At 38.4% G+C, this 57724-nt stretch overlaps 1 protein-coding gene across 2 annotated transcripts; it reads right to left on the bottom strand.

Annotated features, from left to right (window-relative positions):
• Nucleotides 1–659: 659 nt before the first annotated feature.
• On the bottom strand, nucleotides 660–51661 carry ZFC3H1 (zinc finger C3H1-type containing). Of its 2 annotated transcripts, XM_068400959.1 has the most exons (35): nucleotides 51017–51661; nucleotides 46668–47087; nucleotides 39604–39668; nucleotides 39147–39345; nucleotides 38715–38941; nucleotides 36991–37114; nucleotides 35236–35333; nucleotides 34030–34233; nucleotides 33160–33324; nucleotides 29249–29386; nucleotides 28718–28836; nucleotides 28250–28396; nucleotides 27001–27175; nucleotides 26679–26810; nucleotides 25437–25985; nucleotides 25244–25353; nucleotides 23967–24098; nucleotides 22767–22888; nucleotides 22113–22214; nucleotides 21648–21764; nucleotides 20664–20847; nucleotides 18680–18866; nucleotides 18009–18200; nucleotides 14942–15179; nucleotides 13657–13762; nucleotides 13381–13579; nucleotides 12809–12903; nucleotides 9571–9681; nucleotides 7129–7233; nucleotides 6866–7031; nucleotides 6026–6126; nucleotides 4453–4554; nucleotides 3814–3853; nucleotides 1574–1636; nucleotides 660–1448 (listed from the first exon to the last, which is right to left on the bottom strand). In XM_068400959.1, exons 1-35 carry the CDS (start codon nucleotides 51603–51605, stop codon nucleotides 1311–1313), a joined length of 5961 nt encoding a protein of 1986 aa, XP_068257060.1. In that variant the 5' UTR covers nucleotides 51606–51661; the 3' UTR covers nucleotides 660–1310. The 2 variants fall into 2 exon arrangements, with proteins under 2 accessions (XP_068257060.1, XP_068257061.1); XM_068400960.1 differs by lacking the exons at nucleotides 660–1448; nucleotides 1574–1636; nucleotides 3814–3853; ... (3 more) ...; nucleotides 7129–7233; nucleotides 13381–13579 and having other exon boundaries at nucleotides 9596–9681.
• Between the last annotated feature and the right edge of the window lie 6063 nt (nucleotides 51662–57724).

The following is a 57724-nucleotide window of genomic DNA, read 5'->3' on the forward strand; positions in this document are numbered from 1 at the left end:
CTGCTGCTTACGCCCACCTACTCCTGTGAGTCTAGCTTCCTTATAGACACCTAACTTGGTAGAAGAGTGACAACATCACAGGGGCTGTTAAGTGGGTTGTCAGATATGAGAGAAATCGGTTATTAAATCTTTAATATCAAATACCAGCATCCACTTATGCTTGTAAATCTTTTGATGATTTGGCACAGCTGGAAAAATAGGTGGAAAGCCAACCTGAGATGAACAGCCCCATCACTGGTTCAGTGGGCTGACAGTATCTCTCTGCAGTGTACACATAACTACTTTGGAAAGTGGGACCCATTTCATTAAAAACGTACTTTCCATTACTGAAGTGATATTATTGACAAGAATAGTTGTTACGGGACAAACATCTGTGTACCTGAGGCAAGAGGAGGAAAACCCACTGAGATGTAGCTATTCTACATGCACAAGAGGTAGCTCAACCACATTCGCCTACCTGTTGATCAAAATAACAAAAGACAACAGGTTGGTTGGTTTGGATTTTTTTTTTAAAAAAAGGTCAGCTTGTGTTCAAGATATCTCTGTAAAAACACCTGTAATACTATAAGGTAGCACCAATACAAAACACATCAATATTAACTTTCTTTAAACTGTTAAACTTTATTATAAATTAAAATTTCTTTACAAAAAATTGCACATAATTGACCACTCTTAGGTTCTGATGCACTGGCATTTGCAATAGTTTCTTTAATCTTCAAGTTTAATAGTCTCTGCCGTGAGTCCAATGCAGAAAAGGGCAGTAAGCAACCCTCTTAGAGCCTTCAAGTGCAAGAAGCATACTTGTGGCCACGGCAGTTACACTTTCCTTAAGAGCGGCTGCTTTTGTTTTAAATCCTGTAATGAAAAAGTCTCAAAAAAGGTTTAAAAAAGGAAAAACCTGAAATGGACTACTTGCTTTTTACTGTAAACACAGCCCAGTAAATTAATCCCAAACACAGATCTCTCAGGCATCAGCGAGAGTGTCAAGTGAATCAGGAACAGCAAAACAAAGAAAACAGAAAATAAAAAGAAAACATAAAAAAATAATGTCTGTCATTTTGATTAACTATACTTACGTAGATGACGTTATGAGAATCTGGCAGGGCCCAGAAGCAAGGCCAGACAGGGAGTTCATTTTTCCAGAGGAGGGTCATGTTAATTGTTTCCAGGTTCAAGGAAAGCAGATTGGAGACTTGATATGCTCAGCAATACTCATCTGCTTTATGCAGATCTTAGGCATGGATGAGCCTGAAGAATCATTCAACTGATTTTGGCATTTAATAGGACTTATGGCTGACCGTACCCAGCGTTCAGTGATTCTTGCTTTCTGTTCTGTATGTGTTTAAATTTAAAAGCTCATCTAGGCTGACTCCAACCTCTTGGCACTTGGAAACTAGTTTTCTCAGGTTATCAGTTTTACCTCCTCCTGATGCTTCAAACAAGAGTTGCTGCAAGAGATGGGGAAGCAGATATAAGATTTAGCCAGAGCTTGAGCATCACCACATCTATGGATATGGGATATGCAGAAAATTTATATGAAACCTCAAACTGAATCATAAGGAGAAAACATTACATCTTTCCACAGTGTTGCACATAGAGGTAACTTCTGAAGGGCTCTCTGATATAAATGATGGACCTGTAAAATAAAAAGAAGTATTAAGTCAGTACAATTTCATGCACTCAAAATGAGTGATATGAAGCACAAAAACCTCTCACAAGAGTTTTAAAAAAAGTTTCAAAGTCAAGCATTAAATTGCTACTAAATGCAAAGGCAAGTTTATGTCTGACCTTAATTCTGACCCTTGTATGCACATGATTAATTACATGAGGACATTCTATTTTTCTTCACAAGACTCTTGCCTCATTCATTGCACAGGATGGAACACGCTCAGGGAATGAAGCAGCTTACTGAATATTTCTCTTTCATCACTCAATATGTAGTCTCAAGGTCTTGCTTATTGCATACCATCCCAACCTTGCAATGAAAATAACTGTTTCACTGGCTTTTTTCCTTCAGCATCTATCTGTGCTTTAACAATCAGTATGTGTCTTTGCAACTCTCTAACTAGAAAAAATGGTTTTGCCATTTTATGGTTGGAAATAGAGGACCAAAATGTTTAATGCAAGTATTTACTCAAGTCTCCTTCAACTACTGGTATCGAAAGTACCAACTTTAATCTGAGACACATTAGGGGAGGTATTCGTTGGCATTTTAAATACTCGTACCCATTTTTATATTCTTTTAGCAAATCTTTACATGACCTCTGAAGGGAATAAATGACAGGTTCTCCAGGAACAGGAAATTCAGAATCTGAATCACAATTCAATTTTAACACAATATCCTACTTGTTTAATAGAAAATCCAGTTATCTGGAGCAGTCACTGATTCACATAAACAGTTTAAGAGCTCACTACATCCCAAACTAAGCCCCCCCCCCAAAAAAAGCTCGACTGCACTGTGTGTGCCTAATTAAGTGATTTTACTCCACACTGTACAGTTAGTCAGGTGGTTGAAAAAGAAAACCACAAGTTTTCTTCTGGGTATAATCCAGCTACAAAGTTTTACATATGCCTTCATTCTAACTGGTTCATTTTCTTTAAGGACTCTTTTTGATACATTTGAAATATATTTATTTAACTTTCTAACCAAACAAAGCAGGGATCTTAAGTCACCAGCCTCACTACAGGCAGTGCCTTAAAACGGAGTCCATCTAATACAATGACTGAAGCAGGGATCTGTGACTAATTACAGATTACACCAAACCATCAACACAGAGACAGAATTAAGGTTGAACAGGCAACCATGCCTTTGATATCTCCTGACTTTGAACTATTTGACCTTACAAATCAAATAACTGTCTGCTTGGGGGGTGTTCTTTTTAAACATTCTAGGAGACAGTAAAAAAAGGAAAGAAAAGATTTCATATTTGAGTCTAACAATAGCCATGCTACCCATTATGGATCAGTTAAAACTGTAATACTGTTTTAAAAAAAAAGACTACTGACAGAAAAGAAGGATGCTGAGAATCAGCCACTACAAGAACGACACAAAACAAGATACAGCAGAGAAGTAGCTCAGGAACACCACAAGCAAGTGGTGAGTCACAAACCCAAGGCTTCATGATCCCCCCAATACATAGCATCTTTCCACAGGCAGAAGAGCATTCTGAAGGTGACAGCGACAGTATCAGGTAGATCCATTCTGTTTTAACTGTAAAGTGACTCAGTTGCTGTGCCAAAAACCTCTTGTATTTTCATGTAGAGTGATAAAAATACTTCCCTCCCCAAAGTACCAATGAGTAAACTTGTTATTTTTGGAGAAAAAGAACTAATGGCTTTGGTGGGGTTGGAAACTACTCAAACTCTCTATATACATTGGCTTGGCAGACCTACCCTTCCAACTACTTGTAAAGATAGCCATTAACATCTTCAGCACAATAATTCTTCCTTCCCTCTGCTGTATTTTAAGTGCTAGCAATCTCCTCCAAGTAAAAAAAAAAACAAAAACAAAACAAAACCAAAACCACACAAACAAAAAAAAACCACAAAAGTGGGAGAAGAATACTGGCCTCCCCAGTAAGGGAAAGATACACACAAACAGTATGCACAAGTACTCATGATATAAACCATTCTACCTTCATTGCCAAAGATCTTTCTCTCACTTGAGGCAAATGCTTCACTGTTTATACATAAAGTATTTCAGCTATCTAGAAGTCTTGGGTTTAAGAGATGACTTGCTTTGGATAAAGCCAAGGTATGAAAAGTTTTACAGAATTTTATAATTACTCATTTTAGTAAGCTGTGTTGACTTACTTCTCTTTGTCCCATTAGAAAGCATTCGGCAGCAATGGCTCTGGGAAAAAGAAATATATAAAAATATTTATTCTTGAATGATTTTAAATGCCATTAGCGGCAGAATACTGACTGTGGAATGGAATTACAAATTCCTTGACAAGAAACTGACTAACTTCCAATGATGTTACTCTACAGTGAAAAGAGAAAAATAGCCATTTTTTAAAAACAACCTTACATGAGCAAGGCATTTCAGTGGTTCCCCATTATGAACAAACACTGAAGAAAAAGATCAGTTCAGCATCACTGGATAATGGAGATTACTGCTATTGTGATATATAAAGGGGAGGGTAGAGAGGGGGAGACAGAAGTCAATAAGTTGAATTAAAAAGGCAACTTGTAAATACATCATTCGTATTTATCTGAATAATATCCATTCACACAAAGTTTCCCCAAGAGGGAAATTCCATTTCTCATTGTAAAGAAGTGATAGTACCTCTGTCCGTTGTAACAAACAGTTACTGTTTAAATAACAAGCTAATGAAAGAGAGACTTCCAGTACAAGCCCAATTGGAAAGACGTTTCAGATTTACCTTTGTGATGTAAACCTTATAAACAAAAGCAATATCTATGAAAACAGATGTATGACTGTTGCATTACATTTTCCAGATGGCCAGGCATGTTGGGATATTGTATGTAAACATCTTGGCTTGCAGTTTCAGAATTTGAACATTGCTCTCCTCCCAGTATCGCAGAAGCAGTCTGTAAAAGGCATTCATGAGAAAGGAACACTGCTCTAAATCACTGGGAACAGAAAAGCAATCCAAAGATACAAACACATTACACAAAATACATTATACCCAATCTGTGCCAAGAGTTGCAAGTAGGAAAAAACCCCACACCACCTTACACAATATTGACTGAACATGCTCTCAGAAAAAAACCAAAACAAAACAGTTAAGATACACTTTTAGAGGATAACTAAGTAGTGTGAAATGAGAGAAAACATGATCTTGGCACATTACAAGATCCATTTTTAGCATGCACAAGGTAACTGTATATTTGAAACGAGGCTAATTAGTTTTATAGTCATGCGGCTAGGAGATACTTTTCAGCCAGTCCTGCTCACCCATTTCATGTAGTGTCAACACTGTCTACTGAAGCTGCAAGTTCCATCTAGACAGAATTGCAACTTGGTTTAAAATGCAGCCATTCAACTTGGTGTGACAGAGGCAGGTGGGGGTGTGGGGAGAGCACGATAACAACCACACACACTTATTTTAAGTCTTGCTTTCTCCCGGGCAACTAGCGATAGGACAAGAGGACAGAGCCTCAAGCTTCACCAGGGGAGGTTCAGATTGGACATCAGGAAGAATTTCTTCTCAGAAAGGGTTATTAGACATTGGAACGGGCTGCCCAGGGAGGTGGTGGAGTCACCATCTCTGGATGTGTTTAAGAAAAGACTGGACATGGCACTTAGTGCCATGGTCTAGTTGACATGGTGGTGTCAGGGCAATGGTCAGACTCGATGATCCCAGAGGTCTCTTCCAACCTGATTGATTCTGTGATTCTGTGAATACTTTGGGGTCACTGTTGGTGATAAACAGTAAGTGTTTGGTGACTTTTCAAAATTATTCAATCCTTTTCAAAATTTTTCTATCAAATGTTCATGAGTTCACTACAGCTGAATATGGTAAAACACACACTCTCTAATCCTTGAAGAGTACATTTTGAAATACTGTTCAAGTAAGAACCAGCACGATGCTACATTAACTGTTCTTGTTTCCTATAAGATTTTTGTCAAAATTAAGAATGGTTTATCTCTGCTAAACGGATGCCAAGTTAAGCCTTAAGGTAGCAGCATTGTACACTGCTGTATCCATTTTCATTTGTTCTATGCTGGAACTGTACTTTTAATAGATCATTTAGTAACAACCTGATTTTAATATGTATCTGACATTTCTCTACACACATGATATTTTAACCATTTGTACTCATGTACAATACAGAGTTAATTCCTGTATAATTATAACCTTTCTGTAGATAGAACAGAACCCTGTCAAATACAAGAAAGATAGAGATGATGTTAGAAGGCACAATATGCCTCAAGCAATATGCAATAATAGAGGAAGAGTTTTACTTTTGTAGCAGAAAGCAAATCATGCATGTCTTGCACAAAAACAGTAGTTATGTTATCCAGCTGTTTGTCTTGATTACAAGTATTTGTACATACCTCAGTGCAAGTCCGGGATTAGCAGGCATGGTAGAACAAAACCGTTCCAAAGTTTTGGAATGTTGAGATTTTGGAATGCAGCTCAAATAAAAAAGAATTACCTGTAGAAATTGAATTACAAATGTTAATCCACTTCATAGCTGTCTAATTTTGCTAAGAATAATGGAATAACAAACTACGAACATTAAGACTAAAGTGAGTTACCACCTACAATCCTTATCAACTACTAACCTTATCCCTCAGGTTTACAGAAATCAATTTGTGTAATAAAAAGTTAGTGTCAAGTTGCTAACACCACATATTTAGTCCTTCTAGCCTGCATTTACTGAGTAAAGAGAAATGCACTGGATGTTAGTAAAATGAGACCTAGGACTTCTATAAGCTTTATTCTAAATGCTCAACTTGTTCTTACTTCTACTTTGTTTCTTCTGTTTCTCAACCACTAATTTCTATGATTAAAACTGACAGCTTAAATACTGTTTCTATCTGCCAGTGTTACAGCTCTGCAGACACCTCTTGCTCAACCATCTCTTCCCTCCCTTACACATTTTATCTTTTCTCTAGGAAAGAGTAGTTTATCATTAACAGCTGTATTCACAGTATTAAAGCATGCCATAATAAAGTTTCTATTTGCCTTACATACCGTTTATTCAAAAGGTTACTGCTAGATAGTCTTCTGCTCAGAACACTACTCTCCTCAGATAGTTGCTTCTTTTTCTCCTAATTCCTAGCTCTCAAGTGTTCATATACTACTGCTGCTGTATTTGAACAAGTAAATTACAGGTACCTGCTAAAAGGTCATCGGTCTCTAATTAAAACTGTCCACAGACACATTTTTACCTTATTATGAAACTCATAATTGGTCCAATAATCAGCAGTACTAAAAGGAATTGGGTATCGTGTGGGGACTGTAACCAGACATCTGTTCACTAGGTCAGTAAAAAGCTTGAATTCTTGAACTTTGTTGTTGGATCCAACAACTTTGCTATTGATAAAAACAAGGTAACTGGAAGAAAAACAAAAAAAAAAAAAGAAAAAACATGGTTCTGGTAGCCTTCACTTAATAGTTGAGATTAATTTACTTTCCTCCCTTAAGAACTTACTCCAGCCAGATGTTCTGAACAGTTTCCTGCTGCATCACTGCCCCCAGAGCTGCTTCATAAGCATCCAGTGCTTCACCAACACTTGCGTGAAGAGACTGGCACAAACTGTTTATATTAAGAGTAAACAAGTGTTGTATGTCATAAGCAATGCATGTTCTTACATATTAAGAGTAGCAAACAATGAAGAACTTCCCATTCCGAGATGAAACAAAAAACAGTGTTTTTCAGTTTAGCAGCATTATGGACTAATTTATCAGTCAACTTATTAAAATGAGTAAGTCTCAACTGCAGATAAAAAGGAATGATACAGAAACCACACAGTTTAAAATGTAACTCTTAACTTAAATAGAAATGAAATATTATGAGTTGTCTTCTACTCTTGTAAAGTACCCTTTTACTAATCCTTTTAATAGCGACGCTCTGACTGCTACAGAATGGAGACAAATCTTGAGTTTCTGTTTGGAAAGCTCCAAAACAATAGATTTCAAAGTCAGATTAAAACCACTTGAGAAATGGTATCAGACTGTGGCAACAAAATTAGTGTTCTGAAACAAATACCACTGGGGATCTGGGGTAGAAATACCCTGATCACGTCAGGAAAAAAAAACACAACTGACAAGAATAGTAAAAAAAACACCTTAATTTTGTTCCACAGGTCCTCAAAGAAACTTAAGAGTCAGACCAACATATAGGACCTCACCGAAGACAGAAGTAGACACATTTTTTGACCAAGATTCAGTGAACAATCCTTATTTCAAAGTGTAAAGTAAAAGTGGAAAAAACGGTAAGACTTTCACGAAGTCATAAGAGGGGGGCAGGCGGGGGGGGGGGGGGGGGAACACACACAGAGAGAAAGACTACAGAAACACAAAGAAAGATAGGGCTGATGTTGCTACCTTGCTACAGAACCCTCCTGACCAGGGTCACACAAAGTGCCCAATTCTACTCCTGCTTTCACCAAGAACTACAAAGTAAATCACCAATTTGCTACTTTTTCTAAAAAAGTGTGTGTATACGTTTGTGCACACACATACACATGTGTACACACACACACAATGATCTTTCCAAGTAAAACATCGTTCCTTGAGCTTTGAGGCTTTGCTGATTTCAGTCTATTTTCACTTGGTAAAAGTGAACTTTGACGTCTTTCGCCCTCTGTACCTGAAAAAAGGAAAGACAGATACATAGGTTGAAATACCTAGGCACTTACTGTAGCAAAACTCAACCACTGAAACAATAAATTATTAGCTCTGAAAGTAATTTAGGCACTTATTTCAAGAGCACTAATTTTCCTCTTAGAAGCAGGTGCTAACATGCAGGAGCATCTGAGCTTAAGTTAAGGTCCCTAATGACTAGACTAGAGAGTGACCTCAAGTGTCTTTCTAACAGTGTTTTTACTGTGCAAGTACCACACTTAAAATTGAACTTGAAAAGAGGAAAGTATTTTCTAAAAAAATGTTTTCTTTAAATTGGTATTAATGGATAATATAAAAAGAAAACATTAAGACAACTTAATCTAAACCTTATATAAAGATTTTCTTGAAAACCATACATTTTACCTGTTTATAAGTTGTCCACCAATTAAAAAACTATAAGCAACAGTGTTGAAGAAGTTCTGAGAAGTCCTCACTGAGTATCTGAAGCATTAGCATCTTTGCCCCTTTACTGATCTAAAAAGCCAAAGAGCTACTTGTCAAGATTGAAAAACGCAGAGCATGAAGTGGTAAACTTCTCAAACAGCTTAAGTCAACATCTCAGTAACCACAGTTATACTAGTATAAGTTACAGATGGCTAATATTTTGGTGCTTGCCAACCCTGGATATTGCTGCTATCAAAAGGAATGATGTAAGAAACAAAAAAAAAGATTGTGTATCCATGACAAAGATCTGTCACCTTTGCAATCTCTTGCAGAGGAAAAGGTCACTTCGCCATATTACTTTGCTACAGATGGGCGTCTGTGGCTAGTTCCAACTTTTATAGTCTGTTGCTAGTAGCTCCAAAACCAGCTGAAACAGTGAGTTAAGAAAGGTGGGGAGACCAGGGCTAAACAAAGTCAAACAGAGTGGGGGAAAGTACTGTAAAATAAAAGGGAGACAATGGAAAGCCAGAAGACAGAAGAACACTATTAGCAGTAGCAACCTAAAACAAAAGTGGAAAAAAAAAATCATTTTGTGAGATGAACACACCTGTTACTGTTGCCCTAAAGCAGAATTTCTGAAAGATTTCTCAAGTGGTGAATTTAAGTTGATGTGCAATTCACAGTTCCATAAAATTGTCTCTCTTGTGCAGCAGGCAGGTAAGTTCTCTAAGGACTGGCAGATCATTTATTGAAAGAACCCAAAGTGATATACCCTTAGGCAAATACTGAATGTTCTGCTTTTGAAAATGCAATTTACTCACACCCAATAGCTCTTTCTCAGAAATACTTTAGGAAGTCTCACCAGTAGATCTGCCAGAGATATGGGATTTGCTGGTTTACAACATCATCTGTAAGATGTTCTTTATGGAGAGGTGATACAAATTCAATTGGCATTGGAAAATTCAAGAGATATCTACAAGAGAAAAAAGTAGTAGTAAATGAGAATATCCCTCTACATGGAAGAGTCCTATGTGGATGTAACATTTAGATCTGAAATCCAGTTCATAGGACATATTAAAAAAAAAGATGCACTTTTCCTAGATTTTAGTTTAACTCTATCCAGATAGAATTTATACAGAAAGCATGACACAAACATAGAAATAGTTTATATAGAAAGCATTTCCTCTCTCATTATGTAGAAAGTTAAATGTTGCTTTATATCTCAGACCCCCTTCCCTCACATAAAATACATCAAGGTATAATCATCTATGTACTGTCAGCTAATCTGCCTTGAAAGTACTAAATTTAATGTAAAAAATGTAAGCAGGAATAAAATCTAACACCTAACTTGGAGATAAAAACACTTGAAAGCCTCATCTGCACAAGCTTTAGCACAGAAGGTCTTTTCTTGAAGGCCTTCAGAGGCACCTATTTTGACTGCAGGGAACTTGTGTATTTCAAAACTTCAATAAGTCTCTCAATTAGGTGCTAAAATTTAAGTGGAAAATCAGCAGGCTAGATACCAACCTGTGCCTTTTCAGTAATAATAATCTCCTGATTACTTACTAAATACAGTATTTTAGGTATGCAGTTTTAGGCTCCTAGCTCTGGGGAAAAAGAAAAAAAAAAATCAAACCCCAACAACTTTGGCATACATACGCTTGATTTTCACTCCCCAAATTCAGACATTAAACTTGCTGGCTGTTTCATCTTTAAATGCTTGTGTATATATGCTTTGTATTTAGTGAATATGCACAAACAAGTACAAACTTTATAAACTATCAAATCATAATTTGATAGTTAATAAACTATCATAATTTGATACTTAATAAACTATCAAATCATAGTACCCATGGGACAGGGTATTAGAAGGTAAGGGGGCCCAAGATAGTTGGTTAGCATTCAAGGACTGCTTCTTCCGAGCTCAAGATCAGAGCATCCCAACAAGTAGGAAGTCAAGGAAGGGTACCAGGAGACCTGCATGCTTAAACAGGGAACTGCTGGGCAAACTCAAGTGGAAGAAGACGGTGTACAGATCGTGGAAGGAGGGGCTGGCCACTTGGGAGGAATATAAGTCTGTTGTCAGAGGATGTAGGGAGGCAACTAGGAAAGCTAAGGCCTCCTTGGAATTAAACCTTGCAAGAGAGGTCAAGGACAACAGAAAGGGCTTCTTCAAATACATTGCAGGTAAAGCCAACACTAGAGGCAATGTAGGCCCACTGATGAATGAGGTGGGGGCCCTGGAGACAGAGGATAAAAAGAAGGCGGAGTTACTGAATGCTTTCTTTGCCTCTGTCTATACTGCTGGAGGCTGTCCTGAGGAGCCCCAGACCCCTGCGGCCCCAGAAGAAGTCAGGATAGAGGAGGAATCTGTCTTGGTAGATGAGGGCTGGGTCAGGGAACAATTAAGCAATCTGGACATCCATAAATCCATGGGCCCTGATGGGATGCACCCGCGGGTGCTGAGGGAGCTGGTGGAAGTCATTGCTAGGCCACTCTCCATCATCTTTGCTAAGTCGTGGGCAACGGGAGAGGTGCCTGAGGACTGGAGGAAAGCGAATGTCACTCCAGTCTTCAAAAAGGGCAAGAAGGAGGACCCGGGTAACTATAGACCAGTCAGCCTCACCTCCATCCCCGGAGAGGTGATGGAACTACTTGTCCTTGGTGCTGTCTCTAGGCACATCAAGGATAGGGGGATCATTAGGGGCACTCAACATGGCTTCACCAACGGGAAGTCATGCTTAACCAACTTGATAGCCTTTTATGAGGACGTAACCCGGTGGGTAGATGATGGTAAAGCAGTGGATGTGGTCTATCTCGATTTCAGTAAAGCGTTTGACAGGGTCTCCCACAGCATCCTCGCAGCTAAACTGAGGAAGCGTGGTCTGGATGATCGGGTAGTGAGGTGGATTGTGAACTGGCTGAAGGAAAGAAGCCAGAGTGGTGGTCAATGGGACTGAGTCCAGCTGGAGGCCTGTGTCTAGCGGAGTCCCTCAAGGGTCAGTACTGGGACCAGTACTATTCAATATATTCATTAATGACTTGGATGAGGGAATAGAGTGCACTGTCAGCAAGTTCGCTGATGACACAAAACTGGGAGGAGTGGCTGACACACGGGAAGCTGCGCAGCCATTCAGAGAGACCTGGACAGGCTGGAGAGTTGGGCGGGGAGAAATTTAATGAAATATAACAAGGGCAAGTGTAGAGTCCTGCATCTGGGCAAGAACAACCCCATGTACCAGTACAAGTTGGGGACAGAGCTGTTGGAGAGCAGCGTAGGGGAAAGGGACCTGGGGGTCCTAGTGGACAGCAGGATGACCATGAGCCAGCAGTGTGCCCTTGTGGCCAAGAAGGCCAATGGCATCCTGGGGTGGATTAGAAGGGGTGTGGTTAGCAGGTCAAGAGAGGTTCTCTTCCCCCTCTACTCTGCCCTAGTGAGGCCGCATCTGGAATATTGTGTCCAGTTCTGGGCCCCTCAGTTCAAGAAGGACAGGGAAGTGCTAGAGAGAGTCCAGCGCAGAGCCACGAAGATGATTAAGGGAGTGGAACATCTCCCTTATGAGGAGAGGCTGAGGGAGCTGGGTCTCTTTAGCTTAGAGAAGAGGAGACTGAGGGGTGACCTCATTAATGTTTATAAATATGTAAAGGGCAAGTGTCATGAGGATGGAGCCAGGCTCTTCTCAGTGACATCCCTTGACAGGACAAGGGGCAATGGGTGCAAGCTGGAACACAGGAGGTTCCACATAAATATGAGGAAAAACTTCTTTACGGTGAGGGTGACCGAACACTGGAACAGGCTGCCCAGAGAGGTTGTGGAGTCTCCTTCTCTGGAGACATTCAAAACCCGCCTGGACGCGTTCCTGTGTGATATGGTCTAGGCAATCCTGCCCCGGCAGGGGGATTGGACTAGATGATCTTTCGAGGTCCCTTCCAATCCCTAACATTCTGTGATTCTGTGATTCTGTGTGATAATTCACTGAAGTTTTAGCAAAACACACCAAGCTAAAAATAGAGGAGGTTAAAAGTTCTAGACTGTCTTGTTTTTCAAGAAAATGCCAGTATTACAGCAATTTAAATAGAAAAAAATATTCTAAACATACCTTAAGAGATCCACGGGACTGTGCTGTTTGCATGTATTCTCAAAGAAAGCTGCCACAAAATCTTGCAACACTGGAAGAATACTGCTTGACCTTTCCTATTTTGGGGTTTAATTTTTTAAAAATAAAAAAATTAAGATCAGACATCAACCTGAAAATGACAAGAACAATTTAAGCACATTAAATAACAAGTGGTGTGTCTATCTCTGCAATGGTCCATTGTCTTCATTCTCTCAAGAATGAAGTCTAGCTGGGTCAGTCAGCAGGTAGCAGAAAAAAGCTGAAAACATATTAAAGGGCTTACTGTTAACATCTATTATTCTTGTGTAAGGATATTAACACTGGATTAGAACAATACGAACTGTAAAGCCATGATTTTATGTAATTCCTTTGATTATCTTTAATCATGTCACTAGTCTTGCCAATTCTGGTTTTCCCATCTATATGAAGGAGAACATACATTCCAAAAATATCACTAAGAATTATCAATTTCATAAGTGTTTGAAACAATACACAAAACCCAAACTTTATAAAGCCAGCAGACCAAAAAAATGAGTTTTGGAGTGGAGTATTACCTGTGAAACAAGGAATTTACATAAGTGATAAAAAATTTCTGCATTCTGAGGATTCTTCTCAAAAGCTCCAATCCACACTTTGTAGGCATCGTCACTCTGCTCCATCTGCAAATACAAGGTGGCCAAACTCTCCAAGAGCTGACAGTTGTTAGGGCAGAGCTCCAATAAAGATCTACAAAGTTCTGCAGCAGACTCCCACCTTAAAGAAAAGTAAACGTAAGTTTTCAAAAAAGCAGAGTCAAGTACTCCAATTAAAAATGTCTTGAAACAACTTACCTTTCAAGAAGTTTCAGCAAAGCTATCATGTTTCTGTAGAGAGGAAAGCAGATAGCTATTCTTTTGTCAGCCTCAAGGCTTTCATCAGTACATGTTTTGACTGCATCTTCAAAACAAAAGTATAAAATCAAGCCTTTAGACCTCAAGGAATGTCAAAGTTGTTTGAAGCCTTAACATAATAAAAAGTCTCATTTAACATAATGAAAATACATAAGTGTGGAAAGATATTTCTGAGTGTGCTGCTTTTGCAAATTACTTAAAAAAGGAAGATGACCATCTCTGGAAAAGCTTTCTTAACGCTTATCACCACAGTGAAAAGACAAAGTCTTTCAGAAGTTTCATCCCTCATTCATTTAAAAAACTGGAAACATCCTACAAGTGTTAAAGCCACATTACAGATAGCAGTGTATCACTATTTAAAACTACATTCCAGGATCTCCAGCATAGCTGCTGAAAGCTATTGAGACAGAAGTTGATATAGGATATTATTTTTCTTCTCAGCATAATAAAAAGTTACCCAGTAATGAACACCCCATAATGAACACCCCATTATCATGGCTGGACTGCCTTCACTCCCACAGTTGGACTACTCAATCGATCCTTGAGTATTACCACCTGCAGCATAGATATATTTTCAGTGGCAATTCAATATTGCTGCTGGCTAACACGCTAAGTACTGACATTTATACAATGCTATTATAAATTCTACCTCTGGCAACACCACAAGTCAAAAATTCAATTTCTTCTAGTATCTTCATTTTACATCTTCAAAAAAATTACTCAGTTTACTTAACCTTTGAGTGAAGACAAACACATGCATTGCTCTGCCTCTTCTAAGGAAACACGCTAATCTTCCAGGAAAGTAACTTTCCAATAGACACATCCCATTGAGGGGAGGGAGGGTAAGAGAGAGAACGACAACAGAAGCTTGGCTTTATGCTTGCATAAGCCCAAGAAAACTAGCAATGTCATACTGCCACAAGCCACTGGTTTTTATCTTGATATAATATCATAGTTGAGAGAAAAATCTATGGCTTTAAACCATAGATGAAAAACTCAGTGTGAACGTTAAGTACCCGAGAACACGAACTTTCATCTTGAAATGAACAGAGCTTTTCATCTTGCTTTGAACAGAGCAGTGAGGAACTATTCACTGGATTAATCCCAATGGCTTAACATAGTCATCAGCAATATTGCACTCCCTTGAAATTCCAAAAGTTGGATAATATTTCTTGATTTACAAGAAGTGAGCACTGTATTAAGTAGTTTACCTCCTTAATCTTACCTTCAAACATAGCTAACAGCATATCGGGATCAGTCTTCACATCTTGAACTGTTTGCCAAGGTATTAAAAATGGCTCTTTGTTCATGATCCTTGAAGGACTGACATTAGCTGGATCATAGAACTTGACTGGGAGACTGCCGAATTCAGTCAGATGTATGTAAGCCAGCCAAGCCAAGCCACGGTCACTTACAGTAAGGCGTTCTGATATTATCTTTTCATTTGGTGATTTTAAAGCATTCTGTAACGGTTAAAAGAAATAGAGATTTTATGGTTGAAATACATTATAAGATCGAAGAACGAGAAAAGGAAACAGGAAGAATAAGTTTTAATAATCTCAAGTCTTTTCCATAGAAAAGACAGGAACTAATTCTTTACATCAATCATGATTATATTTGGCTTATGTGAACATGTGACCGTATTCAAATCATATGCATAATTTCTAGTAACAGGTTTAGAAAAACTGTAGAAGATTGTTATTTTGAAAAGTGAACAGAGTTAGACTTTGAAAACATGCATCTCCCAAAATGTGTTCCATTTTTCTGCTTAATTCTTGGACAATTACTTAGAGTTGCATAGAAATAATGCGTTAGCTCTAGAGAAAACTCATCTACAAGTTAAATTCAGCTTGCTGTATCCTACTGGGTTTTGTGGTTTGGGGTTTCACAGAATCACAGAATGTTAGGGATTGGAAGGGACCTCGAAAGATCATCTAGTCCAATCCCCCTGCCGGGGCAGGATTACCTAGACCTTATCACACAGGAACGCGTCCAGGCGGGTTTTGAATGTCTCCAGAGAAGGAGACTCCACAACCTCTCTGGGCAGCCTGTTCCAGTGTTCGGTCACCCTCACCGTAAAGAAGTTTTTCCTCATATTTATGTGGAACCTCCTGTGTTCCAGCTTGCACCCATTGCCCCTTGTCCTGTCAAGGGATGTCACTGAGAAGAGCCTGGCTCCATCCTCATGACACTTGCCCTTTACATATTTATAAACATTAATGAGGTCACCCCTCAGTCTCCTCTTCTCTAAGCTAAAGAGACCCAGCTCCCTCAGCCTCTCCTCATAAGGGAGATGTTCCACTCCCTTAATCATCTTCGTGGCTCTGCGCTGGACTCTCTCTAGCACTTCCCTGTCCTTCTTGAACTGAGGGGCCCAGAACTGGACACAATATTCCAGATGCGGCCTCACCAGGGCAGAGTAGAGGGGGAGGAGAACCTCTCTTGACCTGCTGACCACACCCCTTCTAATCCACCCCAGGATGCCATTGGCCTTCTTGGCCACAAGGGCACACTGCTGGCTCATGGTCATCCTGCTGTCCACTAGGACCCCCAGGTCCCTTTCCCCTACGCTGCTCTCCAACAGCTCTGTCCCCAACTTGTACTCATACATGGGGTTGTTCTTGCCCAGATGCAGGACTCTACACTTGCCCTTGTTATATTTCATTAAATTTCTCCCCGCCCAACTCTCCAGCCTGTCTAGGTCCCTCTGAATGGCTGCGCAGCCTTCCGGTGCGTCAGCCACTCCTCCCAGTTTTGTTTGTTTGTTTGTTGGTTTGGGGTTTTTTTTTTTTATCATTTTCTAGTTATACAGCTACTAAGTTACAGCTATCCAAGTCTACCGAAAGCACCATCTCTAGAGACATTGTTTAAAAAAAACGTGTTAGAAACATTACTGAGAACCAGGATACTACTTCAAATTTTCCTACCACTCATATGCAAAACTAGAATATCCCAGTTAAATTGGCAGACCTAAAATAAAATCATTAGAGCATGCAATTAGACAAAGTCTAAACACAATTGCTCCCAAAACAGAACAGAATCACAGCTAGTGATGTGCCAACATTTTTCTGGATAAATGCAGTACAATCAAAGAACACACTTTCAAGGGAATGAAAGTACTTGCAAATTTAGGTAAAATTCAGCAGGACATTTGTCCTGTAACAGGTAAAAACTGAAGTTTCAAAAACATTTCATTTATTCACGCTTCAAAGTATTTACTTCAGAAAATTTGCTTTCAAGTTTTCAAAGAGACACATTGCTACTTACTCTGAAGTAGCATTTACTTATAAATTATCTTCTCTTAAATATGGTTAAACAATCTCTCCCCAAGACATTCTTTTCAACTACACATTTCAGACAAATATAAAAAAAAAAGTTTGGTTTTGTGATGATGCTTTGGGGAAAGGTAAGAGAAACCAGCCCATGTTATTCCCCCATATACCCTGGATTTCCATGTCAATTCGACACAGACTGAGGTTTTTCTCCCTAGAGTTACATTTATCAGTACTGTTGTGCTTAGAATAGCTTTTGGAGGAAGTCAACACAGCATTACACTTTTCTATTTAAACTGGAGCTAGAAAAAAGGCATTATAGCCTTAAACCACGTAACTGAGAAAAATGTTTCAGGGTGTAGCAAGCAACAGGTGCCACCTGCTGATAGGAATGAAAATGCCTGCAATTGAAACTACAGCAGCTCCCACTTTTAATAAGAGCTGATGTCAGCACTCGATTTCTCACCTTCACCCACCACTTCTGTTGACTACAGAATACTAACAGTGACCTAATTTTTTTCTATAGTCACAATAAAAGCCTGAGATAACTCCATGACTTTGGAGAACATGGGATCAATAAAGTCTGATTTAACAGCCTCCAAATTTTGGAGCAGGGCAATACTGTTAGATAACATCATACTATGTTCTTCTCAAGAACTACTGGTTTGATAATTTCTGTAGCAATAAACTTTTGAGCACCTGAGGCAAGACATTACTCACAGGTCCTTCACTGCAGAAAAGTGTTCTACAGCTTACCAGAAATCAAGTAGTGAAGCAGCTCCCTGGGATTTACTTTGAAACATAGTAGTTTAGGTTATTAGCTACACAAGCAAAGCAAAATAGGTAACAAAAACCCCAAAGGTATATTCAAATCTTACAATGGCATCATATCTCAAAACGTAAGTCTCTAGGAGAATTCCTTCAGCAAATAAAAGAACAGTTCTTCTGTTCATTAGAACGTTAGGCATTAGAAAGGTGAAGGTATGACAACAATTCCTGGGGTGGTAACCTGGAAGTTACCTGCAGCAGAGCAAGAGCATTCTGATGTCTTCCTGTAAACAGGCTTAAGTGAACCCTGTACAGAAGAGTCTCCAGCAGCTGAAAGGACACGAGACTTGGATTTTCTTCTCCCTCTGACACTTCTGTTAGGAACCGTAGCATCCTCCCACATACATAGTCTTTTCCATCAAAGGAATTCTCCAAATTCAAAAACTAGAGAGAAATAATTCATATTAATAATGTATTATTATAATCAGATTACTAGTAAAGCTTCTAGGTTAAAGTTTAAAATAACATGAATCAGACTTTGGATAAGGTCTTTCACCACCTTATGAACCGTATTTCCCTCCCTCACACCAAATTTTCACATTAAACCTCAAAAAATACTGTCTAAATATTAAAGATCACATAGTCAAAAGTTAAATTTTGCAAGCTTAAGTAACAAAAAATAAGAAATGTAAAATAAAGATGTTAAGTAACTTATTACCTGAGGAAAAGTGATGATTTCTGCAAATATCCTGCAAACAGAACTTTGAATCGCTTGACTCTATGAGCAACTTTTGAGTTTTCAAAAAGCTATAGTGTTTTTTGGTTCACCCTTTCCCTGTCATACGTACTGGTTTTCTACAGTAGAAAATGCACACTTACATGAACATTTCACATGTACCTTTTTTTTTTTAAAAAAAACTTACTGTCCACCAGATTTGGTAACAGGGAGCATATTCCACTGCTGTTTCACACATTTCCTGTATCTCCTCCTTGGTTCCTCTTTTTGAGAAGAGTCTGAGGTAATGACACCAAATTTCAGGATTTTCTTTGTTGTTCTCAAGGGCTCGAGCCAAAACATTTAAAGTAGAATCTAAACACTCAGATGATGAGCTGTAAAAATTTAAAAAGCACTCACATCAACTATGTTAGTATTAGGACTTACGCAATATCAAATATGAAAATGGATGCTTATAATTAGAATGGAAGTGACAGTCAGCCGTGTTTGTGGGGTTTTTTTAAACATGTGCTGTCCTTCACTATGGAAGTTTCAAAGCTTCAGTAAGTTTTCATCCTTCAAAGGTTATTATCAGGTGCAGTTATCAGTGCATGGGAAAATAAGGCACTCTTGGAAGAGTGCTAATTCACAGAGTCCAATTTAATTGAAAACAGGTAAGACTCATCTGTAAGCAGAAGTCTCAAGCTGTAATCATACAAAGGCATTTATATCATACAGATTTAAAAACTTAAGTAGAAATTTCAAAAGCTTAGTAAAGTAAGTTAGAATATTTTTGTTACATATTTACTTTCTACAGTCAAATATAAGCCTTTATTTCACATTTCTATGCATGCCATGCAGGTTTTCTCTGCCTCTAAACCATTAAAAAAAAGGAGATTTTACTTTTTGAGATAACTATCATGAGATGATACCAACAAAGTAATACAAGATTAGTTCAAATAACTGACTATGTTGCAAACCACAGAGCCGAGCTTTAATTCATAAACAAACTTCCATAAAACCACAGAAAGCTTCTGAGGTCACATTTGTTCACAAAACATCCTTAGAAATTACTTTGCATAGATATTTATGAGAGGAAAAATGCATGCCCCAAAATAAAACACAGTTAACCACGTGTAAGTCTCAAGCCTTCCCAATCCCTTCTATCACTGCCACCTACTAAACAACTCAGTTGCTTCAGAGTACTAAGGTGGGGACAGTGGCAGGGTGGGAATGGGGGAACTGGCTGTTTCAAGAAAGGGATGCATTGTCTTCCATTAGGTTTCCTCCCTACTTTTCTTAGTCTTTTTCCAAGTACACTTATATTCAGAAAGTGTGCTAATCTCCCCCTGACACTTGCTGGTAGTATTTTCTTTGACTATTGGCCTTTCCAGTTCTATCCATTCTAGTGTTCAGGCTGCTATTGATACAGCTAAACTGATTTTTTTGGTAAATTTTCCATTACCCGCAGTTTACACAAGGCTTTTACACAAGAGCGCTGCTCTCCTCTCCATTCCATTTCCTCCCTGCTGCAGCTGCTTAAGCCAGTACCTCACTAGTAAAATCGAAGTCAATCTCTAGAATGAAACCATCATGACAGAATTCCTACTGAAATTATTTGATTGCCAATAAAAACATGGTACCCTGCAGAATAATTGAAAGGAACAGAAACTAGAGAAACTTACAAATCCAAAAATTAAAAAACTACAAAGTAAGAAATTGAGTACTCAACTGGACCATTTCTACAGGGATAAAACAATACAGTAGAGCTGTTCTTTAAAGAAAGCTTTCTGATGAAAGTTACTTCAAACATTATTCCAACCATTCACTCTGTAGAGGAGAAACTGATTTCAATTTATTGGTCCACTACTTTATCACTGGAAGTACAACATTCCACTGTAATCTTGGGTATAGATTAGGTTGTGCACCTTTCAAACAGAAACAATCATTTCTCCCACACTACTTTCCATCAACTTCCATTCCGAATCAGAACCTACCTAAAGATAAACTGTCAGTGTAATTTATTAGTCATATACTATACTGCATACAGTAGGAAATCTAATGTATTTTTTAACCTTTTACGTAATAAATTTGTGGCATTGTTAAAGAAAGTTCTTTAACATCAGAAAGGAAACTTGATCATAGTAGTATGGGTAAAGCACAAAATCAAATCTAAAATGTAGCAGACTTACCCTTCATTTTGATTCAAGTATTTGTATGCGAGTTTAATCCAAAGTTGTACGTCACAGGGGTTTTCTTGGACACTTGCCTCCAAGTTAGAAATGTCATCAGTCTCACTTGTAAAATACCGGACATCATCTGGAGTCACAACAGTATCGAGAGCTGGAACTCTTTTTTTATGTTCTGTGGGATGGGCTGCAAATAAAACAAAAATAAAAAGTGTTTCTTTTCAAAACAGAAGTGGCCTGTAAGATTACAACTCACACGAGAAGTGGCATTTATATATTTCAAGTATACCCATTGACCAGAGCAAAATATGGTTATTTCAACATCCTCAAAACTTAGAACTGTGTAGTCTGTAGAAAATTGGTTAGCATTCAACTGAGAAGGCAAGAAATGAATAGCAGTAAAAGGCTGCTTTGATCAACGGACACCAATTAAAGCAGTTCATTAGGCAGCATTAGGAAACAGACCCATCTGACAAAGAAAAATTTATCTCAATTCTGAGTCTCTAAAAAAATCCTTTTTACAGGATTTGCTAACAAATCCTAAAGCTCCCACTTCCTTGAGTCACATGTGAAACACTGTCGGGTTACTGACGCTCTAGCAGGCTTCTAAGTCTCAAATACCATTTAACAGTAGTTTTTTTTAACTCCTGACTTCAACACCAAATACTAACTCCGTACAAATTTAAGATAAGTGAACACATGAAGTTTTACTACTTATAGTTCTGGGAGGGGAAAAATAAAAGTCAAAAAAAAAATCCTAATGGTCTATGGGCAAAGCTGAAACTTTCTAGGGAAATAGTTCTTTATGTTCCTTTTAAGAATAGGCAAGTAGAAATTCCACCTTAACTTCTAGTCACACATTATACTAGATTTTTTTTCCTTAGAAACAGCAAATTCAAGTCAAACTTTACCCAAAAATTTATGCAAAATAAAGTCTGCAGCAGGAAATATGAAGTAGATTTAATAGATGCCACACATCCAGATTACCATATTTAATAGGTCCAACAAACTGTTCCTCTTCACTGCTGCTACTATCTAACAGAGGTTTTCTCCAGTACTTTGGTCTCCATTTCCTTTTATCTTTCCATGTTGTAAAAGGAGGTGCTGCAAACAAGCAAAGTAGTAGAATTGCTTTTACTTTTCTGTATTCAAGATTAAAACACCTTTGATAATAAGATTATAGATAAAAACATTCTGTGAGTGCAACACAAGTGTGTAAGTTTCAACACTACTTATTTAAAATCTATTGTGCTCAAATGCGTAAGTCATTTTTCCAAATTGGACTCCAAAACTATTACATTATTGCCTTAAAACAAACTCTGCTGCCTTTAATTTACCATAAGCAGAATTTATAATACTGAGATAAATAAACTAAGCAACAAAAAAATTTATTCTTGGTTTACAAAATCATCAAGGTACTTATATAATTAAAAAATCTACCAAGTTACTTACTGTGACTTTTACTCTCATTGACATTGCTGGCCAGAAGAACAGCCATCTGATCCACTGACATACGGTCTCTGTTTATACCAAAAAGTTTTTCAACATATTTTTCTGAAACAAGAATATTTGTACCTTAGGTAAACCATAAGTGAAAATGGATAAGTCACTTAAAAGCAATTTAGCACAACATACACTGAATTCATGAAATACGACTGCTTCAAGAAGTATGGTAATTTCACATACTAGAACAAAGAAATGAAAAACTCAAAAAAATTTTTTCCACAACTTGCCTATATGGCAACAACACTGTTACAAAATTCCAACTCCACTGAAACAGACCAGCCCAGTAGTTACAAAAAGCAGGACAGGGAGAGGGAAAGATTCCATGCCCGCTGCTCCACAATCCCCTGAATCCCACCAATACTTTCATTTTTTTTCAGTGAAATGTTCCACATATCAATGATTTTCTTTCTGTAAAGACATCAAGGTAACTACCCACTACAAAGGATTGAATTGGACAACTGCAGAAGCCTATTTTTTCATATAGCTATATCTTATACATTGCTTTACATTAAAGTCCTTGCACGCAGAGCTTTCAGTGAAAGCCATTCCCCCTTCAGAAATGACTCTGTATATAAAAGTGAACAGAAGACTCTTAAAAACCTGTGGCAGTGCTGATTTCCTCGTCAGTGCTTTTTTCTGAACAGCCAATCAGTTCTAAATTGTAAGACAGAATATCCTGAAACAGCTGCTTACGGCTAAGAGTGCAATCTTTCATGTGCTGCCTAAAAGTCAAACAAATAAGCAATTAATATATTTATCACAGCAACCATTTAATAAGGCTTATAACTAGAAAGCTGGTTTTAGTACACGCTTGGGTAAAGCATAAAGAAAATGATACCCACTGAAAACACTACAGCCCGTTTTGAAATTTCTGTTAAATATGTCTGGATCTTCTCTAAACGTAAGCTTGCATCAGTAAATTTAATCCTAGTCTTCATTATTTCACTATAGCCTTACTCTTTAAACCTCTACACACTCGCTTCACACTAACACAAAAACACACTATTAAGAACTTTCCAGTTCAAACAAGGTAGTTATAAGAATTAAATATCACTTTGCATTTAAAAGATTCCAACTATGGTTTGATGATAACAGCTAAAAGCTGATCCAAAAAGCCATCTGCCACCAAAACGGGCAAAAAAAGAGCTGAAGTCCAGTCCTACTATATCTTTCCAGTAGTTAGAAATTTCCAAATTGAGTTTATTCCTGACCAATTTATATCCATTTGCTCTTGTACGAACTTTTAAAATATGCTGTGCAACACCATTTAACAAACTCTTTTTAATATAATTTAACACCAGGCTTCAAAGAAACGAATTTAGCCAGTATTTTCCCAGAAAACTAGAATTCCACTACTACAATAGTGATTTTTTTTACCTAATCACGTAATAGTTGGTATATGCTTCATTTCGGTTAGCAGAATGATACATCTCTAGTGTGCCTAACAGTATCGCCCACTACCTGAGGTCCCATGATGGTCTGGAGTTATGCTGAAGCTATAAAGCAAGGAGTCCCATCTGAATTACAAGGCAACCAAAAGGTGAAATATTCTCTAACAGTCCATACTGCTTTTCTAAATTTACACTTAAAGAGCCGCTTTTCCTCATGGCTTAGATGAAAGGGTTTTTTTCCTGCCAACCAAGTATCTGCAATAGGTTATTAAAAATAACTTTCTTTTCTAGAACTTGTGCATAGGATCATAAATCCAGACCTTTTAAAGAAGTGAAAAACATGCCTATTTTGGTCTGAGTCAGACATCTAGAAAAGGTTTAGTTCAAACAAATGAAATTAAGAACTCACCACTGACAGTCATCATCATTACATGTGCCTGTTAAATCAAAACGGCAGAAACACTGTTTTGGCTCAATCATATTGCTATACGTTACTGAACTGAGGTACAGTTTTTCCTTGGTTCGAAAATACGGACTAAACCTAAAATAAAACAGTGAATTTCTGTGACAAAGCTTACAAGATAAGACATCAGTTTAAATAAACAAAACATTCAAAAAATAATCACTTTTTCTGTATTAAATATCATTATTTCCAAAACCCTACTACTAACCAAAAGCATCACTGACCTATGAGTTAAGAGGAATATGAAAACAGTGGGAGAGAGAAAGAACAAAACAGTACTTCTCAACTGAAACAGATTCTGCTCTAGCATCCTCTTCTCCCTTAGGTGCAGAACTTCATTCATATAAAACAGGAAGTCTAGTAACCATTTGAGTAGGGAAAGCAAACCACTGAAACTGAATTTTCGTTTAGTTCTAGGAAAACTGCACTCATGCTCTAGTCAGTATAAGATGAATGTCAAATGGAAGTATAAAGAGAACTGTTAAAGATTAACCTGAAAAAACAGTGAAAACACACACATCAGATTTTTAGAACGTGTAAACAAACAAAAACCGGTCTGAGCTGAGCAGACTAATGCTTGTTTTAAATCTTTAGCTGAAGTTTGACTGTGTCAATTTTGGTAGGATTCAACTGCTACAGTTTAAATTCCAGACTTCTGTTTTCTAAAAGTTAATGTGTAGGAACAAAGCTCTCTCTCTTTAGTCAGAAGACAGATGTGTCAAACTTATTACACTTGCAGGTGCCTACTTTAAGCCAAGATGAATCACTGTGGTCATGCCTCTTTCCACTGAGCAGGAATCCAAAAATAGGTGATTGGCTCAATCTTGACTCAGACAATGTAAATCCTAGCCAAGCTGAAAGACTTCATAATTGAAATACGCTTCTGTTACTTTTTTCACGGATTTTAGATTGCTTCAGATTGGATATCCTGTTTTCAAATGCTTAACTATTATTTTTTAATTTAGTTATACCAAACAACAATCCAGTTGCAGGGAACAGTACGCAATACAATGTAAAAGCAGCATACTGCACAAAAGCAAGGGACTCCTGCATGCCAGGAAAAGTAACTAAGGTCCTTAGGCTCCCTAAACTAGACAAAACTGTTTCAGGAGAGTCAAGTTTTTCACTGCAACTTGTCTTTCTGTACACGTCTGGGTATCAAGGAAGAGCAGTGAACAAAAACACATATACACAGAGGTAAAGAGCTGCTATAGTCTTCATACCTGTAGGATTTAAATACTAGAAGAGGACTATGATACGGTCCAAATGGAAATGGTTTCACATCAGTTTGTTTATTTTGCGATGTAACAAAATCCAAGTCCACTGAAATTTCCTAGGAAGCAGATAAACAGATATATAGCAATTGCAATACCACCTAATAAAGACAACCTTCATATTTAGTTTTAAAGCATTTACCTGACCACACAACAAATCTTCCTTAGGTACTATAAAGGCAGTACTTTTCACTAGCAGCTCTTTCAAGCTGTCAGCTTTAGCATAAAGTTTTTTCAGTTCATCAATATTCAACCCAAGGAACAGCTCAGGCTCCTCTGATGCCTTTTTAGAAAGTTTGTTTACAGTTTCTTGTTTTGGAGTGTCCATGTGTTTAAGATTTGGTTTAGTGAAAGAATTAGACTCTCTGAAAGATCTCCTTCGTTCTCGGTTTGAATTAGACAGAACTTCATCATCAAAGTAGTTTTCTTCACTGTCCAAAGACAATTTATCCTGTGTAAGATCATGAAGTGATGGCTGAGGTAATGCAAATTCAGATTCCTCTTCTGCATGAAGTGCAATATTTGATTGTTCCTTGGTTTGAAGTGCACGGGCCTCTTTCAATTTCTGAATCTTTAGAGCATATTCATACTCTAGTTGCTGTAGTCGTTTTTTCTCTAGTGCAATCAACTCTGCTGAATGCTTTTTTGGACTTGATGCAGGGGAGTTCTCCAATTTCAACATTTTGCTTGGCTGAAAAGAAAAAAATTCCCTTTATTTCATTTTCACATTTACTGATCTATTGACAGGAGGTAAGTGAAACATGGGCAAGATATTTAATTCAGAGTTTATAAAAACATATTTTAAACTCTTGCCAGAGAGTTTCAACAAACAGCAGGAAAACCACAAAAGGCTTTGCCACAATTCAGCTGGCAGGTTTGCAGGTTTTTAGATAAAAATTACCCTACATCATGTACAGGGCTTCAACAGAAGTTCTGGCCACATTTCAAAGGTGAGATATAAAACGGTGCTGGGAGGAAGGGACAACAAAAAAAATTTACAAAAGTATTTTAGCCTTGTTTTTCTATATTTTGTTTTTCAAAACAAGATCAGATCCCCTCTTCAGCATCTTTGCTAGATAGTTCTAACAAGATCACCGATGTCTACAGACAGTAAAGTATTTCCTTCCTTCCTTCACAGGCATATAGCTCATCTTATTTATTAATCACATTCCCCTGACACATAAATGTAGGCTTTGAACAGTTTTCTTTAAATGATTAATGCTTTTTCTGTAGAGTTCTCAAAAATATAGGAAACCAATAGGAAGATTCCTACAGTGCTTTTGAAATCTTTTCCTGTTCTCCTGAAATCCCATTTGAACTGCTTCCTAATCAAAATTGCTACTGCTTTTCAAGTACAGCACAGTTTAAAAGCATGCAGACTTACTCCAAGATGATCTTGCTCCAGTTTTCGTTTCCCAATTTCCTTACTTGCTACTGCTTTTGCTCGAGCAAGTTCTTCCCCATATTTTAATGCCAGAGCTTTTTTTACCGTAACTCGTTGCTGAACTTTATGAATCTGAAAAAAAGAAAAAAAAATACCACAGTAAGATGCAAATCTTCTGATATGACCACATATTAAAATATAAACAGAAAAGACAAGGGAATTCATGATTAATTCAAAGAAAGCCTACTGTCTCCAAAAATCAGGCTTTCCATTTCTAGATTTCCTGCTCTAGGAAACAGAAACATTGCAAAATTGAAGTTACTTGTTCCTGAAGCTTCTTGAGAAACATCTTATTAGCATTCAAGATCTTCTCTGTTGCTTGTAGCTGTTCAGCCAGTTTGTTAATTTTATTTTCAGCAATCCGAACATTCTCTCTCTTCTTGGCCTCTTGTTGCAACAAATGTTTCAAGACAGATTCATCCTTCATCAAAAGAAGTCTAAAAGTAGAAAAGCCATATAAGAAAATTTTTTCCAAAGGAAAGTTTCTCAGAGCTATCACAGCTCCTCTGAAATCCTAGTCATTTAAGAACCCAGCTCTTTTTCACTTATCAAAGAACATTCTAAGTTGCTCCAGACAGCCTTAACAACCATGAGACAACAAATACTGGTAGTACATACAGCAGATTTCAGTATGCCAAGTTCAGCATGTCAGTATAAAGCAGATGAAAATATTCTAGTTATGAGGACTGGGAAAGGTAAGGAGGCAGCACATCTTTAATACTGTTTTTATCATCAAGACATCCAAAACACACACGTTCTTGCTTTCTGTTAAGTAACAACTCAAATTCTTCCTTCAGGCACATACACACATTAGCAGACTACAAGCCATAGTATTATGGCACAATACAGAGTAACTAAATATGAAAAGCTATGTATTAAAGGAAGCAAGATAAAGACTTAGATGGGTGTGAATAAAGGGAGGGGGGAAGAATGTCCTTCAATTGATGTCTGGCCACAAATCAGTTTGTTCACAAGACCACACAAATAATCAAGTGGCCATGGAAGCAGAGAAGAAGGATGCAAAGCACTTATATTTTCCACAGTAACTTGGAGTAACGGTGAGAAACATGGAAAAGACATGCTAAAAGAAAAAAATGTATAGAGGAAAAGCTTCAAATGGCATACCTATTCTGCAGAAACTCTCATTCATTCTATGTATCAGGCATGTGCCATTGAAACATGCTACCCTCAGAGAGTCCCAAATAATGAAAAGCACACTCATTTCTTCTATTTCAGACTTAATAGTTGGCACAGATGATATGCTAGTCACCAACCATAAACACAGCTGAAAACAGTTAGCATGGCAAATCATGCTTAGAAGTTACCATCAAACACCACACTGGCACTACAACACAATTCCTTTTGTACAGCAAAATTCAAGACTGAATAGTTCAAGACAACAGAAAACCAATCATTTGCTGCACTGTAAATGCTACACATTCAAAAAGATTATTTACTATTTTCATCCTGCTAAGCAAACAAGGTAGGACTTATGACAGTGAAATATGTACCTGTTTTTCTTAAGCTTTGCTTCTGCTTCTGTGACTTGTTTTGTCACTACTGCTATTCTCCCAATTCCATCAACTTCACCATCGGAATTTGCAGGGGACGAACTGTTCCTCAGTGTATCAGACTTAATTAAGCGTTGCTTCTCACGACTAAAACAGATGTTAAAAGCAAAGATATTCAGCAGCTTCAACATTTGATAGCTAATCCCAATAGTTTTAAAATCTTAAAAAAAGTAGCCGGAGAAGATTTCAAGTTAAAAGAAAAAGAACTTTCCATGACTGCAATCAACTACTGTATGCCAGTTCAAATCGAAGGACTCCTATGTTGTCTTACTAAAAACTGATTAGGCGAAAAACCTCAATGTAATGGCAAGGTTTTCAAACTCAGATTTTCCTTCCAGTTACAGAACTAGACTAGTAAAGGACTACCAAGAATATACATTTTACATTAACCATTAAACTCAGTTGTACCTGGCAATCTCTTCTTTTAAAAGTCTGTATTCTATCTTCTTATCTTCTGGTAGAGCCTCTGGAGTTCTCATTGGATCATTTTCTTTTTCTGATTTTGGAGGGGCTTTGATTTTTGAGGCCTGTTACAATGAGGTTCAAATCAATACTAGTCACACTAGTTTAAAATACAGCTATTAACTACTATTTTTAAGATGCATTTCAGCACAAACTTAAAGCTGTTCAAGGCCAGTAACATCTTTTAAGCCAGGTTTTTTTTTGTTAGTAATTAAAGATGCATTGAATTTTAATTGAAAAAATGAAACCAAAACATACTACAAATTCCGTCTTCAGGATGCCATGTTAACCAAAAAATCATTTTAATTACCTTGTGCAATCCAAATTACAATGTAATGGTCCAGACAGAAGTAATGTACTCACTCTTGCCCATTTCTGATGCAATCCAATATTTCTTGACCAAATTCTAAAGTTTCAATTCCATATGCAAAGCAAAATCATTACAAAATAAACCTATTAAATGCCAATAGTGTTTACCTCAACATTTCTCCTTGCTTCTTTTATCATAGATTCTAATCCTCCAAACACACTGTTAGTTGAGTTTGACGGCTCTCCATCAGACTCGCTATCATCTGAGTCATTTAATGTAACGACAACAGACTTGTGTTTTGGAAGCTGTAGTAAAAATGAAAAAAGTTTTACAGCACGAAGAAAAAGTTAGAGACAGATACATCTGAGTATATATTTACTAGAAGACAAAAAGGAAGTTAACTCCTTTTGTTATCATGGCACACCAATTCCACATTGTAAGAAAAAGAACTAAGCACCTGTGCATCTCCACTATATGACAGATCATTCTTGATACTGTAACATGAAACGTACTCCAACATTTTCAACCTGTTGCCAAGTATCTGCAGCATATTTATGTCTCCATGGTCATAGCATACAAATCTCAAACGTCTGACTCCTATTCTTCATGAGTTATTTCAATTGCAATGAAAATTATCATCTGCCAATTGCAAGCAATTTTAAGTAACTGAGAGGTAACAATCAATCAAGTCTGCATTAGAAATGCTGTCACAGACACACCAGAACTCCCTTGTATTTTTGCCACACAGTTGTGATGCCTCTTGTCCTACAGTTATACTTAGCTGACCTTACAGTGAGCTACTCAGACAGTTACATTGGCAGAACACCAACAGTACATAAAGAACAAATGAAACAAGATTAAACACTTTTTGCCAACATCACTAACTGAAACAGCTCACTGAAGATCACATGACTACCAATTCCAGCACGAAGAAAGATGCAGAAACAAGCAGACAACTTAGATTAACCTCAAATGCTCTGGAGTTACAGCTTAAAAAGATGCAACTTAGTTCACATTTCCAGGACTGCTCTTCCCCTCTCCCAGTGTAGGTCTGGACAATTAGTTATACTTTTAACCTTTACCTCAGGACAGGACCTCTTCAAAGCTTATAGTGTCTTTTAAAGCACACATCCCACAAAAAAAAAAAACAACCTACTTTTTAAAGTGAAAAATACTTAATTCCCACAATTGTTTCTTTTTGATATTCTCCTTCTGGACAGTTCTTAAAATAAGGATCATATCTATTACTTCTGAATGTACCACAGCTGCATCAGTTTTCCACCACCATAGCACAGGTAGGTGAAATGCCAATGTATATTGGTGCAAGAAAACAGAACAAGGCACTGGTCCTCTCCTCACAAATACTCTCTGGCTGTAGCTCCACAGAAACCTAAATTAATCAGGCAAAGCACCCCATCCTTCTCATCTTCAGATACCCAATACATCCCTTCCCTATCACTGGCTCTTGGTATTAAAAAAACAAAGCTGTCACACTGCTTTTGGCACAGTTGTGTAGCATAACTGTCTAACTGCCTTCCTCATTTTTCTCCTAAGGGAAAAGCTGATAGTGGGGAGGGTCAAAGTCAGCTTTTCTCCAGGTGTTTTTTCCCAGGTGTTATTTTTTGATGCGTTTGAGCAAAATGTTTAACAATCAGTAAAGTAACACCAGGCAACTACCATCACACTGCCTTCAGTAAGATTAGCTTCTACTGCAGGGGAACCACAGCTTCAGCTGTAACATAGGATCTCTCCATAACGTTCTAAGACATATTTCTCAGTCTGTGGTGAACAGACCCCTGAGTGTCCACGATTACTTTGAAAAGGGGTTACAAGACGTCATTGAAAAAGCAAACCAGTATCTGTAGGCAATTTCACTATGCAGAGGTCCTCAACTCCACAGAAGAAATCTCAAGGTTTGTAAATTTAAAACATCTTCTGAAATATGGTACAGCATATTCAAACATTTAAAATCTACCAAGCTCCCAAAACTATGAAATTAGATTTCAAAAAACCTGAAGAATTTGCTTTTTCTATCCCTTTGTGATTTTTAAATTTCTGGATATATCTAACAATGCTCACAGAAAAACTATCAGTTTTTAAGTTCACAATTAAATTCTCATGAGTTAACTTTTTTTAGGCTCTAGTAAGAAATACCAAATGCTACAGACGTTTAAAAAAAGTCATAAGCATTCAATACAAATTGTTTCTAAGAGCTTAAACTAACAGGAGTAATTGGTAATTGTTTTCACATCATATTGTTTCCACAGAGGACAGATAACTTGTGACTAGTCTCCTGTGAACATTATTTGTCCATAAATTCTTTATATATAAATATTCTATATCCCAAGCTATTTTAAAAATTAACAAATGCAAAATGCTTTGTTTCTGTAATCATTTTTGTAAAAAAGACACTAGCCAAGCTAGCTGATTCAAATACAAGGTATTAATCTGTCAGCTTTAACTAAGCTAACCATCATTAGCAACAGGCATTGAATTTCAGTTGCAGGTTTTTTAACATTTACGTAATACCTTTCAACAGCACAGCTAAGAAGAGACATTATGTTACTAAAACAAACAGCTTCTCAGTAACATGTTCTCCCTCACTTATGCAACAGCAGTTAACGAAGTCTCAGGACAATAGAATATGTGGTAATTTAAGGGTTTTTTCAGAATGGGTTTAGTATTTAAACATAACACTTCAAAATGTAACTAAACACGAAATGACTATAGAAAGGATGTAAGCATGCCCAAATTGAACAATTGCTCTAGTTATGTCTAGAATTTAAAGCAGACTGTGAAGATGGGTACAGACAAAAAAAAAAACACAAACACACACAAAAAAAACACACATCCACTTTAACCATAAGAGCACAATTTTCCTGCAGAAAGGAAAGTAGGGCTTAAAGTGACCAAAAAAGGAACATTCAGGTCTCTACCATCTTAAGCTTTTTTTTCCCCTGTTATGGCATCAGGTGACCAAGTGATCATACAGTCTGTATTTATGAGCAAGAAAGCTGTTGGTCAGCTACAGGTAGATTTGACAGTGATAGAAGAGTCTCAAAGACACTACATATTCCTCCAAATTTAGTAAAAAAAAAAAATAGTTTATTAGAGATCCCATCCACTGACAGAAAGGCAAAGGTATAGACTCAATCATACTATTCATTAAAGAATCTGCATGGGAAAGAGCTACAACGAACCAAGCTTTGTCAGATGTGTTGTTAAAACCATCCACTATGTATGGGTTCACTGCCATAAATAGAACAGTAGATTGCATGGCCTTCCAGTCTGGCATAACACAGGCAAATATGTTTTTATAACACTTTTTCAACAATCCAAGGAGACTACAGACATCACAAATCAAATGCTAGCCACAGACCTCTCATGACCATTCAAACGAAGGTCAAGTTACAGAATATGGCTTGAGCTAATGAAACAAAGTCTGCTGCTGCCTAAAGAGAATACTCTCTCCTCTGTCTTCCACCCGCACTCAGAGACATGCCATCTGTCACCACTTTTCTGCTAGCTCTGATGTTCACACTCTGTTCGCTGAAAAAATCCAACTTGCCCTAGAAGGAAAAGTACTTTTTTCCCCCTCAAGGTTAGTTTTCTAACCAGTTTAGCATGTTAAATAAGTTAAGCAACTTATGATCCAGTTGATGCTCCAGACCACAATTTAAAAGAAGGGAGACACCATTTGGTCAAGAGCAGGAGAAAGAGCAAGACCACCTCTTTTTTTGGCAACAAACAGTGATTAGATTGGCTCAGCTATCACTGAACAGCACTCTTTAGTCTGTGCTAATCTGGAAAAGAACTTAATTGAACTATATTTATGGTCTCTTTTAGTTCAGATAGGTACTTGTGTGTTTTGATGCTCTCAAGCTGTCAACCTTACTTCAGTGTCAAATCCTTTCTAGAAGAGCATATGGTTTATCAAAGTTACTAATAATTCAAATGTTTAATTGAAGCTCACCGTTCTGTGCTGTACCACTAGAAAACCTTAAGTCTGCTGTTCACTTGAACTGAGTACAACTTCAACTCATAGTCTAATTAATAGAAAGCACCAATATTTCCTTACTGTGATCACTGCTCGTGGAGGCCTCGGTACTCTAACAAACTTTGTATTTTGTACCCGTGGCTGAGACACAGTATTAATACTGACAGCAGACAGATTGCTTCTTGGCACAGACTGCAAATTATCTGGAACAGGAGGGGAAGGTGGACCGCTGTTACTTGAAGTTTCCTAACAAAATAAAATAAAAACATGGTCATAAAAAAGAAAAACCACACTATACACAGCTATTTTAAAAGACATAAGCATACATCAGATTGTTTCATACATGTCCTGGAACTTGGAATTGTGATTTAGGCAGACTATCCAAACGTATTAGACAAATCTTGCAATTCTGCAACATCAAAAAGGCACACAAGAATATGCCAGTCATTCACAGGTCAACTGCAAAAGATCCACAACCTTTTAATGAAGTCAAAAACAATCTATATTTTCAAAAGCACAAACTCTGCTTCTCACTCAAAAAACCCAAAACAAGGAACCTCTCCTAATGCCTTTTGCTAGAAAGTTGAACCAAAATGTCTTGTTTTCTGACAGCTGATAAACATTTTTTTTTTTTTCAGAAAATAAAATCCCCATTCCCCTGAAGATACTCCATTTACAGTACCTTAAAGTTTCATAATTCCTTCAGAAATAAAAGACAAGCTGCAATTTACAATTCAAAGGGTGTTCTAGGGTGGCTTTTGTTTTGGTTTCTTTTGGGGGGCAGAGGCTGATGGAAATCCAGAGAATTTTTTTAATTTTTTTTTTTCTTTCTTTTTAAAGTCATCAGAAAGGCAGCATAAAAAAAGTCTGTAATACTCTCTTAGCAGGTCACATTTAAGTTTTGGTCAAGATTGCCATCTAGAGGTTTATATTCAAAAACCAGTGGAGTACCTCAGATCTGAAAGCTCGTTTGTTGGCTAGAGACTTGAGTAGTTCTTCTCTTAAGAGCATCTCCTCTTCCTCTTCCTCATCAGCAAATGGAGGTTTTGGTGGCTGTTCAGGCTCTTCAGGGGGAAGAGGTGGAAGAGGTGGAGGCAGCTCAAGAGAAACACAAGAAATACCCTCCATGTAAAGTTGGCTCAAAGATGGTACAGGCTAAGAGAAAAAGGAAAACACGGGTTTGAAACATGAAAATGACTGCTACTTTATGATTATTTAGCAGAGGTTGAGACCTAAATTATCTCTGGGTTTAAAACTAATTCAAACTGCAGTGGATTTAGATCACTGTCAAAGGCTGCTGCTAAACAGTTAGTAATTACTCAAAGAAGATAATGGAAACAACAAGGTTACATCTGCATAGTAAAGTAGTACAGACATACAAACTAAATGTAAGTGAGAATGCAGAACCAGAAGTAGTCTAGCCACAGAAATACAGCTGACCAGATAGGTTCCCACTGCTTGAAAAAAGTCCTTAAACAGTTTTATGAATTTGTCTTAGCTAACAAAATTACAATTTCCCTTAAGTCAAAAATTCAGAAGCTGTCATGGAAGGGAATGGCAACTTTCTACTGCTTTACCAAGCAGGGTAACAATCATTCAGTGAAGAAAAGTGGTGGGGAAAAAAAACACACTAATTCAATTTCCATGTGGACTCTTAGGCGAGAAGACAGACAGCATGTAGTCAAAATGCACAAAGCTTGAAAGGACTGCGATGAGCTATATTTTTGGTTGGTTTTCCCTCCTAGGTAACGTGTCAGAGAATAAGCATATCTACATACATGGCCTAGAGATAAGAGGCAAAGTTGCCTTGTGCTAGCAATTACAATTAATTATTTTTCCTTATGCGCTTCAGGCAATTTTTGCTTTCTGTTACACAACAGCATAGCTCTTACAATGAAAAGAAAATTTTAGTTCAATAGGGAGAATTTCCATTAAACCAGAAATTTAATGGAAAATTTTGGCCGTTTGGATTGGCCAAAAAATAGCTGAAATAAAGTTTTAAAAAAAGCAGCCACAAGTCTATTGGATAGTTCAAGGGAATCACCAAATAGAGAACTGTATTAAAAACAATCTAAATTTAATCCTAACTTTAGAAATAAGATACAAAATGAGAATTATCAACTTTTTCAAAAACACACTCCTTTCAATGTTACTTACTGGAATCGGAGGTGGCAGTGGCAAGGAAATTGGTGGTACTGGAGGTGGAAAGTATCCTATTGGACACTCAAAGAAAGGAGGCTGCACTGGAGAAGAAGCTGTAATTAAAAAATTTATCAGGCATAAGAAGTCTGGCAAGTAATTACTAAACATCAATTCATGCTTATACTTCAACTGATCTAACGCAGCAGGAGGAGACAAATGTTTTTACTATGCACCAATTTGAAAGGTAACACCAGACACAGAATAATGCATTTATTTCTTACATATATGCATATAAAAAGAGTAGTTACCTGTCCTTTTTTCTGTTTTACATATGAAATGCAAGTACAGACGAACTGTACTACTAACATAATGATTCAGCCCTCATATTTGATTTAATTTGCAAGAATCTACCTTCTCAAACTAGGTATCTCAACACAGTCTCCTGATTACTGGCTATCAAAAATAGAATACAAATTAGGACAGAAGCAGACCAAATGCACAGCTGATACTCAATTCTGAAACACAGAACTAGAGATTGAGATGCTTCATCAAGAAAAGATCCATGTAGCTTACATGTCCAAAACAGCATGTGCAGTATTTTAGCAAACTAATGTGTGAGGAAGGCTGACTAGAAATGAAAAAAAGAGGTGAAAAAAATTAAAACAAAGATGGAAGATTAAAAGCAAGAGAATAAAAATAGCCAATAAAGTAGTATGCTTAATGAAGCTTCCTCAACACTCCACATGGTGAGATGGAACAAGGAAACCTGAATACCTTAAATGCACCTCAAACTCAGAGTCAATAAATGATTTAGACTGGAAGAGACCTCTGGAAGGCATATGCCCCAGCACAGGTGCTCAAAGCAGGGCTGCCCCCAAAGTCAGGTTGCCTTGTCCACTCAAGTTCCAAGTTTTTTTGAGGATGGAGATTCCACAACATTTCCAGTTAACCTGTTCTAGTGCTTGATCATCCTCTGTGAAAGTTTTCCCTTATATCTAACCAGAATTTATTTTGCTACAATTTAAGTGATGCCCCTTGTCCTTCTGTGGCACAGTCTGCAGAAGAGCTTGGCTCTGTCTTCTCTATAATTTCCCACTAGGTAGCTGAAGACAGAAGCAAAAGCCTTCCTTAGCCTTCTCAGCACAAACTCAGCTCTCCCAGTCTCTTTCCATAAATCAACTGCTCCAGTCCCCAACAAACTTTATGAAAAACAGGCCTGAAACCATTTCCCTTAGTCAAAAAGGTCCTTTGCTAGACTCCTTCTACGTCACTATCTTTCTTCTACCGTGAAACCAGAAAACTGGATGCAGTCTCGTCAGTGTTTAACAGCTCCTTCCAACCACCCACCCATTACAGTCACAGTGCTACAACCCAGGCTCCAGTTTGCCTTTATCACCCAAAGCCACACTGCTGACTCCCATTTCACTTGGTGTCCGTTGGGACACCGAGGCCCTTTTCTGCAAAGCTGCTGTCTACCCAGTCAACACCCTGGGGCCTTTACCTTCTACACAGCTACTTCAGAATGTAAAAGAATAAACTCTACAGTACTACAGAAAGAACAGTATAACCTTGAAGGCCTTCAAAATACCACTACAGCAGAGATGGAGGGGAAAGAGTCAACATTAAAATAAGAGAGAAATAGCTCACCTTAAAATGTTAGTTCTAGAACTGTCACATCTCAAAAGAAACTTTCCTTCTAAAATAGCTCAGTTCCTACTTTGTAACTATTTTTACAAATCACAATATAAGAAAACTGCAAATAAGTCTTACCTGGAGAGTTAGTTTCACTATCTGTATCCATAGCAACTTCATCATAATTATCATACTGATATATGCCTCCTGCACTATCTGTAGGCTGCTTATCGAAAGACCATCTCGAGTCCGTATCTGAAGACTAAAGACAAAGTAGTATTTTATTTAGCTGGTCTTATTTATTCTTTTAGAGCAAACCAATTAAAAGCAAATTTTAGAAACAGCCCCTTATCATTGTGTCTTCCAATTGCTTTATAAATACAATTTACTTAGCTTGTACAAAAAGAGCAAACTGAAGATCACCTTTTAATCAAATCCATTGCGGGTGGTGACTTGACAAATTAACAGGAAGTTTTAAAACTGCATCTTTTGGGGGCGGGGGGGGGGACATGTCATGATACATAGAAGCCATTTTAAAATACCTATTAGGTGATTATGTATCTGGTAAGTTGCCATGGTTATATATTTCTGAAACACTGAAAGAGAATTAAATGCTTCATTATTTCTGTTAATCTGTCATGGCAATTACCAAGAGCACTTGAACCAGCCTTGTTAGCAACACCCTCAAACTGCACAAGGATCATCTTCACTATGACAAAGGTTGTGTGTTTAGTTGAAACATGTTCTGATTGTTCTAAGACCAATATCTCCGGTGGAGAATCCTTTTATTGTCCCAGAAGGAGCCACATACCACACTGAAACATGCTCAGAGACTGTCAACTAATAAATCAGACTGTTTAAAGAATGCTTAACACTATATAGACACCAATCAACGTTCAGTTAACACTGAAAATACACAGAACAGATAAGTATCACTTCCTAGACTCCTCAGTTTGTATCTTTCAGAGGCATACGGTAGGCATTTGGGTAGCTTTTAGAATTTCTACTGTTTACAATTAAACACTTCTAGCCTCTATTTTCTACTCATTATTATTATAAATGGACTCTTCTATAACATGACCTCAAATAGGGAGTCCCAATTCCCTTAGTGGCAGTTTCATTTCTCCTTACAGCATCAGTAGCTCCAAGCACTTGAAGCATCTACCTGCAGCAGCTGTACTGCTTCCATGACAAAAGAATTAATGCTGAAGAAACACTGTCGCTTTTTCTGCAATGTGCCAATGTTTTAGAGACAGGACATTAGTGATTCAAGTGCCTTTTGCTAATCTCAAGATGAGCAAACAAAGACAGTCTACAAGTGCAGCATGATGACCACTGCAGTAACTATTGCTTCACAAATTTGACACAATTCTGTCATCCTGTAATGAGGTTGAAGCAATTAATTATCTTTTGTGTCTGGGCATATCTTGTACCTCGACAAATTAAAAAAATACTACAAAGAAACCAAACTTCAGATGACATTTTGAAAGAAAGGCCACTGAAGTTGTATAGACACAAAAAGTTTGCAAATGTGGACACAAAACTGCAATCTAAGAGAAGAAAGCCAAGAAAGTTCAGTTGATCAAAATATTCAAAACATCTTTAGGAGGAAAATGCTTTACCAGACTCGCAAATGTACAATTTATACAAAACTGATCTTACCAAACCCCAAAGGAAACGCTTGTCCAGCATGGGATTAGAACACTGAAATACTTTGAGGTTTTGTGGTTTTTTGGGTTTTTTGGTTTTTGTTTTTTGTTTTTAAGGGAGGGAAGGAGGGACATAGAACCAGGAGGGGAAAGACAGAAATCACTCATGAATCCTAAATATAACACCTGAACACCATATAACAAATTGGTTACCCTGCTTCTTGATCTCCTCTTTCCTCCAACTAGCTTCATAAATCGATTGTACTGCTCTTCTTGATTTGAGAGATCCCTAATTTTTCTGATTTCTTCTTCTCTCTTTCTTCTCTCCTCTTCCTCTTCTTGTTTCCTCTGGTCTTCCTCTTTCTGACGCCTGTCTTGTTCCTTTTGCTGCTGCATCTTCTTTGATGTCTTCGTCTGTTGTTTCCTCAAAGCTTGCTTGGCTTTAAATAAAAAGATATGTGATTAACTCCACCTTACCTAAATGGCTCCCGCTAATCCTAGAATCTTCAAGAGCTCTGAGTAGATGTATGGGGTTTTAGAAAGATTAAGGGCTCACTGCCCAATGTTTCACATAACATACTATGTTTTTTTCTATTTCAGAGGTCATGCCATTGATAGCCATTTCAGTAACATTAAACTTATTACCTGTAGCACTAGTTTTTTTTGTTGAATGTGCTTTTGTACTGGCTTTGACTTTCTGTGTTACACTTTTCGTTTTTGTTAATTTTTCCTTGCTTTCCTTCATCACCTGTTGCTCTTTTTGCTGCCATTTTTTACTAGCAGACTGAAGTGCAAGAAGCCTAAGTTGCAATTCAGACATCTCCTCCTCATCATCAAGCAGTTTCTTGAGAAAAAAAGAGAAGAAAGGATAAGACAAAAAGTCAAAAAACATCATTCAACAACTAAATCTTTTTTGAAAAAGTCTTTTGAAGTCTGTCCCAAAATCTTTACCAAGAGAAACCTTAAAATCCTACTGTACTACTAAGTCTCATTAAGAACGGACTGTTTCTGTTGCTGAAACACTTTTGGACCACAATTTGGAAAAAGCCATCAGAGTATCGTAATGCAATTATGCCTCATCTACAGAGGAATACTTTCTTACCTTTTCAGATGTAACATCTGAACTGCTAAGCTTTCGTACTGATGTTTGTTCTTTGTCTTCCGTACCTTCCAAAAGAAAAATACCGTATTTTTGAGCGAGCTGTTTCTCATGAGACAGAGCTACATTAAAATGATGTGCAGAATTTAATCCATACAAGCATACTTTATCAGTAATTGGTATATAGTGTAAAACAGAACAGCAGTTGTATGCATAAGATCACATTAACAAACTTTAATATAAACTTGGCATGTCTGATGAAATCCACATCATCATGATGCCATAAGCCTAAGGCAAGATTTGCAATTTTTTAGCAATTCTGTCTTAAGGCTGATGCATACTTCCCTGAGAAGCTAGGAAAAACAGATTTGGAGACAAGGGAAAAAGGCGACTTCTTGCCATCTGTTTTATGATACCATCTCATATCAGCTGCTGTCCTGAGCATCTCAGATTCCACTGGCAGCTATTTTGAGTAACTTGTCAGTCTTTTGCAGAATTAAATATAAAGGCACAAAGCTGCAGTAAGAACACACTTGCTCCATCTCATGCCAAAGAAAAATAGAAAAGTTATCCTATGGAAATGAATAGTAAATAGTAATGCTTTCCTGCTAAACATTAAGATGTTGACATATTAATTTGTTAGACTGCCCAAAAGCCATATATCCATCTGACTATTATAGAGTGTGTATATATATTTTTATATATAATATACATAATGCCGTATATTATATTACACTATTACATAATTGAATTATAGCTGATAACAATTAATCTAATTGATAGCAAAATTATAATTATATAATTTATATCTAATCACACCTATACATGTTTATCTGCATCAGAGGAAGGAAATAAACATTTAGTGAGAAGCTTGGAGATCTTTTCCTGTATTAGCCTTCCTTCAAAGAGAGATTCCTCCTTCAAAGAGAGATTCCTCCTTCAAAGAGAGATTCCTCCTTCAAAGAGAGATTCCTCCTTCAAAGAGAGATTCCTCCTTCAAAGAGAGATTCCTCCTTCAAAGAGAGATTCCTCCTTCAAAGAGAGATTCCTCCTTCAAAGAGAGATTCCTCCTTCAAAGAGAGATTCCTCCTTCAAAGAGAGATTCCTCCTTCAAAGAGAGATTCCTCCTTCAAAGAGAGATTCCTCCTTCAAAGAGAGATTCCTCCTTCAAAGAGAGATTCCTCCTTCAAAGAGAGATTCCTCCTTCAAAGAGAGATTCCTCCTTCAAAGAGAGATTCCTCCTTCAAAGAGAGATTCCTCCTTCAAAGAGAGATTCCTCCTTCAAAGAGAGATTCCTCCTTCAAAGAGAGATTCCTCCTTCAAAGAGAGATTCCTCCTTCAAAGAGAGATTCCTCCTTCAAAGAGAGATTCCTCCTTCAAAGAGAGATTCCTCCTTCAAAGAGAGATTCCTCCTTCAAAGAGAGATTCCTCCTTCAAAGAGAGATTCCTCCTTCAAAGAGAGATTCCTCCTTCAAAGAGAGATTCCTCCTTCAAAGAGAGATTCCTCCTTCAAAGAGAGATTCCTCCTTCAAAGAGAGATTCCTCCTTCAAAGAGAGATTCCTCCTTCAAAGAGAGATTCCTCCTTCAAAGAGAGATTCCTCCTTCAAAGAGAGATTCCTCCTTCAAAGAGAGATTCCTCCTTCAAAGAGAGATTCCTCCTTCAAAGAGAGATTCCTCCTTCAAAGAGAGATTCCTCCTTCAAAGAGAGATTCCTCCTTCAAAGAGAGATTCCTCCTTCAAAGAGAGATTCCTCCTTCAAAGAGAGATTCCTCCTTCAAAGAGAGATTCCTCCTTCAAGAGAGATTCCTCCTTCAAAGAGAGATTCCTCCTTCAAAGAGAGATTCCTCCTTCAAAGAGAGATTCCTCCTTAAAGAGAGATTCCTCCTTCAAAGAGAGATTCCTCCTTCAAAGAGAGATTCCTCTTCAAAGAGAGATTCCTCCTTCAAAGAGAGATTCCTCCTTCAAAGAGAGATTCCTCCTTCAAAGAGAGATTCCTCCTTCAAAGAGAGATTCCTCCTTCAAAGAGAGATTCCTCCTTCAAAGAGAGATTCCTCCTTCAAAAGAGAGATTCCTCCTTCAAAGAGAGATTCCTCCTTCAAAGAGAGATTCCTCCTTCAAAGAGAGATTCCTCCTTCAAAGAGAGATTCTCCTTCAAGAGAGATTCCTCCTTCAAAGAGAGATTCCTCCTTCAAAGAGAGATTCCTCCTTCAAAGAGAGATTCCTCCTTCAAAGAGAGATTCCTCCTTCAAAGAGAGATTCCTCCTTCAAAGAGAGATTCCTCCTTCAAAGAGAGATTCCTCCTTCAAAGAGAGATTCCTCCTTCAAAGAGAGATTCCTCCTTCAAAGAGAGATTCCTATCCCTTCAAAGAGAGATTCCTCCTTCAAAGAGAGATTCCTCCTTCAAAGAGAGATCCTCCTTCAAAGAGAGATTCCTCCTTCAAACGAGAGATTCCTCCCTTCAAGAGAGATTCCTCTTCCAAAGAGAGATCCTCCTTCAAAGAGAGATTCTCCTTCAAAGAGAGATTCCTCCTTCAAAAGAGAGAATTCCTCCTTCAAGAGAGATTCCTCCTTCAAAGAGAGATTCCTCCTTCAAAGAGAGATTCTCCTTCAAAGAGAGATTCCTCCTTCAAAGAGAGATTCCTCCTTCAAGAGAGATTCCTCCTTCAAAGAGAGATTCCTCCTTCAAAGAGAGATTCCTCCTTTCAAAGAGAGATTCCTCCTTCAAGAGAGAGATTCCTCCTTCAAAGAGAGATTCCTCCTTCAAAGAGAGATTCCTCCTTCAAAGAGAGATTCCTCCTTCAAAGAGAGATTCCCTCTTCAAAGAGAGATTCCTCCTTCAAAGAGAGATTCCTCCTTCAAGAGAGATTCCTCCTTCAAAGAGAGATTCCTCCTTCAAAGAGAGATTCCTCCTTCAAAGAGAGATTCCTTCCTTCAAAGAGAGATTCCTCCTTCAAAGAGAGATTCCTCCTTCAAAGAGAGATTCCTCCTTCAAAGAGAGATTCCTCCTTCAAAGAGAGATTCCTCCTTCAAAGAGAGATTCCTCCTTCAAAGAGAGATTCCTCCTTCAAAGAGAGATCCTCCTTCAAAGAGAGATTCCTCCTTCAAAGAGAGATTCCTCCTTCAAAGAGAGATTCCTCCTTCAAAGAGAGATTCCTCCTTCAAAGAGAGATTCCTCCTTCAAAGAGAGATTCCTCCTTCAAAGAGAGATTCCTCCTTCAAAGAGAGATTCCTCCTTCAAAGAGAGATTCCTCCTTCAAAGAGAGATTCCTCCTTCAAAGAGAGATTCCTCCTTCAAAGAGAGATTCCTCCTTCAAAGAGAGATTCCTCCTTCAAAGAGAGATTCCTCCTTCAAAGAGAGATTCCTCCTTCAAAGAGAGATTCCTCCTTCAAAGAGAGATTCCTCCTTCAAAGAGAGATTCCTCCTTCAAAGAGAGATTCCTCCTTCAAGAGAGATTCCTCCTTCAAAGAGAGATTCCTCCTTCAAAGAGAGATTCCTCCTTCAAAGAGAGATTCCTCCTTCAAAGAGAGATTCCTCCTTCAAAGAGAGATTCCTCCTTCAAAGAGAGATTCCTCCTTCAAAGAGAGATTCCTCCTTCAAAGAGAGATTCCTCCTTCAAAGAGAGATTCCTCCTTCAAAGAGAGATTCCTCCTTCAAAGAGAGATTCCTCCTTCAAAGAGAGATTCCTCCTTCAAAGAGAGATTCCTCCTTCAAAGAGAGATTCCTCCTTCAAAGAGAGATTCCTCCTTCAAAGAGAGATTCCTCCTTCAAAGAGAGATTCCTCCTTCAAAGAGAGATTCCTCCTTCAAAGAGAGATTCCTCCTTCAAAGAGAGATTCCTCCTTCAAAGAGAGATTCCTCCTTCAAAGAGAGATTCCTCCTTCAAAGAGAGATTCCTCCTTCAAAGAGAGATTCCTCCTTCAAAGAGAGATTCCTCCTTCAAAGAGAGATTCCTCCTTCAAAGAGAGATTCCTCCTTCAAAGAGAGATTCCTCCTTCAAAGAGAGAATTCCTCCTTCAAAGAGAGATTCCTCCTTCAAAGAGAGATTCCTCCTTCCAAAGAGAGATTCCTCCTTCAAAGAGAGGATTCCTCCTTCAAAGAGAGATTCCTCCTTCAAAGAGAGATTCCTCCTTCAAAGAGAGATTCCCTCCTTCAAGAGAGATTCCTCCTTCAAAGAGAGAATTCCTCCTTCAAAGAGAGATTCCTCCTTCAAAGAGAGATTCCTCCTTCAAGAGGAGAGTCCTCCTTCAAAGAGAGATTCCTCCTTCAAGAGAGATTCCTCCTTCAAAGAGAGATTCCTCCTTCAAAGAGAGATTCCTCCTTCAAGAGAGATTCCCCTTCAAAGAGAGGATTCCTCCTTCAAAGAGAGATTCCTCCTTCAAAGAGAGATTCCTCCTTCAACGAGAGATTCCTGCCTTCAAAGAAGATTCCTCCTTCAAAGAGAGATTCTCTTCAAAGAGAGATTCCTCCTTCAAAGAGAGATTCCTCCTCAAAGAGAGATTCCTCCTTCAAAGAGAGATTCCTCCTTCAAAGAGAGATTCCTCCTTCAAAGAGAGATTCCTCCTTCAAAGAGAGATTCCTCCTTCAAAGAGAGATTCCTCCTTCAAAGAGAGATTCCTCCTTCAAAGAGAGATTCCTCCTTCAAAGAGAGATTCCTCCTTCAAAGAGAGATTCCTCCTTCAAAGAGAGATTCCTCCTTCAAAGAGAGATTCCTCCTTCAAAGAGAGATTCCTCCTTCAAAGAGAGATTCCTCCTTCAAAGAGAGATTCCTCCTTCAAAGAGAGATTCCTCCTTCAAAGAGAGATTCCTCCTTCAAAGAGAGATTCCTCCTTCAAAGAGAGATTCCTCCAAAGAGAGATTCCTTCAAAGAGAGATTCCTTCAAAGAGAGATTCCTTCCCACAATTCAAATTGGTAGAAAACAAGTTTGCACTCCATACAGCTTTTACTCTTCCTAGCATTTTACGAAGTCACATTCAAAAAGGAGCTTTTTAAAATATACCAAGACCTTATACCTAAACAAAAATGTTATGTAGCAAATGCTGAAGGTCTTCCTGCTTGCACATGCAGGCGTTTTTAAAAAGCACACACACAAGAGGAAGAAAAATAGTATCTTATACCCATATGTATTCTAAAAGAAAATTAAAAAAAAAGTTACTACACTAAGCAAAGATCCTAACCATTCAGTCCACAGAATGGAAGTATGGAGGGAGACACAGATGGTACAGTAGTTTCTGTGATGCAGACAGACATATGCAGGGATATACTATGCAAACTAAAACACTCTTTCAAACCAGGAAGGAACAACACAGGTGGAACAGACTAATGGGCAACACAGAAAGGAAAGCAGGGAATACTGTAAAGCCTCTGTCAGAGAAGCTGAACCACAGAGAATTAATTCTAGAAAGAGACACAAACTTCTCTGTGTTTTAAGACAAGTTCTTCAACTTGAATAGGTCTGAAGAAACATCCAGCACACCGTTTAAAAATAACTGGAAAACCAAATTTTGCCGATTTCTTAATATATGGATAATCAAGTAGTATACATTCACTTGATACACATGAAACTGCAATAACTGAAATCAGATGGGTTTTTCTAGTTTGGAAGCCTGTATTACGTTGTCATAAACAGTCACTCATACATAATCTGTCTGCTTTCGGATCATTTTTACGTCATACATTTGAGTGCTGTGCAAAAACTACGATGCTCTTAATGTGCATGCTATAGCATCTATTTTCACTATCATATGAACTGTATTTTCAACTTCAGTGCTTCCAAGTTTTGAACTTGGAATTTTTTTTTTTTTTGAGACTGTTTTGCTTTCTAAGTAGCTCTTTTACTCCTGCCTTATTTTCTCTTCCAGCAGGCTACTGGTTTTTCTTCTACAGTCAAGACATCTTGTTTTAGCTCGTGTCTCCTATTAAAAACCACATCACCTCTTAAAGAATATCAGAGCTTTTTTTTTTTTTTAAGTAATGGGAAAGACACAAGGAGAAAAAAATACCTAGAAAGAGGTGATCTGACTACTAATTACCAGTTCTCTTTTGGTTTCTTTACAGGCTTGATCTTCTAAACTCTCATTCTGAAGTCACATATAAATCATTCTGACTTTCAGTGTTCTACCTTTCTTCATATTCCTACTAATTACTTACCTGTGTTCTTAATCCATCCATTTACTACTTTGCCTCTTCCCACTCAAATTGATAGTTTACACACATTGACAAATTAGCTAACATAAGATGACAAGTGATATCCACAAGCACACCCTCAACCACAGCAAACACTTATTAGAACTAGATGAAGCCTCAGAATAGGAAGCTTAAGCTAGCTGCCTTATTTTGTTGCAGACTTAAAAGTAAGCTTGAGGACTTTTAGTGCAAGTCAGCTAGACACAGTAAGTTGTTTCTCAATAATTGGTTCACACATCTGAGCGATTGCACTCTTTGGCCTGCAGTCCAGAACTACGTGGACAAGATACTTATTCTGCCCTTCGGCTACATTTCTTCTACAAATCCTTTCTATTTTGGCCCATGATTTCTTCACTATTTGTGAATATCCATTATGACCAAAACAATTCTGGTGAAGATACCTCATACAGGCTTGTTACACTGAAGAAAAAACATAACTTAGATGAAATGCAGAAAAAGATGTCTCTAAATGTTATCTTTTCAGCTAAAAAAAAAAAAAAAAGAAATCAAAATCACGTTTTGCTTCTGCAAAAAAAGAACAAGGGAAAAACAGGAATGAAAACTAAGTGAAAGCCCATGATTTCTGCTCTGAACAGCAATTAAAACCTTCAAGTCTTGTCCTCGTGCTTTCTGTTGTACTATCAGTTAGTCTAGGAAAACACATTAGTTAAAAAAAAAAAAATGCTTCCAAGCACATTTGTGTAATTCACAGAATTACATAAAACAAATTAAGTACATTAAATCTGTAACTTAAAATGTTTAACATTTTAATTAAAATTAGTATTTTGATCAAAGTAAGAGTTCCCCAACACCTAATAAATGCGACAGATAATGGCAAGAAAAAAAAACTTTACAAGCTCAAGCAACTTTACAAGTATTTACCTTGGCTGGATTCTGTGACTTCAGATTTTTGTGACGACTGCTTCATTCCTTCTTTGCCTTTTTTTAATCTGCTCCTCTCAGCTGGAGTAGGCAGTTTTTGTCTGAGAGGCTTCAGTTCAAATGCCTGAAAGGCTATAACTGGATTTTTCTCCTCAGGAGATACTTCTTTTATAGCATCTGTTGTAATACTGTCATTTTCTACAGTTACTTGGCCCTCAGCATCCACTGTTTTATCATCATCTTGTTGTTCATTTTCTTCCCTGTTGCTCAAAGCCAATCTTTCATCTTTATTAATGTATTCAAGCTCTAACTGTATTTGTTTATACTTCAAAAGTAGATCCTCAAAACTTTCTTCCACAGAGTTTTCATTTTTAGAAGAGTAGTTCTGCTTTCTAGATGGGGACCTTCCAAAAGTTTTGGCTGAATTACTGGTCAAGAAAACTAAGACGAGAACATGTATAACCTTAAAATAGTGGTGATATTACCACTGAATACTAAATTAGGACAAACGGAACTTAAAATCATTCTCTCATATTTTAATTTTACCTTAAGGCTAGCTTGAAAAATATCCCTTATAAATATGAGCACCAGGCAAAAGATCTATCCATTATTATACATTGACAGCTTAAATAACATTTTCTCAAACCCACAATCCAAAATATCCTACCTATGACAAGAATTTCATGAATTGCTGAAGTCTTATCTCTTGGTCACACCATCCTCCCAGAAACAGCCGTAATGCTAAGAAAGTTCGCTATCTCAGAGGGTATGTCAGACTTCCAGAGTTCATAACTCAAGCCTTGACTCCCTACTTGACATTCTGAAAAAGACAGGTTAAATCTATTCTCATTCATTTTATCCTTTCATAAAATGCTAAGTCTAGCCACAGCACAATTACACACTGCAGTAACTGCAGCTCAACAAATCAGGTAAGGCACAGAATAATCAACAACCGAAGGGAATAAAAAAAAAGTGGCTAAAGACTTGCAATCAAAACATTAAAAAAATGCTAGAAGAGGACTGGGAGTTACTAATTACTCAGAAAAGGTTGTCTATGCATGCCCAAGGGACAGATTTTCTTGACATGTTGTCCAAGGCAAGAAATGGAGATATTCTTAGGCAACTGTATCCAGAACAAATGTTCTCACTATTAGAGGTCTACTTTCTCTTACCTTAACCTGACACTTGAAAAGCTAAACTATCCTGTAAAACAATCATGCTTGCTCAGGGGGAAGTCTTTTAGGATACTGAGTCAGGTTTGACTCATTCGACTTTCAGTATCAACCCTGCTGTGATAACAGCTGACTCACATCCACTTAGGCAAAATGCTTTTTCATCAATGTCATCTCTTAAAACAATAAATTGAGTAAAACTAAAAGCTAAAATAGGTGTCCTCTGAATGCAGACATACTGAATCCCCAGGAAGATAACTTTATATTTGTCTTCTGCTCGCAACATACATCAACAACTTGTATGTTTCACTAGGTTAACTTCTAACATAAGTATGAAGAATCTTGGTATGTATCCTACAAAAACAGCTTCTGTAATATCAGGAAATGTTTTGCTATACAATGCTTCCTTAAGCTTCGGTGCAAAAAGCATAAACTAGTAGAGATAAACTACATAAAATCCAGAAGGCAATCAATCAGTCTATAAATACGCTGAAAATACCAAGAGCTGTGTGTAGTATGCATATTTGCCAAATTCACTTCCAACACATTTCTACTTCCAAAAAGACAACTACATTAGTGATTTTGTGAGCCACGGGAAAGTCTGAAGCTAATTAAGTGACTTAACATCATTTATAAAAATAAGTCTAACTACCAGTTGATCTTGAAATATTTCAATAGCTTCTGGAGTCATCTAGAGCTGGATAACAAGACAAAGATTTGAGATGTTTTTTGTGCTCAGGATAATACAATTGCTAAAGTTCCCAAAGTGGTATTAATCAGAAATTCTGTGTTTCACATATGTAGAAGGTTTTTTTTATATGTGGTTCTACACAGAGAATGCAAGACTACATGGAGTGCTATGAAAGGCAAACAGGCACACATACATTAGAACGACAGTTATTCTTCAATCAAGAGAAACTTCATCCTACAACCAAAAAAAAGAGACCAACTAAAGAAACTGGAGGGTCAGAAGTGAAGAAAAATATATGCTGTTAAGAGTTCAAAATCTAACGTAAACAGAAAGTCACATTTTGATCCCATATTTCAGACTCAAAATTCCACAGCTCTCTATGCAAGAATTTCTGCAGAATGACTATCCAACAGCTTCACGTTAAGTTGCTAGGAATTAAAAGAGAAAAGCCTATTAAAAGATAACACCCAAAGAAAAGCAACAAGAGTTCTTGAAGTGCTCCACTGTGTCATTTACTCCATTTATACATATACTTCTACAAACCATTCTGCAAAGTACTAGTTCCAAGGATAAAGATAACAAAAAAAAAAAAAAGAGCACACACCACATCTCTCTCTTAGCAGACAATTAAACATTTCACTTTCCCGGGGGAATTGCAAATATCACTCCAGGCCACAAGCCTCCTTGTACCAGCTGAAGGTCTCTTCTGAAGTCCCATGCCCATAAACTACACCCCTATTCCATTAACATTAGCAACATGGAGTTAGCTCATGGAATACTGTAATATTGACTCCTTTAGGTGGCAAGGATATTAAAAATATGGAAAAAACTTACATTGAGAGAAAACCATGGGCTTTCCTTAACTACATGATCCATAAACAACTGAATGTCACTTATTAAGAGCAACAGAACCTTCTATGTCATGTTTAAACAGAAAAGTGCATCTTTAAATTGCACTTTAATAAAAATGGACTTCCTCATTTTCTGCTTTTGGTTTGAAAATGGAATTATCAGTTTCTGAATGCCCTTTCAATTAGAAGGGAGAAGGAGACTCTACATCAGCATTAACAAACATTGCAAGGTCTATTTAGGATGATCAATATATTTGCCCTGCAAATTACTCATTATACAGAAAGTAACCATTTTCTGGTACTCAGAGCACACTGCAAATTAAGAGACTTAAAATCTATTTTCAGCACTAGAACCGTCTTACTGTGCGACCTTGGGCAAATCACATCTTCACGCACTGCCTCTCGAAATAAGATCCTTGAATGAAGAGTTCTTATGAAGACTTCAGTAATGCCGTAACTTTACCAGATGAGATGCAATAGAGGCATCTATTTATCATTAGTTTACATATTCCATCCACATTAAAAAAAAATTGACATGGATAATTAATCTTGTATCTAAATTAACACAAGGATCCAATGAGTAGCTTTCAAAGCTTTAAGAGCTGGCACAAGTAGGAAAAATTCCTGTTCCTGGGATCAACCAGCACAGGGAAGCAAAAAATTAATATCCTTTGACTATTGGTACGGAGGACAATAAAACACTAAGATTCTGGAGAATAGGTTTTAACCAATAGTTCTCTCACTCAGTGTTTTTTATACTTGCCTACATTTTCAGTTAGGCAACAATGCAGTTACATCAAGTTTCAGTACCAGGCTGCCCCTAAGTTACACCTGGCATCAGTTCTTCATGTTTTTTTCTACAGCAAACCTGGAAAATAAGAGGAGCTTTTTCCCTTTCGCAGTCCTACTCCTAAAAGGAAATATTAGAACTCTATTAAAAGTCACCTAACTAACTCTAATAGCAATCAGTGGAGAACATCCTACAAGGACTGCCGAGTATGGCTTTATAGAGAAATAGAGCTTTCCTGTGTTACCCAAACTCACATATAAAGCACATTCTGTGTATACAGTCCCAGTTCAACTTAGGTTCAGCTTTAAAGTTAGCTTTAGCTACGTGTAACAGCCTCTGAAGGGCTGGAAGCAAAGATGAAAAAACAGCGGATCCTTCATTGCCCAACAAGGGAAATTAACAAGCTTAGGGTTTTAGCTTTACAACTCTGACACTTTAATTACATACATTAAAACTGCCGCACCAAAGACTGACCCCGCTTCACAATACTTGCACTTCAGGCCAGAAAAGCAGCCACCTGCAATCCAATCGACTAAGGCTTCGTTTCAGGATATGCTTTTTCTTTTTCCCTACACGGGGCTGATCGGCAAGCCAGGTCATGGCAGTAATCCGGCTTCCCAGCAGCCTCTCCTTGAGCAGCAGGGCCCGCCGCCCCAGCCAACCCCTGGCACTGGACGTGGGGGGCCTCCCTCCCCGTTACCCTACGGGAGTCCTAGTGCCAGAGCGGGAGGGAAAACCGCCCCTTCCCAGGGCTTTGGGCCACGCACCGCGGGCACCGACACAGCCAGGCCCACCCCAGCAGCACGGCCTCCCCGCCTCCGCTCCCTCTCACGTCTCAAGGATACATTTTCGAGGCGAAGGCTCCCTCCAGCCCTGGCTGCTACTGAATCCGGCACCGCTTCCCCCTCCGGGCGGCCTCCCCGGAGGGTTGCTTCCCCGATCGCCGCCGACTCGGCTCCTACCCCAGCGCCCTCCGCCCCTGTAGGGCCGGCCTCGGTAACGGAATCGGTCCAGGGCATTGTGGCTGCGCTCCCAGAACGAGAGCCGGGGGCCCGTCTCGGAGTGCGAGCCCGACGACATCCGCGGCGCCGGCATGGGCGGCGGATGGGAGCGGAACGAGTCCTTGGGCCGATACCCGCCGTGGCCGTGCGGATGCCCCATCTCCGCCGGCGGCTGGTGCCGCGAGCGGGGGAAGCGCCGGCCAGAGCAGGAGAGCGAGATGCCCCCGCGGAGGCCGGGAGGCGGCCTGCGCCTCGAGTAGGCCCTGCTGCTGACGAGGCCGCCGCCGGGCTCGGAGCCACTGCCGGGCTCGAAGCCGTTGGTGTCATCGTCGCTGATTTCACCGTCTTCCAGCTCCCCTTCTTCCTTCGGGGAGAGCCCGCTAGGATCCAGCGCCACCTCCGCAGGCGCGGCCGCCGCCTCCGCAGCCGCCATAGGGCCCAGGCCAAGGCTCTCAGCAAGGCACAGCGCGGCCCACCCCACCCGCTCCGCCGCTTTCGTCTCCTGTGCAGGGCGGCCCGCGCCGCGCCCCCTCCCCGCCGCCCGCCCCGCCCCGCCCCGCCCCGACTCTCGCGAGACCGCGCCCCGTCCTCGCTGCCCGGGAGGGAACGGGAGGGGCAGAAAAGAAAAGCAAAGGGGAACTCCACGAGCGCGGGGTATCCTGGGTAATGTAGTTCTCAGTTCAGCGCGAGGCCGTGTAAGGCAGGGGGCGGGGAAAGCCGGTGGCTCAGCCTATAGCGGGGCGGTGGCGGGGGGCGCGCGCCAATGGGGGCTCGAGCCGCCATGTTGGTAAAGGCGGTGAGCGGGAAGGCGACCATCTTGTTGGAGGGAAGCGAAGTGTGTGGGGGAGCGATGCCGAGAGGCTGTGTGGTGGCAGGCTGCGCTGCTCTTGACCGCAACACTGTCAATGGTGACTTCCTTCAGCACCGTCCGGGGCAGTGCCAGCCGCGGCGCTTCTGGGGCACGGGTCCTCCTGGGCGCTCATGTGTGTGCTCATTCCCCTGAGCCGCAGACCCTTTCTCTGTTGGTGGGGCCCGTGTCTTGCCGCCCCCCCCCCCCCAGACGGTGCACAGGCTTCTAAAGGAAAAGCAGCGGGTGTCCTGGCAGCGCCCAGCACCCTGGTAGGCATCGTTAACCAGCCAGCTCCCTCCCCGTAGCTAAACTGCTTTTAAGAGGGAGGTTTCTGGGAAGCTCTTCAGACCTGTAATTGCTCTGAAGTCCAGATTGGCCCTAATGGCTTCTGTGACAGGAGTGAAAAGTAAGCATTGGAGAAGGTAAAGCAATTAAATAAACTCCTTAAATTATTTGTCTTAATTTCACTAAGTCTGAGTATTCTGGTGCTACCTTGTTGTCTCTTTCAGGGACTTGGCTTCCTACCAGGGTGTTGTCAAGCAAGCAGTGATGGCTTTCTTGGGTTGAAGGAGAAAACTTAAGTTTAGAGCCTTTCAGCCTTTCTCAGTCAAATTGGTGTCCCCTGGAAAACTCACAAAACTTTTAAAACTTACAGCACAGTCCGTGAGAATTTCTTTGCAATGATCATGCACGCTAAATGTCTTTGCAGACTTGCCATGATTCTAAAACTTGGAGAAAGACTGCTGCCTTTTTGTGCTTTTCCTGAGGGTGAATTATGAAGGGGTTTTTTTTCAGTGAATAATGTGCTATGAAAGCAGAAGTACCAAAAATAAAATTCACTATCATGTTACTATTTGTTTTTCTTCTTTGCCTTTCTCTCTAGGTTTTCTTTAGATCCAACAAGGATAGGAGAGTGGATAATGCATATGCTTTGTAAAGTCCAAAATGTTGTGCCAAACAAACTTAACTTAGCTTTGCTCAAAACACTTTGCATCCTCTTGTTTTGACCTAAAAGGACAAGCTACATGATTGAGAATAGATACCGTTCCAATGACTTGACTTCATAAAAAACTCAGGATAGAGTAATGGAATGTGTATATCATGTCCTAAATTTCTGTAATTTCTTCTGTTTAAACCAGTGTGGATTCTATTAAGATATTTACAAGGAAGAATGAAGCAAGTTAAAAGTTTGGAGGTTTTTTTGCAGGTATCCATCATACTACAGTAGTGTGTCAGTTCTTCTGTTCAGCTAGATGTTACCTCTAGAAATCATGCTTTGTTGGTGGCTTATACTATTTTATGTATACTACAGTACTAAAAATATCTGCAAAGGGATGGCAGATATGACACAGGACCTACTGAAAACTTTCTGAAGTAGCAGCTGGAGGTCAGGAAAGTTTCTTAAACAGTGCTAGGTGCCTCTGTCCGTGTCTGAAATCTGATCTGCTGTAGTTATAAAGAAGTTTCAATATCACTACGTGTAAGCTGCAGAAATTTAACTTCCAGCAGATGTTTACTTACTTGGGCATCTCAGAGCTTTGCATATATCTGGTTCCAATTTCCTGTGTACAGTTACCTTTATTTCTAAGTGTTTTCACACACCAGTAGGAAATTAGTATCGGCATCTTTTAGAGTGGGAAGGAAAATGTTTATAGAACTGTAAGGTATTGGCAAAGAAGCAGCAGCTCTTTGGGCAATTAACCTGATGTGGCTATTCCCACTCTATTGATTGTTACTGTATGTTTGCCTACAGTTTATCCAACAAGTGTGCTGAATTTATTCAACAATGCTATATGATCTGTATTATAAATGTCTAGCTGAGATACCTAACTGTCTGAAAATGAAGATCCTGAGAATCTTCCAGTGGTTTTGTGTATCCTATGGTATCATGTGTCACTTCTTTTATATCAGTCATCTGATACTGCCTGCTTTTTTCTCTCGTCTAGGGTTATAAGGCAAGTAATTTTATGTCTAAATTTTAAGGAAGAAGTGGATTCATCAACTGTATTCATCACTGTTAATAAACAGGGAAATTGATAGTGTTAAATTCTCTTCTGTAAAGGGAAGAAAATGGCACGTGTAAAAAGAATGTGTTGATCTGATTGTTTTGGTATCTACACATTTGAACAAGAGGCCATAAATATTTGAAAACTGTGCGGGAGCTGCCATTCAAAGAGAAAACATTAAGCAGCTTCCTTGCTTATGGCATGGGTAATAGATGAAGAATTTTTTTGTGAAGTTTCATTGCAATTTGTAAATTTAAGACAAAATCCAGAGTAAAGAGAGTTTATCTTAGCTGCATTTGACTTCATTTCTGTTTGAAAGAGATCTGATATTGCTGCTGGAGCACAAATTTTTGTATTTAATACGGAATATGTTTTCAGTAAAATACAAATGGAATAATTTAAAATATAGGAAAGAGATGTCTTAATACTGGAGAACAGAATTTGATTTATTCTTTATCATGTTACCTGAATATTATCTGTATCTCTATACATGGGCAAAAAAGCACTGGAGAAATGGCATGTTTGTGAAGATGTACTTGAATTACTGAAATTTGTGTACATAAGCTGGTAAAACTCACTGAATTAAAAGGTATCTTCAAGATCTTCCTGAAACTCAGCTTGTGCAGTTGGTAACAAGTTCTGTATTTAAAGGTAAATAGCAAAGGTCATGGGATGGTTACACAGCTTTAATGCAACTAAGATTCGTTTGCATATTTTACACATGTGAACTATGACCATTAGTGCAGCTATCCTAATCCTAGCAGTATTATTTCTGTTAAAGTTTTAAATATCCCTGATATAAAAAATCACCATTTTCTCATGATATGTGTCAAGCTCTTTATCCAGAGCTGAAAAACAATACTGGAAGTAGTGGTCTCAGTGATGTTTTTGCTTTAAGTGACCTAATTTCTAGTCCACAAAACATTAAAAATTCAAATTTTCAAAGTTTGAGGTGGAAAATTAGTAACACGTTTACTGCATAAATTACATGACTACAAGTAAAGTGGAATCTTTTTTTTTAGAAGCACAATCTGAGCTTTAATGACTAGGCCACATTTCAGAATATAAAAGCAGCTTTTGTTATCTTTTGGTACTATGTTTGGCTGAGGCTAGTTATATGGTTATTTTTGTTCTGTTCCTGCTTTGTAAGTGTCAATTACAACTGTTTGATACCAACACAAGACTTAATCTAGCCAAGTTTAAGCTTAATTCACTTTACATTAAATCAAAACTTTTATTGGTGTATTTGGTCTGGTTGGGATGGAGTTTCTTCACTGCAGCCTGTAATGGTGCTGCGGTTTGGGTTTGTGGCTAGAGCAGCGTAGATAGCACACCAGTGTTACGGCTGTTGCCCTGCCTGCACAGCTTCAAGGCGCGCTCTCTTTTCCACTCTGCCCATGCCCTCACGAGTGGGCTGGGGGGTGGCAGGAGATGGGGAGGGGACACAGCCAGGACAGATGACCCAAACCAGCCAAAGGGATGTTCCACACTGTGTAACCTCATGCTCAGCAATAAAAACCAGTAGAGGAAGAAGAAGGATGGTGGGGGAGTTTTTTCCAAGCTGACCATTGCTCAGATCTTCCAAGCTGACCATTGCTCAAAGACTGGCTGGGCATCAGTCCGCTGTGGGAGGTGGCAAGCAATTCTGTTTGCGATGCTTGTTTTTTTCCTCTTTACCTTGCCTATTAATCTGTTTTTTATCTCAGTCCATGAGCTTTCTCGTTTTTGTTCTTCCTATTAACTCCCCCATCCCGCTGGTGGGTGGGGCAAGTGAGTGAGCGGCTCTGTGGGTGCTTAGCTGCTGGCAAGGGTCAATGCAGCACAGCTGGATACGTAAACTATATGCACAGTGTATACATGTCCTACTAGTTCATGCTTATTCATATTCATTGCTTTTTCCCCACTCAAACTTGTGACAGATTGAACTGTAATAATTTTTGTATGATTCTACAGTAAACCTTTCTGGAACTAAGGAACTTCAATGCCTTTTGTTTGATTGTTTGTTTGTTTTCTGCTTGGTACTCAATTATAATCTTAAATATGATGGACTCTCAATAATGAGGATTTTATTTTTTTCTAATTAAGAAAACATGAAGCAATTAAAAATTGAATTTGAGGAAAAGGAGAAGGCAAAGTATGTGACTGTAAAATGTTTCTTCTTTTGAGGGGGTATCAAATTTTATGATGAAGGCATTCTACAGAAATGAACACTGTATAGATTGTATTTGAATTTCTGAGAACTGTGTTAGGTTAATGCATAATTTGACACTATGCAAGTTGCACAATCTCCCATCAATTTGTTGTTTTGTCTCCTAGTATATTTATTCTGATTTTTTTTTAACACAAACCTGTGTGAAAGTCTTCCTAAGAAGAGAGAGGCTTACATCTAAGAAGGAACATCCAACTTCAAAGTAAACGTTAAGTGTAAACAAGTTCTTGTTCAACACAGTTAATGCCTTCAAAAGACATGTGAAAGTAAAAAAAAGTATAAATTAGAGGAGGCAGTAAGATTGAGAAAAATAATGAAGAATTACATTCAAAAAGAGGGCAGAACCGCACAATGATAGATAGAAATTAATTGCCTCATCAGAAGCTTAAAATCAAGTCATATTTCACCAAGAGATATATCTGAGCAAATGATATTAAATGCCTTAAGGAGTCTTCTCTTGGATGTATTAAAAATACAAGGTAAAAGTCTGAGATATTTATACGAGATAGGAGATAAAAATCACATATTTTACAGAAGGCTATTTATAAAAGCTTTTAAATGCAAAAAGTAGTCTGTAATCTTTGCTTTTTACATTTATGCTGAGTTAATACTAAAAAAATTAATCGGCAACATTGATATGCTCTCAGACATTCACTGTGATAAGAAAAAGTCTACTTTTTATGGCTGTTGAATTATTCAATACCTATCAGTAGTAATTAAGACTTCCTTAAATTTTGGGAGATATTACAATGTGATTTTAGGTTTTTACCTCAGGTAATAAAAGTGTCTGGTGGAAGAGCTGGTTCTGTGAGTTCAGTCTTTCCCAAAGGACATGTAAGCAACTTTCTTCTTTTGGAAGAAGCTTTATTTTTAGGATCATAAAATAATTGCTGCAGATACAACTTCAGATGGAACACACTTACTCAAGTAGCAGTTAATTTCCTCCTGTGAGATGTTGCTAAAAAGAATTGCAGTTTCCTCTAGGGAACTGCAGCATCCCTTCCTTTATCCCCAGAGATTTCCAACTGAGAATTCTGTGTTGGTACTTGAGACTCTACACAAGCCTCTCTGCCAGGACTCATAGAAATGTATGGCATGTTCAGGAGAATAAGCAAGGTCAGAAACTGAACCATAGAACTCATGCCCTCTTTAAGGCAAAGAAGACTAGGCTTTTTCTGTTGAGTTTGTATTGTACTTGAAGCTTGTACTTGTATTGTACTTGTACAGCTAGCCCGAGGTTAACCCCAAAGACTGTGGTAAGTGTGTAACTTTTTTTTGCCCTTTGATGGGATGATTGGTGTTCCTTAATTCTTCAAATTGGGGACGTCATTGATCAAAATAAAAAGAACTAGAAAGATCTTGGAGTGTTTTCCTTTCATTTCCCATTCTATCATATGCATATATTTTTGCTAATCAAAAATATCTTGGAGTTTAATTCCTCTTCACGTAAAAGATTGAGAGCCGTTATTTATAGTACATGGATGCTA

This window comes from Nyctibius grandis, chromosome 5 (assembly GCF_013368605.1).
Source record: "Nyctibius grandis isolate bNycGra1 chromosome 5, bNycGra1.pri, whole genome shotgun sequence".
NCBI classification, from domain to species: domain Eukaryota; kingdom Metazoa; phylum Chordata; class Aves; order Nyctibiiformes; family Nyctibiidae; genus Nyctibius; species Nyctibius grandis.

What these genes read in the sequence shown, in the direction of transcription:
- ZFC3H1 (XM_068400959.1), bottom strand. Translation starts at nt 51,605, where the DNA reads ATGGCGGCTGCGGAGGCGGCGGCCGCGCCTGCGGAGGTGGCGCTGGAT. An exon ending in TACTTGAATCAAAATGAAGG is followed by an intron (nt 18,867 to 20,663) that starts GTAAGTCTGCTA and finishes AAATTTTTACAG; the next exon opens with CTCATCATCTGAGTGTTTAG. An exon ending in GTTACCAAATCTGGTGGACA is followed by an intron (nt 18,201 to 18,679) that starts GTAAGTTTTTTT and finishes ATTTCTCTCTAG; the next exon opens with TTTTTGAATTTGGAGAATTC.